This window comes from Furipterus horrens, unplaced genomic scaffold (assembly GCF_987537825.1).
Source record: "Furipterus horrens unplaced genomic scaffold, mFurHor1.1.pri manual_scaffold_2, whole genome shotgun sequence".
NCBI lineage: Eukaryota > Metazoa > Chordata > Mammalia > Chiroptera > Furipteridae > Furipterus > Furipterus horrens.
In genome coordinates, this window is record NW_028327172.1 from 63,253,962 (window position 1) to 63,324,139 (window position 70,178).

General features: G+C 51.5%; 1 protein-coding gene, 1 long non-coding RNA gene and 1 pseudogene across 2 annotated transcripts; all 3 read left to right on the plus strand.

The window, feature by feature from the left end:
• The first annotated feature begins 6,933 nt into the window (after positions 1-6,933).
• LOC150018697 (CDK5 regulatory subunit-associated protein 2-like) lies at positions 6,934-32,092 on the plus strand (annotated as a pseudogene).
• Positions 32,093-34,627: 2,535 nt separating this feature from the next.
• On the plus strand, positions 34,628-38,359 carry LOC150018698 (protein PIMREG-like). Its single transcript, XM_090267319.1, has 5 exons — positions 34,628-34,840; positions 35,324-35,656; positions 36,914-37,209; positions 37,682-37,777; positions 38,000-38,359. Exons 1-5 carry the CDS (start codon positions 34,628-34,630, stop codon positions 38,067-38,069), a joined length of 1,008 nt encoding a protein of 335 aa, XP_090123445.1. The 3' UTR covers positions 38,070-38,359.
• Positions 38,360-61,305: 22,946 nt separating this feature from the next.
• On the plus strand, positions 61,306-63,268 carry LOC150018699 (uncharacterized). The gene is made up of 4 exons (XR_016509223.1): positions 61,306-61,508; positions 62,617-62,701; positions 62,902-63,036; positions 63,141-63,268. It is a non-coding gene; the product is annotated as an uncharacterized LOC150018699 (long non-coding RNA).
• The last annotated feature ends 6,910 nt before the right edge of the window (positions 63,269-70,178 follow it).

Genomic DNA, 70,178 nt, shown 5'->3' on the forward strand with positions numbered 1-70,178 from the left:
TTTATGTTGGTGAATGGAGGAGGTGGGTCAGGCAAGGGTTTCCCAGGGAACTGGTACTGGAGCCAAGACTTGAAGAATGAATAGGACCTGGATAGGGACACAGACACAGGCGACTGAGCGGGGCCTGTGTGAGGAACAGGAACACGAATCTGTGTGCCCTGAGTCTGGCGTACAGGGCTCCACACAGTCTGCCCCTGCCCACTCGTGAACCTCTTTCCTGCTGAATGGTTCGGATCACCGTGCCCAGTCCCACCTCTGGGCCTTTGCAGGGACGTTTCTTTTCCTCTTGCCCCTCATCTGCCTGCTGCCTCTTTAAGACTTAGCTTGCAACTCACTGCCTTCCCTGGTGCCCCGCCACCTGACTTAGGAGTGCTTTCCTCTCTGAAATTTATACGTTTCATTTCATTTCATTTCGTTGCTTTCTGTTGGCTATTTTTAAAATACCCGGAATTGGCCCACTTCTGGTCTAATTCTGACTCAACGCTTTGCCACCCTGGTCTAAGCCTCTGTGAGCTCTGGTCCAGATTTTCCCAGTGTTCTCCTGACTGGTCTCCTCATTCCTAAGCGCCTTTCAGTCTGTTCTCAGAGAGGCAGCCAGAGGGAGCCTATAGAAACTGAGTCCGAGCCTGTTACTCTTTAGTTCTGAATCCTCTGTTGGCTCCTTAGAGTCCAGAGAAGAGCCTGCAAGGCCATCCCCCAGTACCTCGCTTTCCCGCTCTCTGTCCCTCTTCGCCCACTGGCGTCCTGGCTGGTCCTCAGGTCCGCTAGACATGCTCCCACCAGAGGCTTCTGTCCAGATGTCACCTTCTCAGTGAGACCTTGCTTAGTTTAACCACCTTATGTGAAATTGAATTCCTTACCCCAGCCATGGTATTTCTTCTCCTCATCCACTTTATTTTTCTCTAGCATTTATCACATTTTAACATACTATGAAATCGCCCTCTTGTTTTGTTTATTGTCTGTCTCCTCTTTCTAGAATACCAGCTCCGTTTGTTTTGTTTCCTGATACAACCACATCTAGATGATGCCTGGCAGAGGAGAGGCCCTGCGTGCGTATTTGCTGGGAGGATGCTTTCCTTCGCCAGCACGCGTTTGCTCAGCAGCTGAGAAATACCAGGCCCTTCGTGCAGCATGACGGCGGGTGCCCACCTCTGTCTTGCCCCCTAGATCAGGGACCTCCTGGGCCCAGGATCAGTGTCTCTTTTACTGTTGTTTCCCCAGCACCTGGCACGGTGCTCGGCACAGAGTAGGGAAGTAGTAAGTGTTTGCTGAATTCAAGAAGCTGGGGGGAAGTTTGGGTTCTGGCAAAGTCTTCAGTCATTCTGTAGCGGCTATCGGCAGTTTCTGACCCTCTGCCTGCTTTTGCAAATAAGCTTTTGTTGGAACACAGCTTCTTTATTTGTTTATGAATTGTCTGTGGCTGTTCTTGTGCTTCAGCAGAAGTGTCCGTATTACTATATTGTCACAGATTTCAGGCTTCGTATATGGCCCACAGAACCTAAAATGTTTGTTGTCTGGTGTCCTAACAGTTTTGCCGGCCCCTGCTGTCAGGTCACTTAGACATACTTTGTTTTAGTTGCCGACATGTGAGATGATATCCTGGTTAGCCAAATAATTTTATGACAAACAGTAAGGAAGTACATATCAGGACAGCTCTGCTTTGCCACATGCCCAGTGCATTTTCTGGGTCCGTCCTCTGACACATATATTAATACACTGGGGCTTGTTGAAGTGATTTGTAAATATTTGAAACCTAATGGTTTAGAGCTTTCCCTGGACGCCAATCAGTATATCGAAACAGACAGAAAGTACCAGCAGACTATACTGTGGAAGCTGTTCATGTATTTTCTTCTCTGGGCTCTAGTCCTTAATGGGGATGCTGATGATTTGCATACCGTGATATTCTGTGTGTTTTACCTTTTTAGAGTGCTCCCAAAGGTGTCAGAAGAGAAAGTGTCTCCCACCGGAGCCCGGAACATGAAGGACTTTTTGAAAATGTAAGTGGAGTTACCAAATTTCTTTCCCTAAGAAATCATGCCTGCTGCTGTCGTCTAAGCAGACCCAGGAGGGAGCTGTATTTCTTGACGAGTGTCTAAGCTGGATAATGTCAGAGTTTGGAGGAATGCCATGTCTCACGGGCATTCTCTCTGCAACTATTACATACCTGTGCAGTTGGCTCTTTAATACGTGGGCCGGTTATGGGTTCTAACAGGATCAGTAATTTCCAACTTAGGGGAAGGTGGTGTATTTCCGGTGTCCCGAAGGTGAGGATATTACCGTACTGCACAGTTGAGAGGAGCTCATATTTGTCAAGGGCTTTCTTATAATGTCAGGCACCTTATTTATGGTCCCCATTTAATCTTTGCTACAAGCCTGTGAGGTCTTTTATATTACCACCATTTTGCAGATAAGGGATCACATGATACTTTAGCAGCAGAGCTGGGATTTGAATCCAGGTTTTTAATGACTCCAGAACCATTATTTTTCCCACCACTTCGGGGCGACTCCTTGCGTTTTGTAGGCTTCGTCTCTGTTGCTGCTGAGTGATGTGTGAGCAGCCTGGATCCTTGGTAATTGTCTGAGGATGGATTACTTGGTGATAGATTTGGCTTCTGTGCCTGATGTCTTTGGGCACTGTGTCTTTCATTTGTTAGCGGAGGGGGCTCGTTGGCAAATAACAGGAAAATAAGGTGATTTTCCCAATTCCAGATCTTTTTAACAAGTTACCTGTTCAACACTCTCATTTATCATGGGAAGAATTAGACCCTTCTTCACTTGTAACCAAATGAAATCCACACTACGCGAGATACGGGAGCTGTTTATCCGAGAGGAGACGGCGGATGCAGAGACAAGGATGCTCCATTATGTCTCTCTCCCCAGTTGTCTTTCCCGAACAGAGCGGTACTGTCTCTGGATTTAATTTAGAATACTCATTACTGCTCACAGTTATCTGCAAACCACCAGTGACCTATTGAAGAAATGACTTGTCAGATCTCTAATGGAAACAAGTAATTTCTGAGCTTTGAGTTGTTATAATTTCAACTGTACAACTTGATCTATGCTGTGGGGGTCTGGGGCCTCAAACGAAGGCGATTTGATTATTTCACATTGTGTATAATTAAAATGTGCTCTGCTATTAAAAGGTTGTTCCTTTTTTATCGTAAGAGTAACAATGGCTACTGTTTATTGAGCTCTTGCTCCGAGCTGGGCACTCATGTGTGAGGCTGTTCCTATAGCAATGCGTTACATTGATATTAAAGCAGCTCCACAAGATGCAGAGTTATTTAACTTACGAAGGGCAGCCTTCTGAATTTTATTTCCAGTTGGAAACATTTTACAGAATCCTGGAATTTTTGTTTCACATTTTATCCCCTGCCTTTTGACCTGGGAGGAAGCTTAGAGTTGAATCCACCCGTCTTTACTGTCTTTACTCCGTGTAGGGGAAGCTGAGGCCCAAGGGTGTGACCACAGCTTCTGGAGCCAGACTGCCTGCTCATCCCCTTCCACTGGGTGGTCTTGGGCCAGTCACTTAGCCTTTCTGTGCTTCCCTTGCCTGGGAAACGGGCATGAAAATCGTGTCTGTTTCGTAGTGCTCTTGTGAGGATTTAAGGAGCGAGGCTGTGGGAAGGACATGCCTAACTGAGTTCACCTTATGTGTCAGCTCTTGATCCTTCTTATTGGCATTGGTGTATTAATTATTGTGAATTTTTTCCTGCTGTGCATGTGATTTAAGTTTTCCTCACTCAGACGTACTCTTGATGACCTAAATACTATTTTTCTTAAAGGTGAGGGGAGCCTTCTATGCCAATATATTTTAGGATTTATGTTTTTTGGGGTTTTTTTTGTTGTTGTTGTTCTTGTTCTTTTATGACTGTGGTCCTTTGGCTGCTGTTAGGTTTTTGTGGCATTAATATCTTTTACTGTAGCATTTTCAAGAGCAAATTCTTCAGTTGAAATTGATATAGCCACACTGTTCTCAGTGTCTCCCTTTTGGGTCTTTAGAAGCCACTGAAATTTTTCATCTGACCTGAGCTACCAAATACATGACTTCTGTGTTGCGGTGGTCTGAACTTTCTGTGGGGGGCTTATAGGAAATGCTCTTGGCATCTCATGCTAATTTTAGAGTCAGCATGCATACTAAAGAGGAGGCTGGAATGCCTTTGGTTTAAAGGGGGAATTTATGATTCCTCTTCTAGTTTCAGGTAACGGGTATCTGAACGTTAGGGTTTGTTAGCTAGCATCTATCAAGACGTAGCCCTCCTTCTTGTTTTGCTCAGAGTTCATCTGTTCGTCAGTCAATATTTTCAGGTATATACCCTATGCCAGGCTGTACCAGGGCTGGGGAATTTGTCGTAGGTTAATACTAGGCACGTCTCTCTGTCAAGAGGCTCACTGTCTAGTTGGGGAGATGGAGAGGAAAATAGTGCAGTGACAGAGGTAAGTACAGGGTGCTGTGGGGCACAGAGGAGGGGCCCTGAACCTGGCCTTGGGTGTTCAGGGAAGCCTCCCTGGAGGAGGTGTTTCTTGAGTTGGGTCATCAGGGACAAGGAGGGATTTGCCAAGGCAAGAGGGACTGGGAGAGCATCCCGGACCCACGTGTAAATGTAGGGAGAAGCATGGGAGGGTGTGATGAGTTGGGAGAACTGTAAGTTCTCTTTGGCTGGAGGGGGGCGGTTGAGTGAGGGGCCTGAGAGGAGCGAGGCGGTTGCAGCGGGCAGGGGCCAGCTCCTGCATGTTTCATTTTTTTGTTGGATTTTGCCCTTAAAATGAAGGGGAGTAAATGATGGATTTTAGTGTGGGAGGGAAATGAACGACTTGCACTTTCAGGCCGCTCAGACTGGCGACAGCAGCGAGGCAGCAGGGCTGGTGGCGGTGTGGTCAGGTAAAGGGCTGCCGTGTGTGGCCTTGTGGGGGCGGGGATGGTTCTGGAGCTAAGGGATAGGGTCACAGGATGTTTAGAAGGAAGTCAGAATTTCAGAGCCAGAGGAATGCCAGAAGTCCCTCCACCTGACACAAGGGGACTCTGAAGCCCAGAGAGTGGGAGCGCTTCTTCAGGCCTTGAACTCTGGTCTCCTGGCCCAGGAAGTCTTTTTTATTCCACTCTGCTGTCCCGTGCAAGCCTTCACTCTGACACGTGAAAACCACATGCGTTCTTCTTGGGTGTTTAAACTGGGAATCCGTTGCCTAGTGCCTTCATTAGCTGAAGGTGTGGCAGGCCTTATGTAGGATGTTGGCAAATCAGTTTGGTCTGCAGTGGGGGCCTGTCCTGTTGGACTCAGAGTCTGGTTCAGCACATACAGTCAGTCCAATAGCAATCTTTATTCGTACATAGAAGACCTTAATTCCGGCTTTTTCTGTGACTTCACTGACAGAGAATGGCAGAGGTAGCTTTCCACCTCTGTTAATACTACTGATGGATACTATTATTTAACGACGGTCTAAAGTTCATAAAGACATTAAAAGGAATGGATTGGACCATAATTTATATAATCTTTTATTGTGGGACATTCCAAATTGTTTCTAAGTTTTCACTACGGCAAACAAAGCAATGATGAATATCCTTGTGCATATATCTTTTTTACAGATACATGATTATTTTCTTAGGGTAAATTCCACTGCTCATGTCTCACACCCACCTACCCTGAGGTGCTGGTATTCTTGTATCCAGGACCTTGTTCTTTCTTGTTGAAAATTCTTGGTCTCAGCTGAGGCAGTTCGTCAAATTTAATATTTTATCTGAGGAATGGCTGGGAGGTTCACATCTTCCAATTTGTGCTGTTACCTCTATGTTGCAAATTACTTATTATTACCTGGGAATAAATAGCTTCCTTCACCTCCACCCCTGCTTTGTTTGTCATAAAAAAATATTACTCAGGAGCCCACTAACTCATTTTGGGAAACTATCCTCAGGAAACAACCCAGTAGAAGGAAAAAGCGCTGTGTGGGAGGTTGTTTGTTGTCACATTGTGTATAATTATGAAAAATTGGGAACAAAGGAATTATATTTTATGTTTGTTATTTCTTTGGCTTCTTTTTAAAAAAAAATTCTCACTCAAGTATATGGTTATTGATTAAAAAAAAAAAAAAAATAGAGAGAGAGAGGTGGGGTTTGGGGAGAAGGAAAGAGAGACATCAAGTGTTAGCCTCCCGTATGTGCCCCGACCGGGGGTCGAACCTGCAGCCTAGGCATGTGCCCTGATCAGGAATTGAATCTGCAACCTTTTGACGTGTGGGACAGTTCTCCAACCAACTGAGCCTCCTAGCGAAGGCTCTTTGCAGTCTTCCAGTAAGCTTGTGATGAAGGTATTTCACAGATGAGGAAGCTGAGATTGAAGAGATTAAGTGACTTTCCCATGAGCTTGTTGTGATTGAGAAACTCAAAGGAGGCAAAATTCAAGCCTGGCCTTTTTTATTACAAAGCCCGAACACTTTCCACTGGGTCACATTGGCTGCATAGATGCTCAGTAGGGAAATGTGAGGTAATTGATAGTGAGTCAGTTTGATAGAGTTGAGGGCAGTCATTTTAAGTGATAATTATGTGTAATTCTGCAACAACAATTTAAGATACCAGGGGAAAGCAATGGAATATCCAAATTCACTTATTTTATACTTTTATAAAAAAAATGTATATGAGTGAAAGCTGCAAAGAATATAACAAGAGTTGATTTCATAAGTTGATTTCATTATATTCCAAATATTGTTTGGGGTTCAGCTTTAAAATTCTCTTACTGCTACAGTACTGGTTGTTAATAAATAGACGTTTGCCTAGGAACAGTTTTCTTGATGACTTGGGGACACCGGAGGCAGTATTGGAATCAGAAATGAACTCCCAAGCGTCCTCCTCGTTTTACTGACCCTACTCAGCTGCTGCTGGCAGAGTCACCGTACGTGCGGCGCTGTTTGCCTGAGGTGGACTCTGGGCAGCAAGCGTTCATGGGTTTTGCGATGTTCAGGTGAGCTGTCTAACGGTTTTGGGGTTTTCAGAGAGGATGAAAAATGGGCGGTGACCCGAAGATCTGCCTCCAGAGGGCTGCGGGGGACATGAGTTCCTTTTGAAAGCCGGCCTTTGCTCCCTGCCCGCTGATGCCGGGCTCCGCCAGTGCTTTCGCGCCTTTGCTCGTCACCACGCCCCTGGGAGGTAGTGGATCTTTATCCGCACTTTATAGCGGAGCCAACAGAGATGTGAAATAATTTTCCCAAGGTCACACGGCTCACCGGTGGCAGCATTGGGAGTTCGGTCCCTCCTGCTGGCCCCAGGGCCTTGCTGCTAGCCCTTGCTGCCTTGAAGCAGAAGGTCATGTGGCGGGTGAGCCTCAGCGTTGGAGGCCCGGGCTCTTGCAAGCCTTTGGAACCGCTCACCAGACTGAGGTGCCTTGCTTAGTTAAGGTGGGCCTGGTTGGAGTTGCCTGGATTTTTTTTTCATGTTGATTTTTATTTTTCTTCCCTTTTTGGCTAAAACAGGACCTGAGCATGGATGGTTCCCTTTGCGGGGGGTTGCAGTTCCACAGTAACACTTGGGTTCCGAAGGCTGGGATGTGCCAAGTGCAGCCCTTGCACTGGCTTGCTTTTTTTTTTTTTTTTTTTTTTTTTTTAATAATTTGTTTGTTTATTTTATTTTTAGAGAGAGGGGAAAGGAGAAAGGGAGAGAAACGTCACTGTGTGGTTGCCTCTCACTCGCGCCCCCAACTGGGGACCTGATGTGCAACCTAGTCATGTGCCCTGACTGGGAATCGAACCAGCAACACTTGGCTCGCAGGCCGATGCTTAATCCACTGAGCCACAGCAGCCAGGGGCTTACTTTTGAGCATTAGGTTTCTGAGTCCTGTTTGGTGGGTTCTCCATTTTGAGATATTTGTTCCTACTGTTTTCAGTTTTTCCAGCTCAAGTTTAAAAATTTTTTTGAGCTTATTCTCTTAAAGGGAGAAATTCAAATGAGAAGGATATGATTATGTTTTAAGTTCTTATGCTGTGCTAGGCACAGTACTAAACATTCAGATTAATTTATTCTAATCCTTATAATAGCTCTCTGAAATAGTTATTATAATCCTATTTTTATAGATACAGGAACACGCATACGGGAAAATGAACTTGACTAAAGTCATACAGCTAGTAAGGTAGTCTGGACTATATTTATTTATTAACTTGTTCATTCATTTAACAAATGTTGATTAACACTATGTTCTAGGTACTGTGCTAAAACATCAGGGCCATGAGTTGGTAAGGCCCATGCCATCAAAAAGTGGATTATTTTCATATAATAAACATAATAAATAATGAACATGTCAGTGAATAAGGTGAATCCAGATCGTGGAAAGTTCTAGCAAGACAATAAGAGTTACGTGTTAGAGCGTGACTCGGTGGAGGTGGTAGAGATGGGGGCCACTTTAGGTTCGATAGTTGGCAAGGGCCTCTTTGAGTCGGTGATGTTTGAGTTGAGATGGAAAGGAGGAGACCGAGCCACCCTGGCAAGTGCTGCAGGAAAGGCGATGCAGACAGATAGGGGCTGGGCCCATCTGAGGACCAGCAAGGAGGCCAGTGAGGCTGCAACCTTGTGAGCAAGGGAGAGGATGTCGAGGATGAGACCGAGAGGCGGGTGGGAGCCTGATGACGTGCCGCGCTCTGTGGCCGTGGCGGGGAGTTCTAGTCCAGGGGCGGGGGAGCAACAACAGTGGTGTGATAAGAACCGGATCTGTCTGACTGATGCCTCCTTGCATCGTATGGCCTTTGGGAAATTCTTACATGGATTTGTTCACCCGTCCAGCTGTTGGGTATTTAGTAACTGTCCCTTACGTGTTAGACTAGAATGCACAAGAAGATATGGTTCCCGATGTCTTAGAGATGGTTTGGGTAGCAAGGCCATCCCCGGCTGGTACAATGCCGTGTGTTAACGGCCAGGATGAAGAAAGTGGACGTGGTATGGAAACATTTAGAAGGGCTGCCAGTCCAGCCCGTTGGGGCTTTCAGAGAGAACTCGATGAGGGAAGTGGTAGTAAGCAGAGACCTAGACCGGCGTTGTTGGGAAGATGGGTCTGTGTTGCTTTTGGGCCTGTCTGGCATTCTCAGTGACCTTCTGAGGGCTTATTACCTTTCTCTTATTTTTAAAGAAAATGTCTTTACCTATAAATAGGACAAATATTCTTTCAAGTGTTGTGAAGAATTTTAGCAGTGTGTATAGCGTGGGCATTTTAAGCAAGCTCCATAAATATTTTATTGGTAGCTGAGTAACAGAATAAAGTTCCTCTTTATAGGCTGCAGCTGGCAGGGCAGACGTTTTTTTGTTTGAATGAATGTTTTATGTGCTGTTTCCTTAAAACATTCAAAAGGAGGCTTTAGTGAACCTCCCAATTGTTTCTTGTGCTGTTCTTGTTAGTCACAAAATTGTTAACAAGAGGGCCAAGGGCAGACAGTTTGAAAACATAATGTAATATCTGCTTATCATGTTCTTTTATCCAGTCATAAAAGTATGCTTATTAAATAGAGTACTATATGCTATTACCCATTATTTTTTTAAATGCTGAAAAAAACCCAGTGGGTATATATGTGTCGGGATGTACTAGTATTCAAATGCAGCTATTAATATTTTACTGTATTTCATTTTAGTTATTTTAAATTCAACTTTATTGAGATATAATTTACATAAAGTGAAATTTACCAATTTTAAGTGTTGGGTGAGTTTTGGCAAATGTATACTCTCTTGTGACCTGTCATAATCAAGATATATATATTTACACACACATGTATATAAACATACGTATATACATGTATATGTAGTTATAATTTTTTAAATATGTCTATACTGTTCTAGGTTATGACCAACATCACAATCAGATTATAGAACAGCTCCATACTGCCAGAATGCCCCCATGTGTTGTGTCTTTGTGGTCAAACCCTCTCTTTACCCCAGACATCTGGTAGCTATGCTCTGTCCTTCGTCCCTGTGATTTTCCTTTTTCCAGATGTCCCATAAATGGAATCATAGAGTATGTAGTCTTTTGAGGCTAGCTTCTGTTCCTCAGTGTAATGTCTTTGAAATAAATTCATGTTGTGTGTATCGCAGTAGCTGAGTATTATTCCATCATATGGATGAACACTGTTTATTCTTTCATCCTTTGAAGGGCACTTGGGTTCTTTTCATATTTTGGTAATCGTTAAGGAAGCTGCAGTAAGCACTCACATACAGGCTTTTGTGTGAACATGGGTTTTCATTTCTTTAGGGTAATTACCTAGGAGTGGAATTGCTAAGTCATATGGTAAGTGTAGTGTTTTGGGTAAGAAACTGTCAAACTGTTATCCAGAGTGGTGGTGCCATGTTGCATTCTCACCAGCAGCAGAGTGTGATAATGCCATTTGCTTCACATTCTCATTAGCACTTGGTATTATCAATTTAAAATTTGTTAAGCTATTCTAGGAGGTGCATAAATGGTTTTAATTTGCATTTTCCTAATGGCTAAAGGTGTTGAAAATCTTTTCTTGTGCTTATTTATCCTGTGTATCTTCTACTGTGAAGTTTCTTTTAAAATCTTGCTTTTTTATTTTATTTTTTTAGTTTTGTTATTTTCTTACATTTTGAGAGTTATTTATGTGTTCCAGCTACAGTTTCTGTATTGGGTATGTGATTTGCAAATGTTTCTCCTAGTGTGTAGTTTGCTTTTTTATTCTCTTAACACTGTTTTTGAGAGCTAAAGTTTTAAATTTTGTTGAAGCCCAATTTATTGTTAAAAAAATTTTTTTTAATGGATGATGCCTTCAGTGTTACATTTAAAAACTCTGCTGAGCCCTAGGTTCCAAAGGTTTCCCCCTATGTATTCTTCTAAAAGTTGTATAATTTTACCTTGCCTCCTTTGTCATAGATAAATTGACCATATAAGCGTGGGTTTATTTCTGGGCTCTCTGTTCTGTTCCTTTGATCTGTGTGTCTGCTTTTGTGCTGGTACCAGACAGTTTTGATTACTATAACTTTATAGTATAATTTGAAATCAGGGAGGATGATACCTCCAACTTCGTTCTCCTTTCTCAAGATTGTTTTGATTATTCAGGGTCTTTTGTGGTTCCATATAAATTTTAGGTTCTTTGTTCTAGTTCTGTGAAAAACGCCATGGGTATTTTGATAGGGATTGCATTAAATCTGTAGATTGCTTTTGGTGTGGACCTTTATAGGACATTAATTCTTCCAAATCCATGAGCATGGTATAGCCTTCCATTTATTTGTGTTTTGCTCAGCTTTCAGAGTACAAGTCTTTTGCCTCCTTGCCTGAATTTATTCCTAAGTATTTTACTCTTTTTGATGCAATTGTAAATGGTGTTGTTTTCCTCATGTCTTTTTCCGATAGTTTATTATTTGTGTATAGAAACACAACAGATTTCTGAATATTAATTTTGTATCCTGCAAATTTACTGATTTCATTTATTAGTTCTAATAGTTTTTTGGTAGACTCCTTCCTCCTCACTCATTAGAGAGTTAGTTGCAGACATTTTGACAGCACCCGTAAGTACTGCACCATGTAGCTCTCACTTAGGATATTCTGCTACAGAATCATAATACTATTGTCTAATATAAAGTTGTTATTCAGATTTCCCCAGTTAATTCCCACATAGCTTTTTAAAAAAATATTCAAGATGCACTGTATGATTTCATTGCACTTAGTTGTCATCCCTCAAGTACTTCCATTTATTTAGAATAATTCCTCAGTCAGTTTTGACTTCAGATTGTCATTAAGATTTTTGAAGAGTACAGGTCTGTTATTTTGCAGAAAGTCCTTTTATTTGGATGTGTCTGATTGGCAACTTTGGATTAGGTTCAGGTTAAAGGTTGTGGGCAGAAGTATTTTAAGTGAAATTGTTTACTTGCAGTGAGTTATTTCAGGAGGCACAAGATGCCACTTTGTCCCACCAGGGCGATATTAAATACAGTCAACCCTCTCTATTTACATCTTTAGCATCTGGATTTGACCAACCATGGATGTATTTCCTTAGAAAATATTTTCGAAAGTATAGAATATAGTCAAATACTACACCATTTTATGTAAGGGGCTAGAGCATCTACTGATTTTGGTTTCCTTGGGGGTTCCTGGAACCCATCCCATGTGAGTACCAACGGACAACTAACTGTGTGTGTTCTTGATTAATGTGATGCCTGCTAGGTTTCTGACTTTTCAATATACCTTTTCCTTTTGTTATTAATAAACCACCTCTGGGGTGATGTCTTGAGATTGTGTGAATATCATGTTGTCCAGGGATCTTCCATCTGATTCTTTTAGCGTTGATGAGTCCTCCCCGAGGCAGTCGTTCCTGTAGTGGTTGTGTGATGGTGGCTTCCTGTTCCTGTCATTCTTCTGTGTTTATTAACTGGGTTTCTTTTGTAAAGAAGGGGTTCCTTTCTCTTTTTACTTTCTTTCTTTCCTTATTATCAATGTGAAGTCTTGAGTTCTTCCTTCTCTTGGTCATTATTCATTCTGATGCTCACATGGTCCTAAATTTGTTTAGAGGGAACCACTTAATTCTGGGCTGGCACAATTGTCGCACAGGCAAGCTCTCTCTAGTGTTTAACATTTGAATCCATTTGTAGCCCTGGAAGCTATGAGAATTAATGTACGTAACATCCCTTAGATTTTTACTCTTTTTTGATAACCACCTGTGCTTATTTTCCAGCAAATCACTGAATTGAAGAAAGAAGACTTTAACCTAAAGCTTCGCATCTGTTTCCTTGAGGAAAGAATGCAACAGGAACTCGATGGCCCCACGGAGCACATCTATAAAACTGTAAGTGGCCCCCCTTCTTGCTGCCATCCCTGATGTCTTTTCTCATGGTGCTCCAAGCAGAAACGTGATTAATATTTGCTCTCAGAGTGAGCATGGATAGATAGAGCTGCTTTCATTTAATTTGCATTGATTATGGGGAGTATAAAGACAATAAGATGACCTTAGTATTAAGTAAAGAGATACAAGATTAATTTTAAGGGATCCTTTTTCTCTTCTTAAAATTGGACTTCTGATTTGCTATATTTCAGTTGGCTTTTTAAACTTATCCATATTTAGACAAAGACAGTGAAATGGAAGAATGTCTTTGGAATTGAAACTTATTGTTACCCACTAATTTGTGTAACTGTAGGCAAGTCACTTCAGCTCAGCTGGGCTTGCTCCAGAGGGCAGTGATAATAATCCCTCCGTCATAGGGTCATTAGTGTGGATTAAAATGAGATGACAGATGAAAAGTCCCAGCACGCAGTCAGTGCTGGACAGTTACCATTGTCCGATTGAGGCTTCCGCGGGCAGCCCAAAGTTAGGACTGTCCGTGTTCCTGTGCTGTGGTTCTTCCGTGGGTTTTATATACTTGCTTATAACTGTCAGGAAAAAGGTTTGTTTCCAGCTGAAAGTCTTGGCCTGGAGGCTTCTGCCTGAAAACAAACCTTGGTTCTGAAACTTGAAAAAGAACTTGGCTTTCTTGAAAAGACATGAGTACAAACAATATTTCAGCACCTATTTCTTGGCTTGCTCCAGTAGATTAGCCCTTGGCCTGGGAATTAGTCCATTGTTTTCTCGTCTGAAGTTTGCACCAGTGGAAACTTTTGAAGGAGGAAAAAGAACTCTGCTTGAGTTTCAGTGAATGAACTTAAATGGACTTGTCTTGAAGAGAGATTGTTCTGTACTGTACTTTGAGCCTTTTCAAGAGTTGAAAAGCTCCCTTGTCCCGCAAGACACAATTTTTTTTCTTTGTTGTGGGGGTGGGAAGACAATGAGGACATCCCCTTTTCTGGAAGGAAGTGGCGATAAAAGAAAAAACAACAGCCTAAAACATTTTATTTGTAAGTATAGTTATCATCTATCTCAGCACTTCTAAGTGATAGGAAACCAGAGCATGTGAATTGCCTTCTTTGTGTCAGGCGCTGTCCTGGGCCTTTGCACATCAGCGCCTTATTTTACTTTTCAAGATGGCCCTTTGCAGCAGCGATGAGCTCACTTGCAGGAGAGGAGCCTGAAGCTCAGGGGGCATCAGTAACTTGCTTGATGTCCTAGCCACTGTGTGAGGTGCGTTGGAGCCCAGGCCTGCCTGTCTCATTGTACCACGCTGTTTCAGCTACTCTTTTCCGTTGTCTGATTAGCTGACCCGACTTCGTCGCACTTTTATTTCAGTTTAAGTTTTTATATAGCTACACATGATTCAGAGTTCAAAAAGCGTAAAAGGTGTACACTGAAAACACTTTTGTCTCCTAGTCCCTTAGGTCTAACCAGATTACTGGTTCCTCAGGCAGAGAAGTTTTATGCATATGCAGGCAAGTGTGTATGTGAATATATATGTGTATAAGCCCCCTTTTTATATCAATGGAAGTATGTTCTGTTCTGTAACTTGCAGTTTTCCTTAATAATATCTTGGATATCTTTCCTTAGTAGTGGGTTAAAGCGTCTTTATTTATTTATTTTTTTAGTACCGATATTCTATTTTATGCTAATAAGGTGTTTTGATTTTTGGTTAAGAAATTATGATTGTCATATATTTAAGTTTATAACTTGAGGTGTTGGGCTTGCGAAGAATAGTCTAGCGGACATGTTAGCTCTCTGTTCTACTAAATTTGCTCGGCTGGAGTGCCAGCTGGTGCCTCAGAAAGCAGAGCACTCAGAATCTCTGAAATCAGCTCCTACGTAGCTCTTTGCTCTTGTGAGAGCTGGAAAGGAATCCACAGTTCGAACGCTGTTCCTGTCATTTTCACAAAACCGCCATTGAAGGCATGGTGCACTGTCACTCGGTGTCCTTTATGCAAAGATCATTTCCTTCTAGGAAAAAGTCCTGCCGCATAAGTGACTTCTTTAGTTCCTGTTGTTTGACGTTGAAGACAATAACATGTTCTTTAGTTCACTTAGTCCTGAAATCCCCCCCGTTGGGTGGACTTTATGATTTTCTTTTGCCACTTGGGGGATCTGGAAGGAGAAACGTCGCTTTCTCACCTCCTGCACTTGTGCTTCTGAGGACAGTTACAGGCCTACACTTCCAGTTTTCTGTTCAGTGTTCGCTTGAAGGCAGAGCCTGTGTCTGCCTTGTTTACCTGTGTCCTCGGTGCTCAGCCCAGTGCTTGGCACGTCACAGGGACGGTAAATGTCTGTGAAGAGAGGGAATGAATAAATGAGCGTCTACTGATTTACTATGGTTTCCATTTCGTGAAGAGTGGAGGCAGGATTTGAACCCATGTCCTCCTGGTCCGAAGCCCATGACCTTTCCTTTCTGGCTGACTTCTCAGCCTGGGGATCCCCCAGAGCTGCTTGGCTGAAAGGAGGGAGGCATATCCTCCGAGACTGTAAATTTTACTGGAAATGTTATTTTGATTTAAAACGATATTCATGTATTATGGAGTAGAATGTAAACTTGGCATGAATTATTAAAACAGGAGCAAGATTTCAAAGAGAACCTGGAATTAGAGCAGTTCTCTGAAAACTTTTCAACCAGACCCGTTTCCACTCCGTGAATTCATCTAACACTGTCTGGGCTACATTTATGGACTGGTTTGAGAAGCCAGCCACCGGCCCACTGTCTCACGTTGGGAGCCGCTTGCTGAAGACTCTTGTCTTTGGATTCGCATGTGAATCGTGAGCCCCAGGCCACGTGCGACTCCCTTCCTTCTGGTCAGTTACAAGGAAGGCATTTGGTTGGAGAACGCAGCGGTGTCCCTAATAGCCAGCTTGTCCGTGCAGCTGCGGCTCTTTGGTGAGAACCCTGGAATCTCCCACTGAAATGAGGCAGGCAGTGACGAGGCCTCCAGTTATGCACCCACATGTTTTCTTTTTTGAAGCTGTAAAGCGTTTCCACTGCCACAACCAGCACACGTATGATGGTAAACAACCAGAAGTTAATTGCCTTGGACTGGTAAAAGCAAACTGCAGAATTGCTTGTAAATTTGCTTGGTGGAGGGCAAACAATTTTTAAATCGGCCTTTCTCATATGACATTTATGCCTTGGTGTTTGAATGCTCTGGCTGTTCGAAGCTTACAAAATTTACATAATTGTTCCAAGTCTTGTGAAATCTGGGGCTTTCTTTTGAGACCACCAGGGTTTGGAAATTCCCTTTTCCCTGTGCCCTGAGGCTAATGAGGTTTGGAGTCTGACGGCTGCCTATTACAAGCGTGGTGTGATCAGTCCACTCTGAAGATGGTTTCCCCACTGTAGGCACAGTATGGCCTGTAGTTTTACACTGTTTCTTTTCTTCCCTAACCTCGTCTGGAAGAATATCGAGCTCAAGGTGGAAGTGGAAAGTCTGAAGCGTGAGCTCCAGGAGAGAGCGCGGCTGCTCATCAAAGCCTCGTGAGTACCCGTCATCCTGTCACATGCTCGGGGGTCGCCCAGGGCCCCCCTGTGGCGGCTGCGTGGGTCAGTGAAACAGAGCCTCGTGCTTCCTAAGCCTCTTGTTCCCCAGCTGGGCTCGGGGGACCCCAAGGAGGCTTTGTTTATATATCATTATTTTTCAACCAACTTTTAAAGTTTATAGGAAAATGAACAGCTCTTACACGTACAGCAGGATGAATTTTCTCTCAGCAGAGACACCCATGGGACCACCATCCCGACCAGGAACCAGCACATCACCAGCCCCCAGGAAGTCCCCTTTGTGCTCCCAGAACTTACCCTCCTCCCACAAAGACGGCCACTTTGCTAACTAGCAGTATCGCCATTGCTTAGTTCTGCCCGTGGTAGAAATGGAATCCTACACTATGCTTTTGGGTCTGGTCCCTTTCCTCAGCGATACATTAGTGAGATCCGTTCATATTTTTTAAGTATATCATTAGCTCACTCACCGCTGTAGAAGTCCTGGGGGCATAAAGGGGACCTGAGGGACTCCTGCGGCAGGTGAGGCAGAGGATGGGGCTTCAGTCAGAGTAGCTTGTTTTTCTCTCTGTTTTGCTTAAAGAACATTTGAAGACTATTATTTTAATTAATTAAGTATTTATTGAACAACAAGCACAGTTCAGAGAATATAACCTATGACTCAATTGCTCGTTCATTCGTTCATTCATAAACATTTATTATGTAATTACTCATGCTACACATGGAGGATTTTTGAAAACAGATATTTCCTTACTTTAAGAGCTGATCAGAGACTGGTGACAACTCATCCTAGGAGCCAAGTGTAATGGAGGTGCAGTGATAGTTTGTGGGGACAGTGGGGTACCAAGTGTGCTGAGTTTCAGTTGGTGAGCGTGGCAGAAAACTGCCCAGGGTGGACTCGCCAAGGATCCAGCTGAAAGCTTATGTGGAAATGCTTCGTCTGTCACGGCAGCAGAGTTCCTGCGGGACGTGGAGCCGGGAGCGCGGAGTCTTCCGCTTAGGGCGCAGCTGCACTCTGGGCCGGGCCATGTGGCTCCTTTTACTGCCACAGGGCCGGCAGCCGGAAGGCCGACTGCTGTAGCCTTGAGCGGACGGCAGGTTCCCAGGCCTCGCTTGACCTGGCACGCGTGGCATGTTCTGAGTGAGTGAATGAATGAGTGAATAAACGGGGAAGACACGTTTTTGTTCTTGTTGCTGTAGTTTCCTTTTCCTTTTTCAGAAGCACATCATTCATCATTCCCTGGGCGAGGAGTCAGACCTCCTTTACCAAGCCCCGGCAGTCAGTGGTCGCGCTCGGTCCCGCTCATGCTCGGCGCCCTGCCTGCTGCAGATCTGGACCCGGACCGCTTTCAGTCAGGCGTGCGCACAGGGAAACCCAGACTCACCAAGGCTCTGTGCACGCAGGACAGCACACGGGGCTGGGTGCTTTGGGGGCCTGTGCACATGTTTGTCTGCATAGATTCTCTGAACCGCCGCAACTAGTGTTCAAGACCCTTTTGGTCTGATCTTGCTGGTCAGTTTATTGAGAAAATACTTATTAAACCACTGTTCTGTGCTGCACCGGACCCTGCTCCTGGGGATGCAGTGCTGAGCCAAGCAGGCACGTGGGGCTTGCGTTCCAGTGGGAGCGATGAGGATGAAGCGCTTCAAGAATGTGTATATCAGTGAAGTTGGGAGGAGAGCGGTGAGAGAAACAGGGAGCCGTGGGAATGGGTGTGTAATGTGGGTCCCCAGCAGGGAATGGCCTGAGGACGTAGCATCGGAGGTGAGATCTGGGGGGTCGGGAGGGACCAAGCAGTGAAAGGGCGGAGAGAAGTGTTGAAGGGGAGAGGAGCGTGCGGGACTGAGGGCAGGGGAGAAGTCCAGGGGGCCTTGCCTTGCAGGGTCTGGAGGCCTCATCAGAGATTTTGGTCTTTATCCCGAGATCAGAGAGAAAGTAGTCACGGGTTTTAAGGAACTGACACAATCAGTTTTGTTTTCTAAAAGGTCAGTCGACGCTGAATGGGACATGTTTTGTAGAGGGAGCAGGCGTAGAAGCAGGGGGACCAGTTAGGAGGCTAGCGCAGTAGTCGGTGACGGATGAGTGACAAGAGATGGATAGGTGGATTGGAAAGACACCGAGGAAGCGGGATCAACAGCGCTAAGTGATGGATGGGCAGGGAGCTGTCAAGGGTAGGTTGGGGGTCAAGGTCCTGAGCTGTGTTTAAGAATGCTCACAGTGACTTAGCTGCCCCAGCTTTCTCTCCGCCGACTTTCTACCGCAAACACAGCTCACAGACACTGAAACGCTCTGCCTTGGCCCTGACAGCGCGCCCCCCCGCAGGCCCTGTTGTCCACCCTGCAGAAGGCCTCCTGCGGGGCCACACGTGGCTGCCTCAGCCCACTTTCACCAGCTTCTCTGGCATGTAATGACGGTCCCGTTTGTGCACAGCGCTCTCCAGTTCATAAAACACTTAGCATCTTTTTGCAGTCCATCATTATCTCGAGGGGTCTTCAGACCTTGAGGCAGACCTCATTTGAGAGAGGAGGGAATTTCTGTTTGGAGAAGGGAAGGGCCGTGACTAGAACCGCTCAGCCAGAAAGATCATAGCTGGGATAAGAGCTCAAGTTTGTGACTTCTGGTCCAGCACGAGGTTTCATCTTCTTTTTTTACTTCCATGCGTGTTTCTCATTTCTTCAGAGTGACCGTACATCTCAGCCAAGGGCCTCTTCCTTAGTGGGGTTCAGGGCCGGTGGAAAGGGCAGGGGCTCTGGGCTGGCTCTAGCAATAGGCAGGACTGTGGCCTCCGAGCCCTAGAGCTGCTCAGCTGTTCCTGCTCCACAGAGCCCTTGTGTGGGTGACCTGCCGTAGGACATGCACGCCGTCTTCCGCTGACCTGCTCAGCGTGCCGTTCCCTTTACCTCTCACTGCTCGGCACCTCGCGGTGTGTGTGTGGTGCGTACCTGTTGATGGAAAAGTATCTTTTTGTTAATGCCCTCCACTTCCTTTTTGAGTTCTGTGGTTGTTTCTGTTTTGGGTGGTCGGCTTTTCCCTGAAGAACTATAATTAGAATGGAAAGAATCAAGAGGAAATGTTTATGGTTAGGAAGAGCAGCGAGAGGGGTGTTTACAGAAGGTTCATTTTTGCATTGGGTGGAAAGCTGGATGAGACCAGTTTCTCTCAGCCTTTCCTCTCCTTAGGTCTTGCTGTCTGTCTCCTTGGGAACAACAGGCTGGCATGCAGCACTCGGATCAGAGAGGAAGGAGCCCTGTCCTATGAGGGTACTTACATTTTTGGAGAAGCGTCTTAGCCTCTAAGCCTGTCCCTGGCACTCGACATGCTATATCGCATTTGCTTTTACAGCAGTTATTTGAGGCAGCCACAATTCCCATTTAAGTGACGAGGAAACTGAGGCTCAGAGGAGCGGGGAACTCGTTCAGGCTGGTAACAGATCTGGAGCTGGTCTGGTTCAGGAACCCACTCTGCCTTGCTGTGAAGTAAACCTATATGCTCGTTGACAGTCCATTGTTCTATTTGTCAGTTACCATAAGGGGACATTAAAAACAAAAGCAGACATATTGTTGGGAGTAAATTTTATTTCTGTAGCTTTAAAACACAAACAAAAATAATAATTCCATTAGTAGAGGAAAATTGCACTGTACTGCTGAGTGTAAATTTTATTGCTACAGTAACTGTAACATACAAAGATGATAAATGAAAAGTTGGAACATTTATTATTGGGAGTATATTTTATTGGTATAACTAAAATGCGAGCAAACTGAATAATGCCAGTACTTGTTAAAAATTGTAGTCGGCCGCTTGACAAAGTACAGGAGGCTGACTGTAAAACACCAAGGTCTGATCTGGGCGGACAGGAGGGGCTGGTGTATTTGCCCTCGCTGGCTGGGGTGGGGCGTGGGGTGGGTTAATTGAGGGAGTGAGCCTTTTCTAGAGGAGGCTCTAGAAAACCCTGGGGCTAAAACCTTTGTGGTGGTTTGAGGAAGCTCAAGACTGGAAAATTCTGGATCCAAAGCTCAGGAAGGAAAAGCGTCCAGTCCAGCATTCTTGCAGCCATATAGCATGCCCTCTTGCGAAGTGACAGAAATGATCGGGAATCTGTGAACTCCAGACAGTATTGGTCAGGAAATGAGCTGAGGGAGTGGGCTCAGGACGTTTCATGGCATTACTCAGGAAGTGGCCGTGGTGGCCTCAGTTCTGGCCAGCGGATGACCCTTTCTCAGCGCAGACACCAGCCGGGGGCAGAAGGAGGCCGCTCCAGGCATCTCAGCGGGGCAGGCACTGCGCCGGCCTTGGCGGCAACAGGCTGCCGTGCAGCACTCGGATCGGAGAGGAAGGAGCCCTGTGCTGTGACCACCACGTGTCTTAGCATGTTCATTCCAAGAGGTCACCGCCTCATTTTTCCCAAGAGGAAACTGAGGTCTCAGAGGTAATTCACCCGGAGTCACACTGAGGACAAAACAGTGAGAATTTGGAAGCGGATCTGTTCAGCTTCAGAGCCTATGTTCTTTCTTTCCAGCTGTTCACATTGAATCCCATTACAGTGATGTCACGGCCCTGGGGCCTTCGGAAGGCTCATGGTGAAAGGAGACACGAGAAGAATAAAGTCTTTATTTGCAGGCAATTCATGTTTGAGGCTTGGGCAGCAAGGATGGCCCTCTTGACTGTCTCTTGTTCTCAGTCCCAAATTCACATGGCCTGTACATGTGCGTGTCCGATCACATATCTTGGTTGGGAAAGTCTTACACACCCCTCAAGTAGGGCTTGGGAGGCTGCTGGTGAATAGATGTGTTCTGTTGCAGTTTCTCTGAGAAACCAGCTTTAGGTGGAGCCATTTCCTTTATATTATTCTGCCTTTAGGAAACCCGCAGTCATTTCAGAAACCGATGAGACCTGCTCTGGGTACGTCTCACAAATGCATATCCGACCCTGTTCTTCTTCTGGGGAGGACCAGAGTGGAAGGCGTCAGTGGTTTGGTCCTGCGTCTGATGTGGGTGTGCCCTCCCCCCGCGGCTTGTGAGGCGGGGGGCGTGCTCCATGGTGCCACAGCAGCAGGACTCTGCATTTTATGTTTCTGTAGCACGGGGTGTGGGCTGCTCGCCCCTCTCCTCTCCTCTCGCCCTCAGTGCCAGCTGGTGCCCACCTAGGCGGACTGTAGCTAAAATGCTTCCCCTCCAGCCGGCAGAAGACGAGGCATGCAGTCCCATGACTCCTCAGATTCAGTTTTGTTTCATTCTTTTCCCTGTACTTTGGTTTGTCAGACCAGCTCTCTGCCGTTCCTACCCCCGGTGGAGGTGTACTTTATTGGAAGTTTCCTGGTGGGAAATTTGGCAATAATTGTCAAAAAAATCTTAAGAGTGTTTACACTTTGAACCAGTAATTCTCTTTCTAGGATTGACCCTAAGGAAAGCACTGGATAGTATACCCACGGGGATGCTTTCAGCATAACGTTGCTTATAGTAATAAACAATAAAACTGACAGTTGTGGAACACTTACTGCTGACCACTATTCCCAGAGCTTCATCACTATCATCAGAGGAATGTGTAAAGTCAGAAGCAATCTAAATGTTTTAAAAATAGGAGTCGATTTAATGTAGTACATTTTATACAGCAAATTAATTTGCAGCCTCTAAATATTAATGTATATTTATTGACACAAAAGGATGTTTATACTGTGTTCAGCAATAAAGTCAGATCACAGACGTATACTCTATGATTCTGTTTTTGTAGAAAACGCCTCAAAGGCTGTATACTAAAATGTTAGCGTAGCTATCCTGAGATTATAGGTGATTCTTACTTTATTTTAAATAGTATGTATTTTTTTAAACATTTTTCCTTAATCCTCACTCGAAGATATGTTTATTGAGTTTAGAGAGAGAGGAAGGGCAGGGGTGGGGTGTGCGGGGAGAGATGTCGATGTGAGAAAAACATTGATCGGTTGCCTCCCATATGCGCCCTGACCGACGATCGAACCCACAACCTAGCTATGTGCCCTGACTGGGAATCAAACCCACAACCTTTCGGCCATGGGACAATGCTCCAGCCAGCTGAGCCGTACCGGCCAGGGCTCATCGGTTGCTTCTTGTATATGCCTTTGGAACAGAGATTGACCCCACAGTCCTGGTGTATAGCGATGATGCTCCAACAAATTGATCTACCCAGCCAGGGCTAAATAATATGTATTTTTATTGATACATCATTCACGTATAACATTGTGTAAGTTTAAGGTGTACAACATGTTGATTCGATACATTTATATATTATATTATCAGTGTTTTTTGAGTTACAGATACTAATTAATATAACAGGTCTGTAGGAATATTCCTTGTTTCTTAGGGTGAATGCAGTCACCACCTGATGGTCACCCTCATTTGCCTCTTTTTGCAGCAAAGCAGCTGAGAGCCTCGCCAAGGGGGGCGGCTCTGAAGTTCGGCGGGTGAAAGAGGATGCTCAGAAGAAGGTGAAGCAGGTTGAAGATCTCCTGACCAAAAGAATATTCCTTTTAGAAGAGGCAAGTCTGGAAACCCCGAGGAGAACGTGTTCCTTCCAGTGGGTTAATAACGGAGTGGGCAGAATTCTGTTCTTTTCCTCATAAACTGTCAAGAGTTTCTGAAGACATGACAGCCATCCTCGTTGAGCATCTCCGTGGTTCCAGCCCATTCTGGGTGCTTGACATACAGCATTTATACCCTTACATCCTGCAAATTGGCCATTATTGTCTCTTTCCTACAGGCGAGGACACTGAGGTGCGGAGAGAAATGCTAACCAATCCAAGCTTAATCTTGCATAGAAATGGGTGACTGATCTAAAACCCCGTGTTCCCGCTGTACCACTCCTCTTGTTAGCTGGTTTAGTGCCTTTCTTTCCCTGAAGAGGACACCGAGGCCCAGAGAGGGGGAGTGACTCACCCATCATGGACATTATGTGTCCATGCCGCCCGTCCCCAGCGTCCAGCCTCCTTGCCACCATCCCAGCGTCCCCAGCGTCCAGCCTCCATGCCACCATCCCAGCGTCCCCAGCGTCCAGCCTCCTTGCCACCATCCCAGCGTCCTCAGCGCCCAGCCTCCATGCCACCAGCCCAGCGTCCCACCAGTGTTGATTGAGTGCCTCTTTTCCGGGGGGCACTGTGTATAGCTCCTCATCTTCCTGATTCTCAGGTGCTTCCTATGACTGATGGGAGTCAGGATGTTTCTTGGTTAGAAAATCCTGGTTCAATATGTTAAAAAGGTTGCATAAATTAGTTACTTATGTCTTGATCTTTGGAGTCTGTTGTTTCATCTTGCTTTCTCTATCTGCGACCCTGATTCTTCTAAGCAGACATGAGGAGAAATAGCACCAAAAAGCACGTCTGAATTCAAAGAGTGGGTATATTTGTACTGTATTTTGAAGCTTACAGTGTCCTTCTCCAGTTACGATGTTCACTGGAGCCCTTCTGTCAGCTTCATGGGGGTGTGTAGATATTAGGTTGATCGGATAGACGAGGAAATGGGCCCAGAGAGGGTGGGAAACGAGTCATGGTCATGAGTGGTAGAGCCGGGACCTCTGAGAGTCCAAGAAGGGTCTCTGAGTCCAGGTTCTGACTTTTAGTTAAGATAATTGTGAGCCTTTTAAGACGCTTAACCTAATCTTGCTCATTCATCTTATTTTTCTCAGTAAGTGCTTCCCACTGTCTTAAGGTGCCCGCACAATGGGCAGTACTAGGTTGAATCCCTGCTCTGTCACTTACTAGCTTTGTCACCCTAGATAAAGCAGTTCCCTTCCCTGAGTCCCTGCCTCTTACTCTGTAAAATGAGGCTAGTGCTACCTGCTTTGCTGTAGTAATTGTAATAACAGCGGTGCTACTACCGGTTTCTCAGGGGCTTACCGTATGTGAGGCATCCTTCTCAGCGTTTTGCATACGTTGATTTAGGTGATCCCCTCAACAGACCTAGAAGGTAAGTGCTTTTGTCATCTTTTAACAACCAAAAGGAAAACGTGACCCTCGCACAGAGTGGCTGAGTCACTTGCTTAAGGGGACACAGGAAGTAAATGGCTGGTGGTCTGGCTGCAGAGCCTGCACTCTGAACTGCGGTAGTCTGCCAGTTGTTAGGGTTGAGTGAGAATCAAGGGTATTTACAAACAGAGCTTCTTGTAAAGCCCGGTGTCGAGTAGGCTCTCAGTAAGTCAGAGGTTTTGTTGCTTGGTCTCAGAAGATTGGGACATGATTTTTCCCAGCTACCACTATGATTGACAGACAAGTCTCTTGGGAGACAGTGTTGGGGGAGGTCCTAGAGGGGAAGGATTGGGGGGAAGAAGCCACATTTTTCTGAGTTCCCTGTGATACAGCAGGCATTTGTCAGGTCTCACAACAAGTCTCTGGTAAATGGTTGTTATCCCTGTTGTGTAGATTGGAAAGATGGGGCTCAGGGAGGTTAAGTGACTACCCAAAGGTCACACAGCAAGTAAGTGGGAGCTGGGCTTTGTACCCAGTATGATTTGACTTCTGTGTTTGTGATGTGATTCGAGGCGGTTGGCTTGAGTAGTCCCAGGTTACTTTCATGAGCCCCAGGTCCCTTATCCCTAACACAGACCCTGGCTGCGTGATTTAGATAACTTCCTTGCTGGTTTCTGTGAGCGCCCCGGAAGAACCTAGAGTTTTTCACCACCTAAATCTCTTTGGTGATACAGAAAATGTACTTTAGAATTGTGTAGTCATTATCTTAAAAAAAAGCTAGTGGGGGCGGTGGGGTGTGGGATGAATTCGTGTGGAGATTATGGTGACTCTTTGAGATTTACGTATGTTTAGGTATTGAGAGGCGCATTTCTCCTTGTTCTCATTGAGCTGTAAATATTGATCTGATTTTTCAAAACCAAAACAGTTCTCGTAGAGTTGAGTCTTTTCCATAGGAAATGCCTATTACTCTTCAGGATACAAGAAGGAAGGATGGCTGGCAAATGTATTTATTACTGATTCTCCCCATGTATGTATAGTACAATTCAGGGAGGGGAAATGTGCCGGAGAAAAAGTCATAAATATTTATATTTTAATCCAATTTCCTTTCAAAGTGTTCCCAATTGTATTGAAAAATTGCCTCACATGCATTTAATTTAACTCTAGGATGTGAAAGCCGCCCAAGCAGAACTGGAAAAGGCCTTTGCAGGGACAGAAACGGAGAAGGCTCTGCGGTTAAGCTTGGAAAACAAGCTTTTGGAGATGAAGAAGATGCACGAGGGGACCATGGACATGGCTCTGGGCCTGGAAGAGAAAGACAGGTCTGGCTCTGTCCCTCCGATACCTGACAGTCATTTGTCTGGCAGCATGGGGGAAGAATTGTCTCTTCCCTGTCCCCTTCCTTTCCTCCTTGTTCCCACAGTAAGGACACTAGGATTCTGAGGACCGAGAGAGAGAGGTAGTAGATAGAAATTCATGCTGGGATTTTCCACTCAGATACTGAGTATAGCATTTGGCTTTGGCTGTAAGCTTCCTGGTAGCCAAAGGGAAAAGGGAAAGACTATTTTGATTTCTCTTTTTCCCTTAATCTTGATGATGACAGGATTAAGGTGACAGAACTAGGGGATAAGAGAGAGATGTATTTTAGAAGGTAGAATCACATGTTGGCGCGAAGGGCTTGGTGGCTGATTGGATTTGAGACTGAGGGAAAAGGCTGCAGAGATAGCCCCTCACCCAGGTGAGCAATAGTGGGATGGTAGTGCGGTTTGCTGAATTTTGGGGGGGAGAGGGAGAAAGATGTTTGGGGGCAGAGGGGCTGGGAAGATGAGCTTTCAGCTGGGACATGTTGGATTGAGGGACTGTGGGCATCCAAGAGGGGAGTCCAGAACATACTTGGGCATATGGATTAAGGCCTGAATTAGAGGATTTAAGGATCCATTCAAGAACCAGCTACTGAGCAAGGCTGCGTTGGGTGTGGGCAATGCAGAGAGGAGCACTGTCTTCCTTCTATGGAGTCCCCGCGTGTGAGAGGGGACAGAGGTACAAACAGGGTTCTGTGCTGAGACCTAAGTGAGGGAGTGCCCAGCTCTGCTTGGGCGTGGCGCAGGGAAGGCTCATGGGAGGAGGCGTGATGGGGTTGCGGGGGAAGCCTTGCCTCCCCGAGGGAACGGCATGAGCAGTGGTGTGGAGCCTGGCTCAGTTTCTAGGTAATTCCAGAGGAAAGTGCAGAAACTTGGATTCTTGTCTTTTGGGGAAAGGGAGCTTGGGAAGGCTTAATGCTTATTGAGTAATCACTGGTCCAAGTGGTGGGGTGTCCGTGGACGTGGGTTGTCTGGTCAGGGCCTTGCTAAAGGCTTCGTCTTCCTGGGGTCTCCCGCAGGTCTAGCTGGGTAGGCGCTTAGAAGCCTGACTTGTCAGAACTGCGAATGCGTCTGACGCAGGGGTAGGTGCACCCCAGCCACGTCCCAGAGACTCAGGCAGCAGGGAGCCCTCTGGGGCTCTGCTCGCTGAGGGTGTTGTGTGCTTCCTCCCTGAAGGCAGGCCTGTTTAGGAAGCTGAGCCAGTGACAGAAGGTGAGGGCTCAGCACAGAACTGGAACAGGGTCCCCGGTCAGGCCCTGGTGACGTCAGATCTGCCACACAGTTTGACGGGGCTTGGGGCAGCGCCCTCACAAGGATGTTTTGCGCCCTCACCACCCTTTTCGAAGGTACATGTGTTAGCTACTTGTTGTCCTTCGATTGGACTTCAAAGCTAGTCTGTATCTTCCAGGCAGCTGACAGTGAGGAGCCCTGCAGGTCAAGTCTGGCCAGCAGATATGTTTTATCTGATTTCCTTTTTCTTTTGAAGTTTTAACTAGTCGCTAATATTTTTAAAAGTCTTAATTTTATGTAAGAGCCTGGGTTTCTGGATGCTCTTGGAAACCAGGAAGGTGCTGGAGGATGGGGCCATGGTCCTGCCCGAGCGCTGCTGCCCCCTGAGGTGGCCCCGGCCCCTCTCATGTCCGTCCCCGGCTAGAACTTGCTTTAAGGTAACTAAGAAATCAGTGTTATCAAGGTGTGAGTTGCACATGACACAACACCCATTTTAGTGTACAGTTGGGTGACTTTCTGTCTCTCCCGTTGATTATGTGATGATTTCAGAGCCGAGCCCCTAGAGGGCACTCTTACTCCTCTTCCTGGTTTTGGGAGCCTTGTACTGGTGCTGCCAGTTCCCTCCATGTCCGGTTGTCTTAATCCATTTGGTGCCATAGCAAAATACCCCACTCTGGGTCGCTTATAAACAACAGAAATTTATTTCTTACAGTTTTGAATGCTGGAAGTCCAAGTTCAGGGTGCCAGCATGGTCAGGCGAGGGCCCCCTCTCAGGTCCTTTTTCTCATTGTGTCCCCACTGGCGAAGGGGCAAGGGATCTCTGGAGCTTCACTGATAAGATACCAGTCCCATTCATGGGAGTTCCACCCACATGACCTCATCTCCCAAAGCCTCCCCCCACCCCCATAATGCCATCACTTTTGGGGAGGTACAAATGTTCAGCCAATGCACTGAGGTGAGGTGACAGGACACGGAGGGGCACTTTAACGAGCAGACCGGACTCTGGGAGATTCAGTCCCCACGGCTCACCCACAGTCTGCTTCTCAGTGTCGTCCCCCCCCCCCCCCCCCCCCCCCCCCCCCCCCCCCCCCCCCCCGGTCAGCAGAGGAGTGAGCAGAGCCTCCCTCTGCAGGGGGCGCCGGCACATGCGTCCCCTTCCAGTGCGCCGCCGGGGGCTCTGACTGCCCTTAGCCCCCTCCTCACCTTCACCCTGGGAGCCGGTCCTCTTTCCGCCCCAGTGCGTTGCTTTTTAGGCTCAGCTAGAGACACTCTTCGTAGGGTCCTTCGACAAAATGCTCATCATCGCGTGCTAAAAGGAAAAGTAATAATTATAGCAACTGTCATTTGTTGAGTTCTGCCATATGCCTGGAGCGGTGGAGGTTCGTTTTAAATAGCTTATCTCCATTCCACATAAGCAAGTTATCCCCATTTTATAGCTGAGGAAATGCAGGCTCAGAGAGCCGATATAATGCGGCTGTTGTCAGAGAACAGGTGATAGAGGTAATTTGGTGGCCTCGAGAAGGACGTGTTCGGCTCTACCTGAGGGGCCGCCGGGGGTGTCGGTTGGCAAAGGCCCCCCTAGGAGAATAATGCCGAGCTGAGCCTGGCAGGACTATGGGCGTTTATCAGGTGGAGGTGGGAGTGGGGTGCAGGGAGGCGTGTGCGCGAAGGTCTGGGGGCGCAGCACAGCCCGGCTTCTGTCCTAGGCCCTGAAAGCTCGGCCGGGCCCCCTTGCGGAGGAGTTTGGTCTTTATCTCGGAAGACAGTGCATTTTAACCTTTGACCTGAGATGCCTTGGAGAGACGTCCTTTTTTTTTTGCATTTACCAGAATAGTCTGCTTTATTGGTCATGTTTATTTAGCTTTCAGTGCCAGATTTTTATAGGAGAGGAGATTTCTTGGCCAAAGAAGTAGTAATCCACCGCTCTCGGTGGTGGGGCTGTTGGGTGTCTGAGCAGGGCTGTGACTCAGTCAGACCCCTAGTCTGGTGCCTGGGAGGCTGGGGGTAAGGGGACAGTTAAGGTCACGTGAATTCTGGTCCTTAATCTCCGACTTGCAAAATGTGATTTCATTCGTGTTCAGTCATTGGATGTGTCTACTTTGAAGATGCATGGCCCCATTTCCTACCTCCTCCTGCTCCACTGAGCTAAGAGAACGGCCTAGAATTTAAATTTTGTTCTCTTTTAGACCGATTGAGGACTTGAAGCTGTCTTTGAAGAGCAAAGAGGCTTTAATTGAGTGCCTTCAAGAGGAGAAATCTCAGATGGTGTCTCCTGATGAGAACGTGTCATCGGAGAGCGCCAAGGACTTTCTGCTGCTCGGAGGGAGGAAAAGGAGAGAGACAGTGAGGTGAGGCGGGAGGACACGGAGCGGGGACTTTACTGAGCAGGCCAGACTCCGGGAGATGGGATGCCCCTTCAGTCCCCACGGCTCACCCACAGTTCGCTTCTCAGTGTCACCCCCCATCAGCGGAGGAGTGAGCAGAGCCTCCCTCTGCCGGAGGCGCCGGCACATGCTTCCCCTTCCAGCCTTGTGTTCATGGAGGGGGTTAAGGAAACAGTCCATGCCTGCGCGCCTGTTGCACTGTGTGTTAATTTGTTGCTGCCCAGAGACTTTATTTTCATCCTTTGGGTTTTCTTGGAATGACGTTATGGTACTTACCTGGCTAGAGGCAGGCTGAAGGCCATCTCTGGTCTGAGACTTCAGAGGCAGCGGGGCAGGGCACTCACTGGTTTGGGCGGCAGCCCGCGGAGGGATTCAGTGCGCCGCCTCATTTAATCCTGGCCGCGGGTGAGGCGGGGATCACGGCCCCTCGCCTTGGCTCAGAGCAGTTGCTATATTTTCCTAGGCTCCAAGAGGTGGGTTACTGGTACTGACCCGAAAGCCTCCCTGGACCCCTCCCCACACTGGGTGCCCTCCTCGGCCAGCTTTTGGAAGAGGGTGGGCAGGACCTGGACGTGCAGGTAGGCCTAGTCCACACCGTCCCGTTCTTGCTGGAGCCTGGGTGGCTGCTGTGTGCGGTATGTTCTCCTTAGGAGACACTCTGGGTGCTCATGGAAGGTCTCAGCTTCTTTACGGAGCAGGGCCTCCTCTGTCCCGCACACAGCAGTGAATTCTGTGGCCTCACCAGTTAGATGCTGGCTGTCCTCAGCCGTTGTCTCTTGCTCCTCAGAACCGTCTGTCTCACTTCCTCGGCCTTGTCCCTTTTCATTGTCCAGTGGCTCCTTGGTTTACTCTGTGTGGGTTGCTCATCTTCACATTTTTCTTCACTTGGGTGGGACAGGAGTGGGCACTTGCTTTCCTGAGTTCCACAGCAAGGGGAACAACAAGTAAAGGAGGTGCTCATTCTTAGGGTTCTGGGGAAGCTGTGGATTGTGGGTCCCTTCTGGGCACCAATTAATGCGTTTTCATAGGCTGCACAAATGGAGCGCCAGACGGAGAGAAATCGCTTTGAAGAGAGGATCCAGGTATGTTGATACAATTCTTAAAAATGTGTTGAAGATTTATCCTTGGCTCTTGCTTTATTCTGAGTGCAGCAGGTAATTCTGTGTGGCATTAGCTGTCACTCATCGAATGCTACTGTCTGCCAGTCGAGCTTTAGGCCCTATGGAAAAGGTTTCTCAGCCTTTGTAATAACTCCGTGAGGCAGGCCTTCCCATCTTGCAGATGTGGCCCGTGAGGCTCAGAGCAGTGAGGTCCCTCATCCAAGGTCACGTAGCTTGGTGGAGGTACAGCAGGGATTCAGACTTGCAGTCTGATTCCAAAGCCATTGCTCCGCAGTCCCTTAGTCACGGCAGCTGGCTCTTGTAGAGCACCTGCCAGCTTAGAAAGTACTTGCACGTCCGTGATCTCATTTGATCCTCACGACAGCCTGGGAGGGAGGCAGCAGTGATTATCTTTAGAAATGAACTCAGACGATAAATGTATATGTTCTGTCTCCATCAAACTAAGTTCTCTGCTCGCTTTCGTAGCATTAAGGAATGAAATTAATGATCTGTTGTTTCCCCCAAATAACCTGGTGTGGTTTCAAAGACACCGATGTGACTGCATTCAGATTCCAGAAGGCACTGGAGTCCTTCCTGTAGGAATAGCTGTCATCGTTCTAACTGATCTGATCCCCTTCCTTCCCCCCGGTCCTGCTGCTGTGAGCGGTAACACAGTGACTTGGAGCTGATGCCGCTACGTTCGACTCTACTTGGAAACATTAATCACAGGCTGACAGGCATAAGATAGAATAACTGCATTTGAATGTGCTCTTAAAGATATATTTACAATGCATTTTGGTTGGAACACATCACTTTAGTGAATCTTTTTCTAATCTAATTTAGGCACTTCAGGAGGACCTGAGAGAGAAGGAAAGAGAAATTGCTACGGAAAAGAAAAATAGTTCGAAGAGGGATAAAGCCATTCAGGGTCTAACCATGGCATTGAAATCAAAGGAAAAAGAGGTATGTCTGATACACCTCAAGTGAGATTTTTTCCTTACGAGCTTCACACTGAGTTTCTTCCTGGCTCTTGCCTGCCGGGCCCCAGCCTGCCAGGCCCCTGCCCGCTCTGTCGGGCTCAGCCTCCTCTGGTCCTGGAACCTGGCAGCACTCTGGCCTCCCCGCATTGGCCTCATCCCCTTGCTTTGTCCCCCTAATTCCTTAGCTAAAGTGCCATATGCCAAGGGGAGCCTGCTCAGGTGTGGTTCCCATCCCCATTCTATCCCCTCGCCGCCCTGGCACTTGGCATTCGTGGCATTTTGCACAGGGTCATGTCTGCTGCTTCCCTCCGACGGACAGTTCCGTGAGGACAAGGAAACCGGTAGAAGATTTACTGTTGGACATGGAGCTCCCAGGGCAGGGCAGGGCTGGAGCTGGGCCCCAGAAAGCCTCAGCTCGGAACCAGGGATTGGTTTTCCTCCTTACAGAAAGGGGCAGAAGCCCCTGTACCCTCCACCGCTCAACCAGGAGCCTGCTCACCTCAGCACAACCTCCACCGCGCCCCCCAGCTTCACCGCTCCATGCAAGGCAGAAGGGGAGCCTTTTCATTCAGAAGGAAATGTTTCCCCTGGCTGGTATGTCTCAGTGGATTGAGTGCTGGCCTGTGAACTGAAAGGTCACTGGTTCGACTCCCAGTCAGGGCACATACCTGGGGTGTAGGCCAGGTCCCCGGTTGGGGGCGTACGAGAGGCAACCTATCCATGTATGTCTTCCTTTCTTTCTCCCTCCCTTCCTCTCTCCCTAAAAATAAATAAATAAAATCTTTTTTTAAAAAGAGAGAAAATTTTTCGTCCTCCTTGTTCTCGTTGCGATGGAAACTGATCTTCCTTCACCTAGCCTGCCAGTTATGGTTCTGATTGAAGGGGGCGAAAAGCCCCGTGCAGAGAGGGTGTTCACTCATTCCTTCCTGTTGCTTGACGAGACCACATAACCAAAGGTTGAGAATTCAGGTGTTAGCTCTGGCTGGTGTGGCTCAGTTGGCTGGAGCAGGTTCGAGTCCCAGTCAGGGCACATGCCTAGGTTGCAGGTTCAGTCTCGGGCTGGTGTGTGTGAGGGAGGCAACTGATTGATGCTTCCCTCTATCTCTCTCTCTTCCTCCCTTGTACTCGAGTGAGGATAAAAAAAGTTAAGTTGACAAAAATAAACAAATAAAAGAATTCAGGTGTTAAGAGTCAGAGATCCAGGGCTTAAGTTTCTGCTCTGACTCCTCCATCCCGAGCAAGATTCTGAGCCTCAGTTTTGTCATCTGAAATGGGAGTAACAATAGTGTCTACTTCATAGAATTGCCTTGAGGGTGAAAGAAGAATAAAGAAATGCACTTAGCACACACATCGTGGGCAGATGTAAGCTGCTGTAGCCATGAACATGAAGTGTCAGGCATTGTGACAGGTACTGACAGACAATCGTGGCAAGACGATCTAATTTGGAAGACTTGTTTCTAAGTGTTTCTCTTTCCCCAGTCTTTCCCATACTTTCAATTTAGTTTTCCTAAAAATAACAACTCTTGCTCCTCCCCCCCTCATATTTCATTGGTAAAGGACATGACTTCAATTCCCTAACTACAGTAACAAATACTACTGGCATAAATAGGCTTGGAAACAAACACTTCTAACACTTGGGAAACAAACAACCCAACTAGGGGACCAAGGTGAACAGGCAAACTAGAGCGGTGAGCCATTGTAAAATCCATGTAGTAAATTGTCACCCGCATCTTTAAAAAAATAGATAAAATATCAAAGGACATTACACATAGTCAAGTATTGTTTCAGGAAACGTTTGTTTCCATTATGTATACGAGTATGTGTGTGTGCTGGGGTCTTAACTTGGGTACTGATTCCCCTGAACATGATATTCACTGTGCAAGAAGTCCCCCCCCCACACACACATATACACACACAGGCACACACTCAAACACACACATGCTTTACTTGGTTAATTCATTCTCTAGGTATCAGCTTTAAATGACTATTTTTGTTTCATAATTTTCTTGGATTAATTCATTATTGGTAACTTGATTCGTTAATATCCATCTCTCCCCACACACTAGATTTGAGCTCCATGAGGTTAAGGACGCATCTGCTCTATTGACTTCCATGACTCATTTTTAGCACAGTGTTTCATCTATCAGACACCAGTAGGTATTTGGAAAGATCCGAGAGGGAACATGGAGAAGGAGGCGGGCCAGGAGAGACCAGGGTGATGTTTGTTGGGGTGTTGATTTAGGTGGTGCAGAGCGCAGGAGGAGCTGGGCGGCCAGGAAGTGGTTAAACACACCTGTCTGGGAGAGGTGCAGGCTGAGCGGAGGCAGTGAGGTGCAGTGGGGAGAGGCATGGACCCTGGGCCCAGAGTGGCAGGTTTGTGTACACATACTAACTGCTACATAATGACTGTGGCAAACTGGGAACAAACACAACCTCTGCATACCCGAGTCTCCTCATCTAGTCTTAGGCTGCAAGGAGAGTCAAATGAGTTCATAATAATAAGGTGCTTGACGCAGGTTCTTGGTGCATGTAACTTGTCCCATGTGTGTTCAGGATTCTCACCATCCCGCGTGTGTTGGGGGCGCGGAGGGAGGTGGGGGCTGTAACCGAGGCCAGAGGGGTGGGTGTGATCACCCAGAGATGAAGAGGAGACTAAGGACAGAGCTTCGAGGAGCCCCTCAGCAAAGGTGGCTGGGGGTGGGGGTGGGGCGGGCCGAACCAGATGAAGATGGCACCAAGGAAACCGAGGGATGGAGTGGCCAGTGCGGCTCTGAGATCCAATAAAGGAGGGACAGGGAGCGGGGTGCTTTCTAAATGTCATAATTTTTCGCTCGTTTGGATGCTAAGGGGAGGGAGGCATTCGACTGGAGAGAGGGAAGAGGTCAATGAGCTGAGGGAGCGGAGGTGTGCTCCCAACTGTCCGCTCTTCCAGGATGCATTTTTAGGGGGTAGAACGGGGGGGGTGGCGAGCATGGGGAACACGAGCGCAAAGCTTTGTCTCAGGAAGGCAGAGGGTCAAGAGGGAAGTTTGAAACGAAACCTCCACGGGAACTCAGGCCCCCAGTTCTTTGTGACCAAACCTCTGAGACCTCCAAGCTGGGTGGGAGGGGGTCCCGAAGCGCCCGGGGCCCCGCCTCCGCCCCGCCCAGTAAGACCCGCCAGAACTCCCTGCAGTGCTAGGAGGGGCCCCGGCGGCCTGCCGCCGGGCGTCCGGGAGGTGGCGCCGGGCCGAGCCTGCGGGCGGCAGAGGAATCCGGCGGCGACGGGGGGGCGGGACCCGCGGACACAGAGCATCAGGCAGCGTCACGCCGCACCCAGCCCCGCCGGTGTCCTTAGGGATGAACGGGGACAACCCGGCAAATCTGAGAGCGAGATTCACGGCCTCAAGAGCAGAGAGCCAATGGGATCCCTGGTGCGACAGCGAGGCGGGGACGGAGCCAATCGGCTACCAGAACAGAGCCAGGGGGCGGGTCCGCGCGGAGTTTCAAAAATCAGCTGGGGTGGGCGAGGTGCATCTGTGCTCGGCGTCCGGTGACCGTGGAAGCTCCTGGGTGAGTGCAGGCCGGGGCATCGTGGGGCTTCTGTTCAGAAGAGACCTGGACCGCGGGGGTGGGGCGTCTGGGTATTGCCAAGTTGGAAATCCGGGGCTCTGGCCCGCCGGCCAGGGTCTCGGCAGGAGCGCACTGGGTCAGGGCAAGTTGTAAAAGAGGCGCTGATCGCGCGCTGGGCCCATTTGCTGAGGCTCCAGGAGGGCTGATCATGAGGCGACCCTGGCAGAGAGGAGGCTGGGATGGAGAGACAGCTGTTTTAGACAAGGGACCGCGGGAAACGCTGACCAGCCTTGTTCAGCCTCTGTCCTCTTCTGGGCCTTGTTGACCATCTCCACGTTTCAGGAAGCACCTCCTCCTGGCACCCACAGTTGCCAAGTGCACCCCTCCCCAGCCTGCTTCTCCTTTACCCAGGGTTTGTCCATGTGGAGCTTGAGAATGGGGTGGAGGAGGCCTTGCTGACCTGCCTTTTGACCTCCTCCCCAGGGTCTGGCGGACAGAACAGACTCTTGGCCAGGCAGATGGCCGGCCTCTCGGTGGCCAGGCGTGAGTGTCTCCATTTGCAGGAGATCTCTACAGGACCACGAGCAGCTGCAGGAGAATGAGGTGCTGCAGCCCGCGGCTGACCATCTGGAGACCCCCAGGGGAGCCCTGGGCTCCCTCTGCGGACAATTCCAAGGGAGGCTGCCCCTCAGAGCAGTCAGCCTCGACGCGGGGCCGGGCCCCTCCTGGACACGCCTGGAAACCCCAGAGCCGGAGCAGCAGGGCCTCCAGGCTGCAGCTCGCTCAGCTAAGAACGCCTGGGGTGCCGTGTCCCAGGTACTGCTGACCATGTCCAGGTCCAGTGCTGCCTTAAGGAGCCCCCAAGAGCATAGGTGCCATAAAGACAAGGACTTTATTCGTTCAGTGGTGTGTCCCCAGCACCCCGAATAGTTCCTGGCACTTAGTAGGTGCTCGACAAACAGTTGAGTGAGTGAACGAGAACAGTGTCCTCGAGGAAACATCCCCCCACAACACAAGATGAAATTGTAAGCAAGTGGCTCATGGTGGGAGGACACCCGAAACAAGCTTAGTGGGTGAAGACTTCCCTGAGCAGGTCATTCCATGGAATTCACTCAAGAAAGGGGAAGAACGAGGAGCATGTAAGACCGGGGGACTAGTGTGAGTCCAGACTCAGAGCCGAGGGAGATGGAGAAAGTGAAGAGAGCTGGCAGGAGCTTAGTTTGGGTGTGGCCAGAGAGCAAGGCAGGGCAGTGAGAGGCGCCCAGAGTGCCCAAGGTGTCCACACTCCCGAGAGATACCGGTAGTCTTGGAGCCAGTGGGAAGAACTTATAACAGCGTGGGAACCGGGTCTAATTAGCATATTAGAACTTGTTGTTCAGCTACTTGATGGAAAAGGGACTTTTCCATGAGGGGACCTGGGGGCCTGGACTTGCAGAGGAGTAAGCAACTTTGAGAGCTGCTCAGAAGGTAGATTTGGAAGGGTATGGTGTCAGATGACATGTTTGGGCAGGAAGCTGTCACTCACGTTGGGTGTGAGATGACCCCGCGGACTTCCAAGTGGAGGCACAGCCGTCGTCCAGCTGGTGTGAAAGGCTCGGGGTTAGGGCTTGACTCTGTGGGTGATGAGCAGCCCTAGAATGGTGTGGAGCAGTTGAGTGTCATGATAAGAACTGCCCCTGAGATGATCTCTGTGCATCAGTGTGGAGGATGGAATAGAGTAAGACCAGAAGCAGAGGGACAAATTATCCCATGGTATCCTGGAGAGCAGGCTTTGCCCTCGAGTCTCTGGATTAGTCTGTGTCCCGAAAGAGGGTTCGGATTTAGGTGAATGGAGGCTCTATGAGCCAGAGTGGCTCTGCCGCTGACCCCTGCACTCATACCCTGGGGGCTCTAAACTGGGCCCTGGCAGAGGACCCATGCCACATGGCATCACCCATATCCCTCGCCGCTGCGACTAAAAGCTGCTTGTGTGTGCAGGACAGCTGACAGGTGGAGGGGCCAGAGGTATGGCTTGGAGACTAGGGTGCTTGTCCTTGGCTTATCTGTGCTCACATTTCCACATACCTGTCTCAGAGAATCCAGGAGTCCTGCCACAGCGGTTCCAAGTGGCTGGTGGGAACTCAGGTGAAAGCCAGGAGGAGGAAGAGGGAGACACAGAAGGGCAATAGCCCCACAGGTCGCAGCATGAGCCAGAGGAGCACCCGGCTGTCTGGACCCACCACTGTCCGCTCAAGTCTGAGCCCCTGGGAGAGAGAGCATCACTGCCTCTCCACCCACGTGGGCCCACGCGCATACCCACTGCGGAGGTCCAGGAGGGAGGCCGCCTTCCGGAGCCCCTACTCCTCTACAGAGCCCCTCTGCTCACCCAGGTAAGCAGAAGAGCACCCTGCCCCCAAAGCGTTAATGGTCCAATGGCTTCTGGGCACCTCCTGGGCCTCCCCCCCCACCCCCAGTCAGGGAGCCGGGGAAGCCCTTAGGGCCTTAGTTTCCCCATCTGCAAAAGAAAGAGGTGAGCTTAGCTCTGTCTGTATCACACTCTCCCAAGCCTCCTAGTGAGCCTGGACACCAGTTTGGCAGCCATCTTGGGACTGAGCCCCAAGTGAGGAAGAGCAGGACTCACCTTTTTGCAGGATCGCCTGCCCTTGACCTTGATCTCATGAGCCTCAATCCATCCGTTTTCTGCCAGCTGCTCTAAGTTGCTCTGATGTCACTTCCTGGAGTGAGGTTCTAGGGGGATGACCAGCCCCCATAGACCCCAGGCTGCAGTGCTGGGTTGAAAGGGGCTCCTGCCACAGATTTCCAACTAGTTACTGGTGCCTGTGGCTTTTTCCTTCTATTCAGTGAGTCTGACAGCGACCTAGAGCTTGTGGGGGCAGGAATCCAACATCTCCAGAAGCTGTCCCAGGAGCTGGATGTGGCCATTGTGGCTGAAGAGAGGTAAGCTGGCTTCCCATGCTTCAGAGGGAAATGGCTGGGAGGGTCCTCCTTTTTAGGCAGGCCTCTGGCTCTGGCCCACTGTGTGACCCTGGCCAGTCCCTCCCCTCCTCTGAGCCTTGGTCTCTTTATCTGCAACACCAGAGGGCACAAAAGACCTAATTGGGGCTGGGGCGGTGGTTAAGGATGCACCCCGGATATATATGGCCCTTGTCCATCACGCAGAACTGCACCAGACTGGTACCTGGTTCCTGAAAGGCCTGCCCTGCCTCCGACACTCGCCATGGCTCCCTGATGCCCGGCCTGCCCATGGAGTTGGGAAAAGCTGCATGGCTGCTTGGAGCTCCTGGTCTGTCTGCTCAGGACCCCGTCGTGAGGGCAGATCCTGGGTCTGGAGCTGCCCTAGCTTGGAGCCATTTGTACATGGCCATGACGGGTTTTTCGGTGGGGCCTGGACGGCTTTGACTATGTGCCGAGCGTGCCAAGTTCCCACCATGTTGTCGGGTCTGGTCTTGTCTAGTCCGAGTTGGGAGGGCCCCCCGGAGCGTGAAGCACCCAATGGTATCTGTCTCTCCTGCTTTCCTGTCTCTAGTGGTGACATGACTCTCTCTTCTTCGTGACTGAGGACAGTGCCCTTCAGGTAACGCCATCCTCCCGAGCACCAAGCACCACTCTCAGCGGCCCCTGCTTCCTCTCCTCCTCCTCCCACGTGAGCACATATGCATATTTGGAGAACCGAGTCTTCTGGAAAAACCCACAGAGCTGATGGCCAGCAGGATGGGAAGTACAGTCTTCCTGCCAGCTCGGAGCCGGAGCTGCTCACCTTCCTGACCCTGTCCCCTTCCAGCCCCTCATTTTGGGGGAATGCTATGGTACCCTTACTTCCCCTGTCCTGAGCTCTGTCTTGCAGGAAGAAAGCAACACTTGACCCCCATGTCCCCACACCTAGGGTCCGTGCCTCCCCTCGAGTTCCTGGAGAAAGTCTCTAGGACATAGCAGTGCCCCCTGGGCCACATCTGAGCCCGGCAGAGACTACCTGCCCCAGCCCAAGGGTGGCTCAAGAGACCTGGGAGGGGTAGGGGGGGTGTTCATCCTACTCCCCTTTTGGGCTTTGAGATGCTCCCACACTTGAGCCTTGTGATTGTCTCTTTTGCAACGTGAAGTGCAGGCTCCAGAAGGTACCTGAGCACTAAGCACTGAGTTGTGCACCCAGGAATGGGATCTGCGAGGAGTCACCCCATGTTACCAGTGCCAGGGTATTGGGAACCAGCTCCCATCCCTGCTCCAAAGGAAGGCATGGGAGCCCTGGCTGTTGTGGCTCTGTGGGTTGAGCGCCAGCCTGAGAACCAAAGGGTTGCTGGTTCGATTCCCAGTCAGGGCACATAGGCCTGAGTTGTGGGCCAGGTCCCCAGTTGGGGGCGCATAGAGACAACCACACATTGATGTTTCTTTCCCTTTCTCCCTCTCTTCCCCTCTCTCTAAAAATAAATAAATAAAATCTTTTTAAAAAATATACCGTAAAAAAAAAAAAAAAAAAAAAGGAATGGGAGAGATTTTCAGGCTCTGCAACACGGGGCCCATGGGTACCTATTTATATTCTCAGTATTGTGGGTGCCAGGGAGGAGCAGCACTGCTCAGGACAGCTCCTGCCCTTTGTAAGTTACTTTAAATATCTGCTTTGTCATTTTATGAGAAAGAAACTAGTGTGTACCTTTCCTCAATAACAGTGCTTTTCATAATAAAGACTCTCTCCCTATTTGACATCCCTTCTCTGTCACCTGCCCCCGCCCTCCCTCCGTCTATGGTGTGGAGCCAAGCCTTGTTCCCCTCATCCACGCTCACTCCCAGCCAGCCCGCCCACAGGTCCGGGAGACCAGGAGTAACAGGAAAGGTTTCTCGGTGTCATTCAGAGCAAAGCATATTCTAAAGGCAAATAAGGTTTTTATTTAAGTGACAACGTTTGAAAGTTAAAAACCAGCTCACATCAAAATCAAAGACCAGTTGTAACAATCTTATAACTCCATAATGCTGTTTTTGTCTTGTTAGAAATCTGGTATTTTACGTTTTCTTTCCCAACGGATTTTGTACAAGGCAGCCATGAAGAATATAATAAACCTTGCTCATCACAGAACCAGCCACCACAGATACTGAGAGTCACACACTTAGGAACGGTCAGACCACGGACAAGATCAGACAGGCTGCCACCACCGAGTAAACAAATAGAAAAGGACGTGGGGTCCAAGGGTGGGGTTCCCCATGAGCGAGCCGCCCTCCTGTCCTGCCCCTCCTTGGTGTCCCCTGCCACTCCTTGTCCCAACAAGAGTGGGATTCAACTGATATTTCTCCCAACCACCCTATTGGTTTCTTAGCAAAAAGAGCAGGACCCAGACCAGGCCTCGCTGCTTGGACTTAACCCTAAATATAATTTTTAAGAAAGTTCCCCCGAGCCCAGAGCGAGCGGGAGGAGGGAGGTGACTTCTTGTGGCTGAGCTAAAGAGAATAGGTTTCCAGTGCACTTGGCACCCAAACCCCCGGGGACTCAGTGGGAAAGTTGGTTGTTTAAGGCGGGGTCAGCTGCTAGGCTCTTTCACAGTTGGGGGCCCCTCCCGGGGCGGGGTGGAAGAGCATCCGTGCAAAACCACACCACACTGGACTCTGCCACGGGCCCAGCTTTCACTTCAACGTTGGTTCCATCTTTTGTCTGCGGGACACTTCTGGGCATGGGTTCGGGCTCCAAGTGGTAAAATGACTTAAAAAGCCATGAGACCCCACCTCCCCTCTTTCAGAGAGCCCACAACCCTTCCCCAGAATCTGAATACTGGGATTCAAACATGTTTATTTCCTCTGGCCCGGTATCCAGGCAGGAGGGCCATTCATCCGAATGTATGAAAGTCTCCTGTTTTATTTTTAAAAGGTTGTGGAGCTTGAGGGAGGAATCACACTCTTTAGAAAAAGGCCATGATGCCGGAAGAGCAGGCCCCGGCCGCGGGTGCACCCTGAACCCCACCAGGGTGAACGAAGAGAAAGGTGGCAGGCAGGCCATCTGTGAGGACAGCCACCGAGCTGGGAATACAAACATGCCACGCGAGAAACAGGGCGCTTTGGTCAGGCAGGGAGGCCTGCTTTCCAACTCCTGAGGGAGGATTCCCTGGAAAACAGCCAGTGGGGGGTCACAGAACTACTCGGAGACGGGCAGCAGCCCCTCCAGACAACGACGCCACTTTGTTTTTCTCCAACATCACTGCACGAACAGAACTGAACAAACCATCAGTAAGTAGAGAAAGTGCATACTGGTTACCGTTGCTGTGAAAGCAGCGCTGAGCCCAGCGTGGTCTGCGTCTGTCGCTACACAGAACTGCACACACACGCAGTCACACGTAGTCACATGCCCACTAAAGCTCCTAGAGCGAACGTTCACAACAGCTCACTACTGTACACCTTCAGCAGCGCAGGGGTGAGTCTTCGGAGACCTGATCCAGAGCTCCTGAAAGGAAGGGGGTGTGGCCTCCTGCTAGGCCCCGCATCCCAGCACCGACCCCCAAAATCACGGAACCCTGCTCACGTGGACTCAAAACTCCCCAGCGCCCTAGCATGCTTTCTCTCTCCTGCTCCAAGCCTGGGGTTCTCAGAAAAGGGAGAGGGAATCGAACCAGGGGAGAAGTATCTCACGCTAATTATTTTATGATTTGAGAGTAATACATCAGTGTCTTCTGCAAAAAGGAGATGGTGGAGTTTCAGAGAACCAGACTAAGTCTGCCCAGGTTTCATTCAGGGGATATTCTGGAAAGGAAGGGGAGGGTTGGGGGTGAGGTGGCTATGCCACATGAGCTGGTGCCTTATATGGAGAGCCAGGAAAGACTGAACCACCAGGTCCGGAAAGGAGGCCGGACCAGAGAGGGGGCCAGTGGTCGCTCCTCCCCACCAGATTTGCCAGCACTTGGTGCTGCTGTATGCAGGTGCGGGACTGAAAGTGAAGCAGAGAGCTGGCGGACAGGTGGGGCAGATGTGACAGGAGCGGGCAGGCTAGAGAAGACACATTTCTAGTAGAGAGAGCAGGGTTAAGGGCTGGGAGCCTGAACACCCCCCCCCCCCATCAAGCCCCAGCAGGGGACCTCGTTTGCCAGTGGTGCCAGCCACCCCCACCAGCAGCTGCTGTGGGGGAGCACATTGGTCACATGGGAACTGCAAGAGGTAGACATTGAGCAGAAGCGACACTGAGCTGACACGGGTGCCTGCTGTGTATACAGACGTCTGGGCCCAGGGTGGCCTGGCCCTTGACACAGAGCCCAGGCTGAAAGAACTGAGCCGCCTCAGTGACAGCACAAGGGGGCTCAGAGGCCGGCCCAGGCTGCAGGAGACCAGTGCCCAGGCCAGAAGCCCAGCAGCACGGGGCCTGGATCGGCTTTGAGGGGCCCCGGGAGAGCTAAGCCCAACCAACCTCAGGGGCGGGCCCAGGAGGAAGTTTTGGGCACCAAACCAAGCTGAGTGGCAGAGGGAAGGAAAGAGAATACAACAGTTTGAGCCAAAACGACATGAACCCCCAGAACTCCAGGACCTCAGCTCTATGCCTTCCAGCAGCCAAAGGGGAGAAATCAGTCTGGGCAGAGTGGGGAGGAGGAGCCAGATCAGTGCTCTCTGGGAGGAGGTCTCTGTCCAGGGGACACTGGATTTGGGCATCAAGGTAAACAAACCTCTCCATGGAGTAGGGACCCCTTCCCCCTACCCCAGGGGCTTCCTTTGAAGTAGTGGGGTAATCACTGCTCCCCCCAGCCCACCCAGAGCCCTGCTCTCAGACTGTGGGGCCAGTAGGGATCACTGGGCACTCTGAGGAGCTCTTAGGCCTGAAAGCCTCAGGGGGCAGAAGTGCCAGACAGCCTAGGAGTCAAAAACTTGCACCAATCTAATGTCGGCTGGGGAGGTCCCTCAATCACATCAGGAAGGCAGGGCCCAGAAAGGGCAAGCAACTGGCTCAAGGGCTCACAGCTAGCCCAACTAGGCCAGAGGCCACGGCTGCAGCCTCACAGGGGAGGGAACCACAGAGGACTCCAGAAAGAGGAACCAAGGTCCTCAAGGGCCACGGGAGGACAGTGAAGATTCTAAGAACGGGAAGGCGAGACGTGAACAGCTGCGGGAGGACAAACCATCAGCACCAGACCCGTCCCGCCCTGGGCCGTGGACACACACCTGAACATAGGATGGGCCCAGGGAGCATCCTCTCCCGCCCAGAAAATGGCCACTTCGTCATAGGAGAGCCAGGCCCAAGATGGTGACTCAGGACGTCACAGGGACAACACAGGGAGGGCAGGCGCCAATGCCACTCGCCTCTGCACCAGACAGCCAAGAAGCCAAGCGCTGTGGATCCTGGGTCTGGGGGCCTCTGCCCTTAGGGCCTGCCTAGCATTACAGCGGAAGCCTGGAGAACTCAGAAAGGTGGTCGACTTTGTCAAACACTCCGGGCACGCTTGCGCCCCGCATTACACGGACATTAGCCCTGACTTGGGCTTGAAGTCACAGGCACCGGGGAGGCAGCAGCAGCTGCACTGAGACCAGGGCATCTCACCCTCTTGCAGCCTAGGGAGCTCCCCGCCGCAAGGCCGGGTAGGGTCCCACCCCCCTGTGGTCGGACACTGCTGGACAGACACGGGAGGAAAAAGGCAGGAAAAGGCCTGTGTCGGAGAGAAGGCAGCCCCTCCCCGCAAGCAGCCTGGTAAGATCCCCTGCTCTGCGCACCGCCCGGCCCTCAGGGCACCGACTCGAACTTGGGGGGCCCGCGCGCCCAGCTGAGCGCCAGCAGGGGGCGCTCGTGGTCCTTGTCGGACTCGGGCTGGCTCTGAGCTCGCTCGGGCTTGGGGTTCGCTGGCGGGTCCGGCTGCTGCACTGACATGGTCCTGCGCAGGTGGTTGCGCTTCCGCAGGAAGTCGGGCTGCGCGTGCAAGCCGAAGCTGCCCTTGCGCAGGATCATCCGCGAGCTGTTCTTCTTGGGGCGCCAGCGGTGGCTGGCCTCCAGGACGGCCAGGTGGGCGGCGTAGCCCTCGCTCAGGAACTGCGGAGGGGACAGGAGTCGGGCCAGCCGGGCGGGGACAGGCCTCTGGTCCGTCCCGCCACACCCCAGCCTCTCCAGCACCCGACCCTGGGGTCTGCAGCCTCGCCGTGGAACCCCCAGGAAAGTGGGAGCTCGCTACCATTCTAGGCTCGCCCTCCTGCTCTGCACAACTGAGCACTTACGTCTGTACCTGTGGGGCATTCCAGAATTCTGATTCTTGACGAGGGTGGAACTCCCATCCTTGTCGCTTTCACTAAAACCCCAAAGCCTAAGTCTCTCCCATCCATCATCCACCTTGCACCCCATGGAACTTAGCCATTTTATGGCCCCCACAACTGCCCTTCCTGCCAATCCTCCCACTGTGTGCTCCAACGCTGCTCACAGTGTGGACCTGGGCCATTGCAGGCAGGCTCTCAGGCGCCACCCCAGACCTGCAGAATCAGAATCTGCCCTTAAACAAGACCCCCCACATGACCCACGAGCTCGTTTCAAATGTGAGATCAGTGCTGCTCTGGGGATCCTCACTGTGGAATCCCCATCCTCTGACCCTCACCTGCTGGCCACTCTCCAAGTTCACTCTCAACATGCCCCAAAGTTCATCAACTTCCCTTCAATCTGCTTCTCAATGCCAATAATGGCACCAGGTCACCACACCAGAAATGGGTGCCACCCTGCACATCTGATCCGTTCGTGAGCAAAGCCAGTCCATTCTGCCTAGAAATGCCTCTTGGACCTCCCACTTCTCTCCTCCAGGCCACTGCCCTGCCGCACCTTCCCATGCCCCTCCCACCTGCAGCCAGAGGGGCCTCTCTGAATCACAGCAACTTAAGAGTTCCAGCGGGATGCAGCGTCAGCCCAGCGCTCCCGCCGCTCCTCAGCCCCGCCCCTGCTCGCCCCCCCCCCCCCATCACACTCAGACAAGCTGTCACTTGCAGTTCCCAGAGTGTACATGTTCTCTGTCACCTCCTGACCTTTGCTTTGGCTGCTGCCTCTGTCACAAACGCTCCTCCAGCCTCAGGCCCTTTTAGGACAATTTCTTCACACTCCTGGAAACCAGCCTTGCCCGTGCAGCAGAGCTGCTCTTGTCTGGGGCCCCACCATCCTTTGCGCTCCCCCATTTTGGCTCTTGCCACACTGTGCTGTCACTGTCTGCAGATTTTTCCATCTCCCTACTAGACTGGATGACATAACATGCGATTCCACCAGGGACTCTCCCTGGCTCCCAATACAGGACCCATTTCCAGGCAGGTGCCCAGTAGTATTTGTTGAATGAATGAATGAATGAATGAATGAAGCAGATTAAGGAATGAACAAATAAAGGAATAACCACCTACTCTACTCCCCCTTACCCTCTCCCTGGGCCCCACCCCCCAGCCCCACCCACCTGGCACTGGGTTTGGTACTTCTTGGTGGGCCGGCCCACAATGAAGATCTGGGAGGGGGGCAGGCCCAGCACGCTGTAGACGGAGATGTCCTTCGTGGAGCCGTAGGCAGCGCTGATTTTGATGAAGCACTGAAACACAGAGCCAGCCGCTCATGGAGGGAGAGGGAGGCCCAGGCAAACCACCCCCAAAGGATTCCTAGACCATCCCCCTGGAAACTCCTCCTGGGGGACCCTCCATCTGCACACTAAAGCACCCAAGCCATGGGTCCACCCTGCAGTGGCCTCCCCTCTCCGCCCCTACCCTGCACCCCACACTCTGAGCTGAGCAGCACAAACGGTAGGCTGTGCAACATGGGGCAAAGTGTTCCCTTGTGGACCAAGGAGCTGAGAGCCAGGCAGACACATCACGGGACAGGGCTGGAGCCAGTTCTGTCTGGCCCCCAACCCTGTGCCGTCCTCACGGCAGCAGCCTGCTGCTGGCTGGTCAGACATCCTCCCCAGAAGCCTCATCCCAGTTCAGAGAACTGTCGGCTCCTCCTCATTCCAGGGTCACCTCAGACCCTCGCCCACCCCACCGGGACACCGCCTCACCTCCTCTGAGGTGCTCACCACCTCGCTGAGCCTCACTCTGAGCCCCCCATCAATGTCATCTTCTTTTCTCCCCCTCTCCCTCCCCTCAAGTTCGCTGGAGACTCCTCGTCCCAGGTCACAGCTTTTCTTCCTCCTAAGTCCCACCATCACTGGGATATCTTCCTCAAGGTCTGCAGTGACTGTCACCTCCAAGACTGAACCCAGAACGGCCCCTCTGAACCCTGAATGTTCGCTCTCCCACGCTGACCCCACTCCTTCCCTCCTCTGTCTCTTACAGCCACTGCAGCCTTACCCACCCCTGAGTTCTCTGCATGCCTCTCCTGCCTTGCCCCCTCCTCCCCTGCCTGGGCACCTCCCTGTGTTCCCTCCCCTCCACCTTGCATTCTCCAGCCCCTCTCCCTCCTCCCACACCCCCGGCTACACCTCCGCCGGGAATCCTCTACGAGCACCTTCTCCATTTCTATATGCTGGCTGCTGAGAGCTTCTGGAGAAACAGAACCACGCAGCTCTGGCCCCACATGTTCTCTCTGCTCCCCACCCTCCAAAGAAACTCCTCCCGACTTTTACTTCCCTACCCAGCCCTGGATGTCAACGCCAAGACAGGGCTTCCTCAGCCCACTGGCCCCTCCGCATTAGCTGGCCCATCCCCAGCCTGCCTTCAGCCAGAGGAAGGAGCGGCTTCTTTGTCCCATCCTGTCCTGCCTCCTGGTCCACCGCAGCTCGCTCCTGTGACTTCAGTCCAGCGAGTCCCTTCCTACCCACACAGCCCTCTGAGCCGAGATCCCTCTCCTCTGCTCCCCACCCCGCTGCTTCTGCCCCCTCGGCCCTCTCAGGTGACCCTTCTTCACCAAGGTCATCATCGTGAGGACAGTTCTCACCAAACCACAGCTCTGCACAAGGACACTCTCTCCTTCTTGAACCCTGCTCCTCCTCCCTGATACCGGGAAGCTTCCCCCCCCCCTGGCCTCCTCCCCAGCTGGCTCTGTGGTTCCTGGGCTGGCTCTCCTTCCAGCTCTTGGTGGTGCTCAGCCCCTTCTCTCTCTCCCTCCCATGGCTTCATGGACCTGCCTCAGCTGGGACCGACGTAGCTCACGTCCAACAGCCAGACAAGCCTCCATGTGTCCGCCTCCAGCCTGGTTCCCTTTCATTTCATCCATTATATTTTGGGTGCCTATCCTGTGTCATCATGGCCCCTGATGCTGGCGACATATTGGTGACAAAACACAGGAGCTCTGCCTCCCTGGAGACTATGGTCAGGTCAGGTTACCAAAGAAAGCCCCCGGCCAATGGAAGCCAGGGGCGGGGGCAAAGGGCAGGGCGTAAGGTCAGTTCGTATGGTGGGGCGCGCGGATGGCACCTTCAAGTTGGCTGGACTGGTGTCGCGGCCAGCAGAGTACTCCCAGCAGCGGCGGTGGCGGAGGCGGTGGGTGGCAGCGGCAGGAGCGGGAGCGGCGGCGGCGGCGGTGGTCCCAGCGGCGGAAGTAGGAGAGGCCAGCGGAGTGTAACAGAACCCGTGGGCTGCTCCGACTGAAACAGAACCCACGGGCTGTTTAGTTAGGGGTCCGACTGCCCGCCGCCAGAATCATAACTCTGAATACCAGAGTTTGGTGAAAAGGAAAAGAATTGTTTATTTACACAAAGCCCTGCCTCCCCCTCCCAGACCTGCCCAGTCTTAGGAAAGTCAGAAACACCGTTTCCCTACTTCCCAGGCACAGTTCAGCTTTACCAGCAGCTGCCAATCACTCAGTTCTGATTGGGGAGGTCCTTTCTGTGCTGTGGTGCCCTCCAGCTCTCAATGCAGGACCGCCTGGATTCTCAGCCTCCTTGGAAACTGCCTTCTTCCTGCAAATCGCACGGATCTCCTCTCCTTCTCAAAGCAGTCTGGCAAGAGCCTCTTCTTAAAGCAGCCTGGAGATCCCTTCTCCAAGCCAGATGGAGGGAGCCCACAAGAGCCAGAGAGTGAGGGCGTGAGGGCCAGAGAGAGCCTTAGAGTGAGCCTCCTAGAGCCAGAGCCAGCCCAAAATATGTCCGCAGCTGCTTCTCTCTTCCTCCCTGCCTCCTCTCTCTCCCCGCGTCCTCTCACGGTGGGTGTTGCAAACCGTCCTGACCATTCACAGAACCCTAGTAGGCTCGGTCTGCTTCTTCCATACCAGCCCACAGTCCAAGATCCCTCCCATCTTCCCGAGTCTTGGAAGTAAAGCGGATCTTTGCAACAATGTATCCAGCCACTAGCTCCAGGCATGCAAGGGCATCCTGAAAGCTGCTTCCTGCTCCCTATCTCCCAGCTGCAAACTCTGCGGTTTGTTTTTGGACTCTCCTGTTTCTGTAACAGGAGGGCCTGGGCGGCCGGTGCAGGAGCAGTGGCTGCGTAATTGGCAGAAGCCGTTCGCGTGCGCCTGCCCCTCCCCCAGCCCGAGATGGGGAAGCCCCCAAGCCACCTCGAGAGGCGTGTGGGCGCGCCCTTCCCACAGAATCTGGGCAAGCTGGAGCTCGCGCCTTCCTCCTGCCGGCCCTCCACGTGGCCCCCCTCCGGGGAGTTCCAAGTGTATCCAGGCAACAGCCCAACGGATACTTCTTGGCGAGCTCTCTCTGGCTGCTGAGGACGGTTTCTGTGCTCCCGGACAGAGCTCCCAGACGCGCCCAATGGGCAACTGCCTGAGTGCACTCTGCCCCCACCCCCCGCCCTGGGGACCAGGGGGCCAGCTCAGAGCTCCCCCAGGTGGCCAGTTTCCCTTGGTCCGCCAGCGGCACCCAGTTGTCCCTGCTCCTCCACCTCCTGCAGGGCCAGCCCGCCAGCACCTGCTCACATGCGGTGTTGCAGCCTTCGTGAGTGTCTGTGTGAGGATCCCCCAGAGCCTGTGGCGTTTGCTCGGGATCCTCAGGTCCCTTTACCAGTGGGCCTGTGGGGGGCACGGGGAGGAGGTAGGTGAGGAGGGGGGGCAGCCCACTGTGCCAGAGAGTGAGGCTGAGGGCTGTGAGGGAGCCCCGCCTACCTGCAGGCTCCCGGGGGCCCAGGGAGGCCTCCGTGCCTCGGTGCTCAGGCCTGGGCCCCTGCAGGGCGCCCTCCAGGTGCAGGGCCGGGAAGACGGAAGGCGCGGTAAGGCCCAGGCCTCCGTGAGGGGCTCCCTCTGCCTTTGCAGGAAGAGGAACCCCATCACCAGCTCCTATAGCTCCACCCGAGGCTGCCCTCCGGTGGAGAGGGGGAGGCATGCGGCCCCTTGCCACGCCGGGCTGCCCCAGAGGGCCGGGAAGACGCTGAGGCAGCAGCGCCCTGGGGCTCCCTCCTCAGCTGCCGCCCTGCCACGGAGGCTGAGCCAGCCTGAGCAGGGCCAGGGTGCCAACAGAGGGGACATAGCACCCTCCAGGCGCCGCAAAAGGAAGGTCTGCCTGCTCCCGCGCAGGCGAGGGCCCCCTCTAAGCCTGCCACCAGGTCCCGACCCCGGGTACAGGGTGACCCCAGAAGATTTGGACAGAGACCGAGAAGCGCGGTGGCGGATCCTCAGGGCTCTGCTTGGTGAGGCGTGGGCCCTCTCGGGCTGCGGGGCTCCAGAGCCTGTGCCTTCCTGCCCGCAGCCTGTGCCTGCCCTCAGTGCCCCTGTGTCCGCCGGTGCTCCAGTCACCTCTGTGCTGAGCGCCAGCACCTCGGCCTGCACATCTGCAGGCTTGGCTGCCAGGCCAGCCTCTGACAGCGGGGTGACCCCCATGGACACCAGCCCACCTCCCAGGCCAGCCTCTGACAGCGGGGTGACCCCCATGGACACCAGCCCACCTCCCAGGCCAGCCTCTGACAGCGGGGTGACCCCCATGGACACCAGCCCACCTCCCAGGCCAGCCTCTGACAGCGGGGTGACCCCCATGGACACCAGCCCTGCTCCCTATGCACTTCCCTCGGGGGCTCCACCCAGCTCTCGAGGCAGAAAACGGGCAGCCTCAGGCCCAGCCCAGGCCCCAGTCTCCACTGTAGGCCAGCCAGCCCTGGGCAGCATCGCCCGGGCCCCCCCGGGAACGCACGCCGGCCCCAGGCCTGCCTTGGCCGCCTCGACATCGGCTCCAGGCCCGTCTGGCACGGCCACCCAGCGCCCTGGGGGAAGCTCCGGACACAACACGCGGAAGCGAACTCGCCAGGGCACCCTGGTCACGACCCCTGGCGCCAGCGCTGGGAAAAAGCCTACGCTGGGAGGCGCTGCTGCGCCCGCCGTCGTGCCCACCCACGGACCTGCACCCAAGCAGAGCTCCCATGCTTCCAGCCAAGGGCTGGGCACCACCACCACCAGCACGGTGGCCTCTACCGTGGTGTCCCTCTCAGCCTCCACCCCCAGGGGCCCTGCCTCTGCTGGGCACACGGCAACAACTCAGAAGACCACCAGCCTACCAATCCCTGGGGCAGTCGGTGCGGGCACATCTGCAGGCTTGGCTGCCAGGCCAGCCTCTGACAGCGGGGTGATCCCCATGGACACCACCCCAGCTCCCTAGCTCTCCTCTCTGGGACCCCTCTCTGGCTCTAGTGGGAAAAGCCTTGCTGTCAGGGCCCCACCATCGCGTTGCCAGAAAACCACGGGGCCGTCAACCCAACTCTGAGCTCCAACGCAGGCTCTTTTGTCTGCGAGCTGTCGCAACAAAGACAACCAGGAAACCCAAGAGAGCGTCACAGCACAGGCTTCATTCAGTGGCCAGACGATGAAGGAGAGGGAGTTATAATTCTCAGATCTTCGCTGGGGTCAGAGAGGCTGCATAGAGAACAGGAGGTTGGAAATGAAGGCGCGGTGCAGGCTGTTAAGAAGGAGGAATCCTTGTGGGCTTTCTGGGAAAGGAGGAAGCTGGCAGCGGGAGAAACCAAGGAAGAGGAGCACAAATGGTAAGGATCTGCGTCCCCGTGATGGCCGACTTTCTCCTCTTACATTATGTCATGTTGTATGACTTGAAGGGACAAAAAAGTAGAGCACAGTCTCCCAGGTGCTGATGCCAAAGGTGCCCCTTGGGTTTGGCAGCCGGGCCAGGACCCCTGCTCCCCGGAGTGGCCTTCAGCCTGACGGCCTCCTCCCCTCTTCAGCACTGCAGTTCCTGACTTCTGGTCAGAGGCGGATTAAGGCGGGTGGAGGCCCCGGACGGGGAAGTAGATATTGGTTGGGCCCCTTAAAAACAAGGAGAGAGCCAGGGAAAAGAAAAACCCGCATTTCCCATATTTTATGCAGCGTAGTAATGAAAGCAAACTTGGTGTCATTAGAGGAAAGTGTCAAGTTGGGGTTTTGCGGGGCCCTTCAGAAGTCGGGGCCCAGGGTGCGTGCCCGCTGCGCCCACCCTTCAATCCGCCTCTGCTTCTGGTAGGGCTGCAGGGCCCCAATTACTTGTTTAGAATTGATATTTTAGAAGAACTCAGAATGATTCATTTAAGATTCATTCCTGTTTAAATCAGCAGCGTGTTACTTTTTCTTGTTGACCTGTATTTCGTCGCATGGCTGTACCACAGTTTGTTTATTCACGTGCCATGAAAGGTCTGACAAGTGTCAACATTTGTTTTTTATGCCAACTCTTCTAATAGGTAACCACTGGTATCTCCTTGGGGTATGGATTTGTAGCTTCCTAATGATGAATGAGGATTTTCTTTTCCTATGCTTATTAGCATGCACAGGTTTTCTTTGGGGCAGAATCTTCAGGCGTCTTTCTCACTTAAATGGGCGGTTTTTGTCTTGTTGTTGTTGTTTTAATTGAAAGGTTTTTCACATATTCTGGGCACATATTTATCACAAGTGGGAGCCCTTTAATTTTGTTGTTTTTTGACTTTGCTTTGGCTATTTTGGGCTCCTTGCAATTCCATGTGAATTGGATGACCAGCTTTTCTATTTATGTAAAAAGGGGGATGACATTGTGATTGAAATCGCATCGAATGTGTCCTCATAGTATTGCTATCTCAATCATTTGTCTTCTGACCCATGAACACGGAATACCGTTCTATTTATTTGGACATTTTAAATTGATTTCCTGCATTCTTTATAGTTTTCAATGTACAAGACTTTCATCTCCTTGGTTAAGCTTATTTCCAGTATTTAGTTCTTTGAGATGCCATTGAAATGGAATTGCTCTTTAATTTTCTTCATGGATTGTCACTGTTGGTGTATAGAAACACACAGATTTTTGTATGTTGATCTTATGACCTGCAAATTTGCTCATTTCATTTGCTGTTGCCACAGGTAGATCTGTGGTAGATTCTTTGAAAGATTTTATAGATAGATAGATAGATAGATAGATAGATAGATAGATAGATATCGATATATAGATATCGATATATGGAATCATACCATCAGTGATGTAATTTTACTTCTTCCTTTCCGATTTGGATGCCTTTTGTTTCTCTTCCCTGTCTACTTGCTCTGGCTAGAAGTTCAGTGTAGTAATGAATAGCAGTGGTGAAAACAGGAACCTTTGTTTTGTTCCTGATCCTGGTGGGAAAGCTTTCAGCCCTTCAATATTGATTTTGTTGTTTTCTGTGGGGTTTTCATAGGTCGCCTTTATTATGTTGAGGAAGTTCCTGTCTGTTCATGGTTCCCTCAGTGTTTTGTTTTGTTTGTGTTTTTTAATCTACTTATGGTTTTCTCACTTTTATTTTTTCAATCATGAAAGAGCATTAGATTTTGTTAAATGCCTTTTCTGTGTCTATTGAGGTGGTCAGTAATTAATTTCATTCCATTAGTGTCTATTGTATGGATTGATTTTCTTATACTGACCTTCTTGCATTCCTAGGATAAGTCCTACTTGCTCACGGTATATAAACCTTTGTACATGCTTCAGATTCAGTTTGTTAGTATCTTGTTGAGAAGTTTTTCATCTATGCTCATTAAAATGTATCCTGGCCGTTATAATTTGGGGGGGGGGCATGTCTTTATCTGGCCTTGGTAGGAAAAAGAACTGGTGATCTCATCCAATGAGTTAGGAAGAGTTCCCTTCTTTTCTGTTTTGGAAGAATTTGAAAGATGTCAAGGTTACTTCTTCTTCAGTGTTTAATAGTGTTCTTCAAGTCTTTTATTCTTTCTTTCTGTTTTTTTCTATCCTCCCTTGATGATTGTTTTATTGCTTTTTAGAGAAAGACAGGAAGGGAGAGAGAGGGAGAAGCATCCATTGGTTGACATTTTGTACGTGCATTGACCAAGAAATGGACCCACAACCTAGGTGTGTGCCTTGACCAGGAATCAAACTCATGACCTTTCAGTCATGGGATGATGCTCCAGCCAACTGAGCCACCGCAGCCAGAGTTCAAGTTTTTTTGTTTTGTTTTGTTTTGTTTCTTAGTGTAGGTGTTTACTGGCGCACATTATTTCTCACAAGTGCTTTTTCTTCATCCCATTAGTTTAGGTATGCTGTGTCTTAATTTTTTGTGGTCTCTAAGCTCTTCCAGTGTATTTCAAAGAGTTGTTTAAAGTCTTTGACTAGTCTGTTTCCTGAACTTTCTCAGGAATTGTTTCAGTCAGTATATTTGTTCCTGAATGGGCCATACTTTTTAAATTTGCTAATGCCTTGTGATTTTCTTCTTGAAAATGGCGTGTCTTACTCTTATGCTGTAACTTTGGAAGTCAGATCTTCCCCTTGTCCAGGGTTTGACTTATTTTTTTGTGATGGTCGAAGGTTATAGTAGTCCATTTTCCAGGGGTTTACTGAACTCTTTTTACAGAGGATGTATTTGTTGCTATGCGTGGTCACTGAAGACTGCTCCTCAGCGTATGTTCGGGTAGTGTTTGGACAGAGATCTCCTTGAATACCAGGAGCCAGAAAATGAGAGAGTAAACTTTTTTTCAGTCTTTGAAGATTGGCTGTTAGGGCTGTCCCTCAGCACTCAGCCGGGTTTGCACTGAGCCCAGGGACCAGCCCAAAGTGAAAGCTTATTTCTTCAAAGGTAATTTTTGAGCAAGCCTCTTCCCCGACGCATGCATGTGGCTTTCTGAATTCCCCAAATATATGGGTGATTTTGAGTGCTCTAATTTCCCAATAAAAGCTCTCTCCCCAATTTCCACCCATAGGCATTTTGCCACCTGTGGTATTATGCCTCCACCAGGATCTTTTGGTCCCGGCAGCTACGGGTTGTTGGCCAGCTTAATGGCTTCCAGCAATGCCCGTAGCTTTTCCAGCCTTCAGGGAGCTCTCAGACAGCTTTAGAACAGACCTGCCTACACGATCATTAGCAAAGAGGTCTTGCTCTGCTTTCTCCAGACCTAAGGACCAGGGTCCCGCCCTGGGAACTGGGGGATGCAGTTTTCATGCCCACAGCCAAGCTGGGCAGGCAGCTTTAGAACAGACCTACACGATCATTAGCAAAGAGGTCTTGCTCTGCTTTCTCCAGACCTAAGGACCAGGATCCCGCCCTGGGAACTGGGGGATGCAGTTTCCATGCCCACAGCCAAGCTGGGGAAGGAGTGGCACAAGGGCAAGGAAAACCGCCACGAAGCTTTCCTACCGTTTTCCAGTAGCCTTTTAAAAAATTCATTGTTTGCTTGATTGCTGTGAACCTTCGACCATTTATAAAGTTCTAACAAACTAGAGTTGTTTAAAAACAATTACTGTTTAGTAGAAATGATTTCCATTTTATACTCTTCTTGGAGATTGTTCCTGACAGGCTGCAGAACTGCTGCGTTCTTTATTAAAAGTCTTTAAAGTTCTTTAAAAGTCTTTAAAGACTTTTAAAGTATTAAAAGTCCTAAGCTCATTGTAGACTCTATGGGTGTTATCTCTTTGTTGTGTTTTGCTTTTCTGATTTGTTGGTATGGTAGATGAAAAGGGATAGGTGTTGGAATTCAATATGAAAGAGTCATAATTAATATAACTCTGTTAAGCAATATAATTGATAGGATGAAGTCTTTTATGCAGGCCTGCCTTTGGTCTGTTTATTTTAGTGTAAGTAGGGAATAAAGTGAACTAAATGCCTCAGGTAGTCTACTTTGTCTTGGGTTGCCTAGGAAAGCTTTTGAAATGCACACACTTGGTTTGTAAAGACTTTCATTTATTTTTACAGAGAGACGACGGGAAGGAGAAAGGGAGAGGAACAACTACGTTGCCTCTGGAATGCAGTCCCCCGGGTTGCGAGCCAGGCCTTTCCTCGCACCACGGTACCCGGATGCACCGCGCGCGCCCCCGGGGACCTCCGCCCCGCCATGGACGCGGCCTCCTGGGCCCGCCACCAGTGCCCCCGACGCCGGGCGCCTGCAGCCGGGCGCCCGCAGCAATGGTACCGGAGCCTCACGCACTCCCGGGGCCGGGCAGGCGGGTGGGCGGGCGCGGGGATGGAGAAAGCCAGCGGGGCAGCGCGAGGCCGGGATGGGCGGCCCTGTCGGCCAATGGCAGCCCAGAGCTTCAGCTAGCAAAGCCCTCGGCCAATGGGAGCCAGGGGTGGGGGCAAAGGGCAGGTCACTTGTGTAAGCAAGGAAGGTGGGCGCGGGGATGGGACCTTCAGGTTTGGTGGGCTGGTGTCGCCGGCGGAAGAGGCAGAGTACTTGCAGCTGCGGCGGCGGCGGCGGTGGCGAGGCGGTGTGTGACAGCGGCCGGAGCGAGAGCGGCAGCGACGGCGGTGGTTCCAGTGGCGGCGGAGGTAGGAGAGGCCGTCGGAGGGTCGGCGGGAGCGGGAGAGGCGGCGGTGGGACCCGGCGGGGGCGGCGGTGAGATCCGGGGGCGGCGGTGGGACCCGGGGGGCGGCGGTGCGACCCGGAGGCGGCGGCCGTGGGACCCGGAGGCGGTGGCGGTGGGACCCGGAGGGCGGCTGTGGTCCCGGTGGGCGACGGTGGGACCCGGCGGCGACGGCGATGAGACCCGGCGGGACCCGGCGGCGGCGGCGATGAGACCCGGCGGGACCCGGAGGCGGCGGCGATGAGACCCGGTGGGACCCGGCGGCGGCGGCGATGAGACACGGCGTGACCCGGCGGCGGCGGCTTTGAGACACGGCTGGGCCCGCGGGGGCGGCGGTGGGACCCGGCGGGACCCGTAGGCGTCGGCGGTCGGACCCGGGGGGCGGTGGTTGGACCCGTGGGCGGCGGCGGCGGCGATGAGACCCGGTGCGGCGTCGGTGGGACCCGGGGGCGGCTTTTGGACCCGGCGGCGGTGGCGGTGGGACCTGGGGGCGGCGGTGGGACCTGGGGGCGGCGGTGGGACCCGGCGGCGGCGTCCATGAGACCCGGCGGGGCCCGGCGGTGGCGGCGGTGGGACCCGGGTGGCGGCGTTTGGACCCGGCGGCGGCGATGAGACCCGTCGCGACCCGGAGGCGGCTGCGGCGATGAGACCCGGCGGGACCCGGAGGCGGCGGCGATGAGACCCGGGGGGCGGCGGTTGGACCCGTGGGCGACGTTTGGACCCGGTGGCAGTGGCAGTGGGACCTGGGAGGGGGCGGCGGGACCCGGCGGCGGCGACGATGAGACCCGGCGTGACACGGCGGCGGTGAGACCCGTCGGGACCCGGAGGCGGCGTCGGCGGCAATGAGACCCGGCGGGACACGGCGGCAGCGGCGGCGGTGAGACACGGCGGGACCCGGCGTGGGCGGCGGTGGGATCCCGGTGGCGGCGGTGAGACCCGTGGGGCGGCGGTGGGACCTGTGGGGCGGCGGTGGGACCCGGCGGGACCGTGCGGCGGCGGCGGTGAGACTCGGCGGCGACAGTCGTGGCGGCGGTGTGACGCGGGGGTCGGCGGTGGGACCCGTGGGGCGGCAGTGGGACCCGGCGGCGGCGGCGGCGATGAGACGCGGCGGGACCCGGAGACGGCGGCGGCGGCGATGAGACCCGGCGGGGCCCGGCGTGGGCGGCGGTGGGACCCGCGGGCGGCGGTTGGACCCGGCGGCGGTGGCGGTGGGACCTGGGGGGCGGCGGTGGGACCCGGCGGCGGCGGCGGCGGCGGCGGTGGGACCCGGGCGGCGGCGTTTGGACCCGGCGGGGGCTGCGGTGGGATCCCGGTGGCGGCGGTGAGACCCGTGGGGCGGCGGTGGGACCCGTGGGGCGGCGGTGGGACCCGGCGGCGGCGGCGGCGGCGGTGAGACACGGCGGGACCCGGCGTGGGGCGGCGGTGGGATTCCGGTGGCGGCGGTGAGACCCGTGGGGCGGCGGTGGGACCTGTGGGGCGGCGGTGGGACCCGGCGGCGGCGGCGATGAGACCCGGCGGGACCGTGCGGCGGCGGCGGTGAGACTCGGCGGCGACAGTTGTGGCGGCGGTGTGACGCGGGGGGCGGCGGTAGTACCCGGCGGGGGCGGAGGTGGGACCCGGCGTCGGCGGCGGTGGGACCCGTCGGGACTCGGAGGCGGCGGCGGCGGAGATGAGACCCGGCGGGACCCGGCGGCGGCGGAGATGAGACCCGGCGGGACCCGGCGGCGGCGGCGATGAGACCCGTTGCGGCGGCGGTGGGACCTGGTGGGCGGCGGTGGGACCCGGCGGCGGCGTCCATGAGACCCGGCGCGAACGGGAGGCTGCGGCGGCGGCGATGAGACCCGGCGGGGCCCGGCCGTGGCGGCGGTGGGACCTGGGCGGCGGCGTTTGGACCCGGCGGGGGCGGAGGTGGGACCCGGCGGCGGCGGCGGCGGCGATGAGACCCGTCGCGACCCGGAGGCGGCGGCGGCGATGAGACCCGGAGGGACCCTGCGGCGGTGGCTATGAGACCCGACGAGACCCTGGGCGGCGGCGGCGGTTGGGCCCGGCGGCGGCGGCGGCGGCGGCGATGAGACCCGGTGCGGCGGCCGTGGGACCCGGTGCATCGGCGTTGGGTCCCGTAAGCGGCGGCGGTGGGACCCGGTGGCGGCGGCGTTGGGACCTGGGGGCGGAGGTGGACCCGGAGGCGGCGGCGGTCGGAATCGGGGCGCGGCGTTGGGACCCGGCGACGGCGGCGGGACGGGGGTGGGGGGCCGGCGGCGGCGGCGGCGGCGGGACCGGGGCGGGGGCCGGCGGCGGCGGCGGCGGCGGGACGGGGGCGGGGGGCCGGCGGCGGCGGCGGGACGGGGGCGGGGGGCCGGCGGCGGCGGCGGCGGCGGCGGCGGCGGCGGGACGGGTGCGGGGGCCGGCGGCGGCGGCGGCGGCGGGACGGGGGCGGGGGGGCCGGCGGCGGCGGCGGCGGCGGCGGCGGCGGCGGCGGGACGGGGGCGGGGGGGCCGGCGGCGGCGGCGGCGGCGGGACGGGGGCGGGGGCCGGCGGCGGCGGCGGCGGCGGGACGGGGGCTGGGGGGCCGGCGGCGGCGGCTGCGGGGGGGCCGGCGGCAGCGGCGGCGGCGGGACGGGGGTGGGGGGGCCGACGGCGGCGGCGGCGGCGGCGGGACGGGGGCGGTGGGCCGGCGGCGGCGGCGGGAGCTGGGGCGGCTTCCGGGGCTGGGACGGCAGGAGGACCCGTGGTGTCGGTGGAAGTGCTATCGGCCACCGCCCCTCCCGCCGCCGCCGCTGCCGGCCTTCCCGCCGATAGCACCTCCGCCGCTGATCCGACAGGCGTGGCCACCGACGCTGCACCGGCCGTCCCCGGCTCTCCGACGTCCTCTCCTACCTCCTCTGCCACTGGGACCGCCGCCGCCGCTACCACTCCAGCCGCTGCCACGCACCGCTCCTGCCGGACCCGATCCCGCTACCGCCGGCCCCGGTACCACCGCCGCCGGCCCCGATCCCAGCGGCAGCAGAGGTAGGAGAGGCCGTCGGAGAGCCGTCGGAGAGCCCAGGGCGGCCAGTGCAGGGTCGGTGGCCCCGCCTGTCGGATCAGCGGCGGAGTCTTGGACAGAAGCCAGGTTCGCATGCGCCTGCCCGTGCCCCAGCCGGAGATGGAGAAACTGCAAGCAAAGTAATACACACCGACGGGAGCAGAAGACCTCAGCCGGTCAGAAGGATTGAGGTACTTTGTGATGCTTCTATGATCTTAGCAAACTTTTATGCCACCGAGTGAAACCTGCTTCATTGCCCTAGGAGTCTTTTGTATAGTCCCGCTAATGAGTGAGACATCCTTTGACCTGAGTGATTAGATGCCTCTAGAATCTGTAAATATGACATACATGACTGCATTTTCCCGAAGGTGGGCGGTGGGACCCGGGGGCGGTGGTGGCCGGAGCAGTGGCGGCGGCGGAGGTGATATCGGTCGGTGGCAGTGGCCGGAGCGGTGGAGGCGGAGGCGGCGGCGGCGGCGGCGGTCCCAGTGGCGGCTGAGGTAGGAGAGGCCGTCGTAGGGTGGGCGGGGGCAGGGGTTCGGCGGTAGGACCCGGGGCGGCGGCGGTGGGACCCGGGGGGGCGGCGGGAGCGGGAGAGGCGGCGGTGGGACCCGGGGGGCGGCGGTGGACCCGGCGGCGGCGGCGGCGGCGGCGGTGGGACCTGGGGGGCGGCGGTTGGACCCGGGGGGCGGCGGTGGGACCCGGGCGGCGGCGGTGGGACCCGGGGGGCGGCGGGAGCGGGAGAGGCGGCGGTGGGACCCGGCGGGGGCGGCGGTGGGACCCGGTGGGACCCGGCGGCGACCGCGGTGGTCCCAGTGGCGGCGAAGGTAGGAGAGGCCGTCGGAGGGTCGGCGGGAGCGGGGGTTCGGCGGTAGGACCCGGGGCGGCGGCGGTGGGACCCGGCTGCGGCGGCGGTGGGACCCGGGAGCGGGGGCGGTGGGACCCGGGGTGGCGGCGGTGGGACCCGGCTGCGGCGGCGGTGGGACCCGGGGCGGCGGTGGGACCCGGGAGCGGGGGCGGTCGGCCCCGGGCAGCGGCGGTGGAACCCGGGGGTGGCGCTGGCGGGAGCGGTGGCAGCGGCCGGAGCGGTGGAGGAGGCGGCGGCGGTGGAGACGGACGAGGCGGCGGAGGAGACGGACGAGGCGGCGGAGGAGACGGACGAGGCGGCGGAGGAGACGGACGAGGCGGCGGCGGCGGCGGTCCCAGTGGCGGCGGAGGTAGGAGAGGCCGTCGGAGGGGCGGCGGTGCGACCGGGGGCGGCGGCGGTGGGACCCGGGGGGCGGCGGTTGGACCCGGGGGGCGGCGGTGGATCCGGCGGCGGCGGCGGCGGCGGCGGCGGCGGTGGGACCTGGGGGGCGGCGGTGGGACCCCGGGGCGGCGGTAGCCGGAGCAGTGGCGGCGGCGGAGGTGATATCGGTCGGTGGCAGTGGCCGGAGCAGTGGCGGCGGCGGCGGCGGTCCCAGTGGCGGCTGAGGTAGGAGAGGCCGTCGTAGGGTGGGAGGGTGAGGGGGGGTCGGCGGTGCGACCGGGGGCGGCGGCTGTGGGACCCGGGTCGGCGCCGGTGGGACCCGGCGGCGGCGGCGGGACCCGGGGGGGGGGGCGGCGGGACCGTGGGGGCGGGCGGCGGCGGCGTTGGGACCCGGAGCGGCGGCGGTGGGACCCCGGGGCGGCGGTAGCCGGAGCAGTGGCGGCGGCGGCGGAGGTCCCAGTGGCGGCTGAGGTAGGAGAGGCCGTCGGAGGGTGGGCGGGAGCGGGGGGGAGGTGGGGGGGCGTCGCGGAGGGACGGGGGGGGGGTCGGGGCGGCGGCGGCGGGAGCTGGGGCGGTGGCGGGACCTGGGGCGTCGGTGGAAGTGCTATCGGCCACCGCCCCTCCCGCCGATAGCACCTCCGCCGCCGTCCCCACTTCTGTCAAAGACTCTGCCGCTGATCCGACAGGCGGGGCCACCGACCCTGCACCGGCCGGCCCCGGCTTTCCGACGGCCTCTCCTACCTCCTCTGCCACTGGGACCGCCGCCACCGCTACCACTCCAGCCGCTGCCACGCACCGCTCCTGCCGCCCCCGCTCCAGCCGCCGCCGGCCCGGTCCCAGCGGCAGCAGAGGTAGGAGAGCCGTCGGAGAGCCATCGGAGAGCCAGCGGTGGCCGGCGTAGGGTCGGTGGCCCCGCCTGTCGGATCAGCGGCGGAGTCTTTGACAGAAGCCAGGTTCGCATGCGCCTGCCCGTGCCCCAGCCGGAGATGGAGAAACTGCAAGCAAAGTAATACACACCGACGGGAGCAGAAGACCTCAGCCGGTCAGAAGGATTGAGGTACTTTGTGATGCTTCTATGATCTTAGCAAACTTTTATGCCACCGAGTGAAACCTGCTTCATTGCCCTAGGAGTCTTTTGTATAGTCCCGCTAATGAGTGAGACATCCTTTGACCTGAGTGATTAGATGCCTCTAGAATCTGTAAATATGACATACATGACTGCATTTTCCCAAAGGCGGTGGCACTGGCTGTAAGTGATGATGGAGAAAGCAGCGATGGGCCCAGTTCATCACAGGAAATAGTGTGGGGAAGGCCAGGGGAGGGGGAGCGAGGGCTGGGTGCAGGTGGGCCAGGCTGGGGATCATGGGGGACATCTAGAATGCAGCCCGCCTGGGGACTGAACCTGACCGCGAATCCAATGGATGACCTTTCACTTTGCCGGACGATGCCCAGCCGACTCGCGGCACCAGTTCGTCAGGGCTGCGCAAACTCATTTCAAGACAAAAAGTAAAACAATAAACACAACAAATAACATCAAAAAAAGTAAGTTCTCAGATATCTCGCAAGTAGCTCCTGCTCTAACCTAGTAGTCAGGATGTCCCCTGCTCCTGCTGTTTCCAGCCGGCGTGGCTCCAGCCCTCGTATTCGGCCAGGCAAGACCTTGCAAATACCTGATCCCGGCCAAGCGAGCTGGCCTTCCTTTTGGAACTTCAGCTTTCACCGTGCCCTACAGTCCAGCCCCAAAAGGTGCACAGCGCCGGGACTGAGACACCCTCCTCCAGCTTAATCGGCCTCTCTTCCCGTATTGTCTTCTCTCAGCCACTTCTGTTCTAACAGGTAAGACTGCGGTATGTTTTTTAATTCACTTCCTTCTTGATTTTAGAGTTTGCATATGTGATTCCTAACACACGTCCTTGGGTTGGAAATACTTTGCGTTGTTTCTCTACTCCAACCCAAGAAGACCATAGAATCTCTTTATAATTGAGGCCTTCATTCCTTTTCATTAGTTGATTAGTAAAAGATTCCTTCCTTTGGCGGTGAAACTGGTTTGGATCTCTGAAATCTAAAGCCATGTCACTGCTCAACTTGAAATCACATAGGGGCCCTGAACTTGTGGACAAACCACTTATATTCACAGTCGGTCCCGCCACACTTTTTAATGGGCCTGGAGGACGCTCAGAACCGCATAAACAGACACCAGATTTTGGTACTGCTGATTCAGTACATTAAACATGTAATGCTAAATACATTGTACAGTCTCAGCCCGAAGACCTGCTGGGAAACGCAGTAAAGCCATCAGTAAAAAAAGCGTTCTTAACTTTATAATGCTGGAGTATCCTGCAACGTCCCTCATACCTAGAATTGAGTCTTCAGTTTTTATTAAGACCTGTGTGGTAAGCACTTGCTAAGATACGTTTTAAAAAATGTTGGTGCTTATAAACAGCAGAGGCAGTTAGCTGTTCTGAATTGTCAAGGTCATCAATCCCTCATGACCTCCCTTACTAAAATTTGTGATGTCAAGCCACTTGCTCTGGCCATACCAGTTATTTTGGTATTGAAATGTTTCTCCATGTATAACTTAAGATGCCAACCACAGCACTAGACCTTGTGTTTTGAGGAGCTTTCAATAAGTTAGACCTTTTTCTCTTCACTCAAAGTTGGAACTAATTGAGGGGGAAAAAAAGAGAGGGAAAAAAAAAAAAAACCCACAGAAGAGCCTTGGGAATGGGAATAGGATAGAGATCAAAATGTCAGGTTGCTACTATTAAAACTCTTGGAGAACAAGACTCAGGAGTGAGGTCAACAGGGTTGCCAGTGCTGTCACACTCATAGCCTAGCCTAGCCTAGCGTCGTGCGTGAGAATTGGGCCTGCAATGTAAATGCCCTTACCCAGCACAGGGAGAGAGGAGAAAGAAAGTGACTAGTGCTTATCTCCTTTTAATAGATCAGTTTCACCACATAAGGAAACACGAGTCGAGGGATGTCACTGCCCCGAACAGTGGCCCGGGAATGAATTCATTCAGAATGGGGTGAGAAGCCCAGAGCCTCGTACTACTGTAGGTTCCTCCACAAAGAAACAAGAAGCCTGTGCGTGCAGTAAGTTTGTCCCTCCCCCCAATCAACTACCATATGACTGGCCTCTATTAGTTTTATAATACTGTTCCTACTGTTACTAAATACGTCATCAAGTTGCATTTTGTTCTTCTAACACGTATGTTCTCCTTTCTAGGTCCTCCCGTATGATCCTCTGTTTGACTGGACCATGAACCCTTGGAAAGCTTCGTATTCACAGCAGGGGCTGGGGATGAAACTGAGCTCCACTTCACTCTGAATGCGGATGGACCAGGAACGCAAACAGTCTCCGGTGAGCAGTATTTTAGGAAGAGCCGTCAGTTGTTCAGATTTTCCTATTCCCGAGGCTCTTTGAAATGATCTGCCTCATTAATGCCTTTGTGTTCTTGTCATTAGTGAAATTGGCCAGAGTTTCAACAAAGTTCCTGAGGATCTCTTGATGAGAATACAAGAGAAGCTCAAAGGAGTGGAGGAAGGAGCTGTGCTCAGTGTGGGTGGACGAGCCAATTTACTCCTACAACAGGCCATGGGCCCCCCCAAGACCTCCGCCGACCTTTCCCAGGGTGGAAAACTTGCGTGTGATATTCAGCATATGAATCACTCTTGAATTCAAGCTTTGGAAATTATACGCTGGCCTTATCTCGAACCCATGCACATAACGTTGAATATATAGTATTACTCCTTAACTAAGCAAACTAGCTACTGTGTTTTTTTAAAAAAATGTGAACTTCTCACTTGGGTCACTTAGACATGCTTTGAGGGTCTCAAGGAACATCTCTTCTTGCGCCCTTCAGACATAATTGTCATTCATGCTCCGTTTCTTGGCTAAACAGCTATTTGTTTTTCTTCTCAAGTACACGCTGTATCATTTTCAGTAGAATCTCTAACTTGACGCTTCAGCTGAAACAGGCAGCAGGAAAGCAAGAGCGTCACTGGCAGCTTTTCCTCTAGGATGAGTACAACAAATGTCCTGCTGGTTTTGAGGTGGCCTTTCCTTACAACCTGCTTCCCCGATTTTACGTATGAATGAAAGATATTCAATATTCGTATGTAAAAGGAAGAAAGCCCCTTCAAAATAGTAACCATCTCTATATAGCATGGTCAAACTACCTTAAAAATAAGCAATGTTGAAAACAAGTTAGTGTTTAAGAAGTATTTTTGGATTTTCAATAGCAAAATCATGCAAGGTTACTGGATAAAGAGTTGTTATATTGTGGAGAACACATTTCAGAGACACAGATATAGTATGGTTACTAGTTTTAAAAAATGTATCTTGGACCTACTCATTCTTTTCTCTTTATCTTTGAAGCTCTCTGTGTTTCCTATTACTTCTCTTTGGGTGATGCCTTTTTCTCTGTTTTCTAGTCATGAATTAGCTTGTCAGCTGTTCATATAACCTCCTAAAATTATTCATTGGGTTGCTGTTAATTTCTAGCTGCGTATCATTCTTCAGATCTGCCTGTTGTTTCAGGGTGCCTAGTTGTTTTCTTAACTTTTCAGTTCCTTTTACGTCAGTGGTCACTTTATACATGCTCATTTTATAGTGTCTCTAATGGTTCTATTAAAACAATTTCCTCTTGTCTGTATGTGTTGATTCTCATATCTGGTAGACTGTTTACGCAGGTATTTTGTAGTTTTGAAAGAGGAGCTCATTTTCAGCAGGGCTTTCTCTGTACTACTCTTGAGTGACGTGTGAAGAATAGTGCCTTCTGGATAAGTTTCGTGTCTCCTTATGTCCTATTCCCAGGGCTGTTACCGACAAAGGACCGCTATTATTTTAATTTCTCAGCTTCAGAGTTTCCAGACCTCGAGGAATGTGAAGACCCCCCCCCCCCAGGCCAGGACAGACACTTTTCCTCTTCACCTGCCCGTCCTAGTGGCAGAGTGTTCTCTTGACTTCCCTTTCACTGAGGGGTCATCCGCGACTTGCCTCCTGTTTATGGAGGGCTTTGGGGGAGGGGCATTTAATTCCCACCTGCTGCCTTTTGCAAGGCCAAGGTTCCATGAGTTCCCTTATAGCTTGTTCAAGCTGAAACCCACAGGTTGATGATGAGATGGGCAAATTGTGCCAGGCCAGCTAGGAGAGCTAGAATGTCAGCTCACAGCTTATGTGTCTACTTTTCAGTTTCCTTCCATTTTGGCCCTCAGGATGTCCCCTTACTTTCTTGTAAGTTCTCCTCTTCATGTAATAGATTGTTTCTTACATCTTCTTCAGCATTTCTGTGTTTTGTTGCAGAGGAAGAGTTGAGCTATCAAGTTTGCTCCACAGCTAGAAATGGGACACTTTCCTGTCTCCATACTGTCATCAGATAACAAGTAAAACTACTGACTTACCTATTGGTGAATAGAATTCCTCTTCCACCCTTAGGAAGGTGTTCGTTTCTGCTGCAGAGATTAAGAAACGGGTGGTTGAACTTTCCTCGTATTGTTTAGGTAACCAGTTTATGTAAATAGTTGTTTCTCTTTTGAAGGGTTAGCGTTTCTGTCTCTTGCCAATAGCAGGCACTCACTCAGCTCTTAGCTCCCCATCTTCCTCCCCCTCCTCAAACAATCTCTAGCACTTTGTAGACTATAAATTTCTTGGTTTGGTTTCTGGAGAGCTGTTCTTAATATTATTTTTCCTTTCCACTTGCAAACTCATCTTGGTGTATCTTCTTCTTCTAGGCTGACTTCACTTGTCATAAAACTACCATTATATACCAAAGATTAGTAAATCAAAGGAATGTATGCAACTTCGAATGTCTTTAGTTAAGAAAGCCTTGAAATCTTCATGAATGAATAAAAAGGGATCAGTTAGATGATAGTCTAGGTAAATGAATTTGTAACTAATTCTTGCTAATAGATGTATCCAAAGAGCTTTGAATAACATCGTGAACCGACTCTTCAGCCTTTAATAGTGTACCATGAGGCTTCTGTCCCGTTCAAATATTCTTACTAATGGCTTTGAAAAGTTTACCCAATATACAGATAACAGAGGTAGGGGAATTATAGGTAAGGAAATTAGAATTCTAAAAGATTTTGACAAGCTGGAACACTGTCTAGAAATAAATAGGACAGGAATTTACCGAGAACAGATGAGCAGTGCTTAGGTTTATAAAACATTAGTTACAGAATATCTGTTGTATGCTGAGTACCTGATGTGCATTATATGCAGCATCTTTTGCAAGATTAGCAGCGTTATTTCAGTTTACACCTGGGGAAAGTAAAACTTGGGAAACTGAAGTTAAGGATATTAAGGCCACAATGTAGTAAATTGATCATACAAGTCCATGGAGTATCCCTAACCTGAAAAGCTAAAAATGTAGATACGGGCTAAAGCAAATAATCGCAAAGAGAAAAACCTTTGGACTTGTTAAAGACTTAAGTAAGCTAGGTTTAAAAAATGTAAAACCTGTTATACTAGCTTGAAATAATAGAGATATGTGCCATTTCGAATATTTTAATTGCACCTTAATGAAATGATATGTTTTGTAGTGGTTTCTTTAAGTACTATGAAATGTATTTCTTTACTATTCTGTTACTGTTTTTGAATAAATATTTCTAAAACGTCACACATGCTAGGACTCATTCACGTTATTCAAGTCTGTGTGTACGTGTTCTGTGTGCCAGCCTTCCAACCTGCCTCCTTTCTGAGAGTTCTCAGTCTGTTCTCTGTATCTATGAGTCTGTTTCTATTTTGTTTATTTTGTTCATTAGGTTCCACACATTAGTGACATCATATGGTATTTGTCTTCAATGACTGGCTTATTTCGCTTAGCATAATACCCTCCAGGTCCATCCATGTTGTCACAATAGGTAAGACTTCCTTTGTTCCCCCCTTTTTCTTTATCTTCCTTCCTTCTTGCCTTCCTTCCCTTCTTACAGCCAAGTAGTGTTCCATTATATAAACGTACTACTTGTTTTTTATGCACTCATCTATTGATGGGCACGTGGGCTGCTTCCAAATTATTGTAAATAATTTGCATTTGGGTTTCTTTGGATATATTCTCAGAAGTGAAAGCATGGGTTATCAGGCAGTTTTATTTATAATTTCTTGAAAAACTGCACACTGTTTTCCGCAGTGGCTGCACCAGTCTGCATCCCACCAGCAGTGCACGAGGATTCCGTTTTCTCCACATCCTCGTCAGCACTCGTTTGTTGATTTAGTGATGGTAGCTATTCTAACAGGTGTGAGACAATATCTCATTGTGATTTTAACTTGCACTTTTCTGATGATTAGTGACAATGACCATCTTTCCAACGTGTTTGGCCATCCATATGTCCTCTTTGGAGAAGTGTCTATTCAGGTCGGTGTTGGCCCTTGCTGGTTTCTGGAGATTTCCATTGGTCGTTTTGGTGTCCACTTCCTTAGTTCTCTTTCTGGATCCAGGTTTGATGAGGGTTTTCTAATGCAGTGGTGTCATCCAGAGAAAACCAAGCCTCAAGTTTGCTGCTCAGGCTAGGACTTAAAATTTTTTACATCTGTTGGTCTCCCAGAGTTGTCTGTAAAGTCACCTTCAGAACTTTGACTATGTTTTTGGGTGGATACTTTTTTTCTGCAACAAAGAACATGTCAAATTTTGGTGAGTTTCAGCGATGAAAAGAGGAAGCTACACTTTCCTATATCTCGTCACTAGTGGATTTTCATCATTGAAGATATGCAGGCTGTCCTGCTGAGATCCCAGGGAGCAGAAGCTCCCGAGTCCCCATTTTTCGCCGTCCAGAGGGAAGCTTCAGGGTTCTGGGTCCCTCAGCTTGAGTACCTCACTAGTGACAGAGTTCTTGGAGGGGTGCAGGCTATGCTCCCATCCTTCAGAAACTGCAGTCCATCAGCTATAGGTTATGTAATAAATAAACCCAGCAACCAAGAACAGTGTGCTCAGGGACATTGTTGGGACTGTGGTCAGCCTACAGCCATCCCCAGCAAGACCATCGCTTATCTCTATGAATGCACTGATAACACAGAGAGTCCAGCTTTTCTCAAGCATCCCTAAGACTGGAAGAAAGATTGACAGCTCACCTTCGAATCTCAACCCCTTCCTTCTGATGATGGAGATGATGACAATAACCAACATTTATTAAGAACTTGCCTTCTGCCAGCCCCTGCTAAGCTTTTTATCTGCATTATTTCAATTAATCTCCACAAGCCAATAAAATAGGTCCAATTATTATCGTTCTCAGTCCGTAGGTGAGGAGACTGAAGCTTAAATAGAGAGGTTCGGAGCTTTCTTGAAGTTGCACCTCTAGAAAGTGAGGGTTCCAGGATATAAACCTGCCATATCTGATCCCCACACTGGTGTATTTAATCAGTCTACAGAAGTGAGTAATGGATCCAAAACAATTCATCTCTCAAGAGTTCAATGGGTTGTGTGCATGAATCCTAAACCCAGTAGTAAACCAGTTAAAATGGGGAAAAAACATTGAACAAACCAGAATATTTCCTAGTTTGATGTTACTTAACCAAGTTAACAAATCATTTCATTTAAAATAATTGAGCTAATAATCATGTGTGTTTATGTTACATTCTTAGTTACAACGATTAACAGCTCTGCTCAGTTTTATCCCTTAAAAGTCCTATTTCTGCAAGCTTTCTCTAAGGAGTCAGACCTTTAAAAGTGCTATGCTATGGTCAGAGACTGAGAAAAGTGGAGCTCGGCCGAAGTGGAGATCACTTGGTCTCAAGAGTCGCATAGCCTCGAACAGGATACCATACACTGTGAATCTCCCACAGGTGTCTCCCACAGACTGAGGACTGTCGCAGTCCTGTCCTGTTCCCATGGGCCCCTCTTTCAGGGGGAACACACAGTTCCCCCACATCCTTCCCATCTTCACGGTCCTCCTGGTTTCCCTCCTCCCAGATTTGAAGTCTTTTTTATTTCTTTTCTTTTGTTTTTTCCCCTATCGGTCTGCCTCAAATCAGCATCCAGATTTCCAGAGCCCCTTCTGCAGCACAGCGGACATCAATAGTACGGCCAAGTACAGGTTACTCAGGGAGGAGGGGCCTGTACTTCACTCTGCATGATGTAGGCTCAGCCTAGCCACTGTCAACTACATCAGCTCAAAGAAGTGATTAACACAGAACACTAGAACAAAAGGAATGCAATTACAGGCACACACACAAGACATGTTATTGGGTTTCATGTACCATTATGCCTTTAAAAGATATCATAACTATTTTTTCAAAACTGTTTACAGTGGTGAGCAATGCAGTGTAATATCACCTGGATAATGTGTGTTTCAGGAGCACCCATTGCAATATTTTCTCATTTTTGTCCTCTTTGGTTGCTGTTGACCACTCTGAAGGAAATGAGCTTCCAACTGTGTTTGAACCTTTTCGTCTTTCTGCCACCACTCCCTCCAAATGGCTTTCTTTATGAAATAAATACTGCTTCCTTTTATGTCTACCATATCCTTTTTTGCCTGGTGATATTGGAGAAACCTCATCTCTCCAAGGGACTCTCCAAATTCCTGTGTTGCAGGAAGGCTTGGCAAGCCTGGCTCTTTGTGAAGCTAAAGGAAATTAGGTAAGTCTGGACATCTTTCTGTCACAGGAGAGTTTCCACAAGGCCCTGGTGTAATGCGCCTCAGTTTGCAGGTTTTCACCAGGTGGGTGAAGCCTTCACTGGGTTTATAATCCTTTCCATCCTTCCCTGTGAACTTTTGAGCCACCTCTCTCTGTGGGAAGCCATGTCACATGGTGGGTAACCCAGAGTCTATTAGACATGGGTTCAAATTCCAGCTTGGCCACTTACTAGCTGTGTGACCTCACCAAGTTGTTTTGCCTCTCTGAGCCTCAGTGTATTGCAAAACACTTTTGTTACTTAATAATAATTTTATTAACCCCACTTCACATTTGAGCAATGGATTCAGAGAAGTTCAGTAGTTTGTTCTTCTTCACAGCTGAGTGTAAGTAGCAAGGGCAGGAGTTTAATGCAGTTTTGTCCGATGCCAAAATTTGCGCTCATTTCAGATAGGTGGTCAGCACCCGGAGGGTCAGGCCTTTGTCTGTCTGTCTCTGCTGTGTCCCTGGTAACAGAAGAGAGCCAAGCCCAGAGGAAGTACCCAGGTATAAGTCTTCCTTGGCTTTTACAACATGGCAGGCACTGTTCTAAGCATATGTCTTCATTTAACCTTTAAAAGAAACCATATAAGCTGGGTACTGGTATTATCTTCATTTAAAAGATGAGAAAAAGGATGAATGAATCCCATTACTTTTTCTCCCCGGTTAGCCTGATCATAGAAATGACCTAGGTTCTTATGAAGAATTAGATGCATGGACTTCCCACAACTTCCTCTCACCTTGAGGATTCTTTTTCAGTAGGTTTTGGTGAGCTCCAATCGGGAATATGCATGTAACAGAGTCCGCTCATGAAGCGTGATGAGGTTTTTGAGCTAAAGAAGGATATGGTTCTCCAACAAAAATTTTGACCCTAGGCTGATAATCATGAACAGCTG

Excerpts from the sequence above, each read along its gene's own strand:
- LOC150018698 (XM_090267319.1), top strand. The coding sequence starts at position 34,628 with ATGAACGGGGACAACCCGGCAAATCTGAGAGCGAGATTCACGGCCTCA. Across the intron at positions 34,841-35,323 it reads GTGACCGTGGAAGCTCCTGG|GGTCTGGCGGACAGAACAGA; the intron begins GTGAGTGCAGGC and ends CCTCCTCCCCAG. Across the intron at positions 37,210-37,681 it reads GAGCCCCTCTGCTCACCCAG|TGAGTCTGACAGCGACCTAG; the intron begins GTAAGCAGAAGA and ends CCTTCTATTCAG.